Source organism: Castanea sativa, chromosome 9 (assembly GCF_040712315.1).
Source record: "Castanea sativa cultivar Marrone di Chiusa Pesio chromosome 9, ASM4071231v1".
NCBI lineage: Eukaryota > Viridiplantae > Streptophyta > Magnoliopsida > Fagales > Fagaceae > Castanea > Castanea sativa.
In genome coordinates, this window is record NC_134021.1 from 2214404 (window position 1) to 2285596 (window position 71193).

At 34.2% G+C, this 71193-nt stretch overlaps 7 protein-coding genes across 9 annotated transcripts; 5 read left to right on the forward strand and 2 right to left on the reverse strand.

The window, feature by feature from the left end:
- Nucleotides 1-4078: 4078 nt before the first annotated feature.
- Nucleotides 4079-6365, forward strand: LOC142610122 (pentatricopeptide repeat-containing protein At5g42450, mitochondrial). The gene has a single exon (XM_075781846.1). It carries the CDS (start codon nt 4172-4174, stop codon nt 5768-5770), a length of 1599 nt encoding a protein of 532 aa, XP_075637961.1. The 5' UTR covers nt 4079-4171; the 3' UTR covers nt 5771-6365.
- Nucleotides 6366-9052: 2687 nt separating this feature from the next.
- On the forward strand, nt 9053-15139 carry LOC142610370 (serine/threonine-protein kinase AFC1). 3 transcript variants are annotated; one of them, XR_012839818.1, is made up of 14 exons: nt 9053-9556; nt 9855-10032; nt 10515-10541; nt 11040-11193; nt 11275-11323; nt 11442-11556; nt 11788-11879; nt 12203-12359; nt 12446-12510; nt 12974-13071; nt 13166-13271; nt 14259-14456; nt 14646-14726; nt 14801-14927. XR_012839818.1 is itself a non-coding variant. In XM_075782174.1 (13 exons), exons 1-12 carry the CDS (start codon nt 9449-9451, stop codon nt 14415-14417), a joined length of 1308 nt encoding a protein of 435 aa, XP_075638289.1. In that variant the 5' UTR covers nt 9053-9448; the 3' UTR covers nt 14418-14456; nt 14801-15139. The 3 variants fall into 3 exon arrangements, 2 of the variants coding, with proteins under 2 accessions (XP_075638289.1, XP_075638290.1); XM_075782174.1 differs by lacking the exon at nt 14646-14726 and having other exon boundaries at nt 14801-15139; XM_075782175.1 differs by lacking the exons at nt 9053-9556; nt 9855-10032; nt 10515-10541; ... (1 more) ...; nt 11442-11556; nt 14646-14726 and having other exon boundaries at nt 14801-15139.
- Nucleotides 15140-30753: 15614 nt separating this feature from the next.
- Nucleotides 30754-32168, forward strand: LOC142610838 (uncharacterized). Its single transcript, XM_075782784.1, has 3 exons — nt 30754-31003; nt 31126-31231; nt 31371-32168. The coding sequence occupies exons 1-3, from the start codon at nt 30974-30976 to the stop codon at nt 31514-31516; spliced, it is 282 nt and encodes a 93-aa protein (XP_075638899.1). The 5' UTR covers nt 30754-30973; the 3' UTR covers nt 31517-32168.
- Nucleotides 32169-42102: 9934 nt separating this feature from the next.
- Nucleotides 42103-44603, forward strand: LOC142611061 (protein SLOW GREEN 1, chloroplastic-like). Its single transcript, XM_075783085.1, has 2 exons — nt 42103-43330; nt 44284-44603. Exon 1 carries the CDS (start codon nt 42246-42248, stop codon nt 43269-43271), a length of 1026 nt encoding a protein of 341 aa, XP_075639200.1. The 5' UTR covers nt 42103-42245; the 3' UTR covers nt 43272-43330; nt 44284-44603.
- Nucleotides 44604-48279: 3676 nt separating this feature from the next.
- LOC142610469 (uncharacterized) lies at nt 48280-48651 on the reverse strand. Its single transcript, XM_075782280.1, has one exon. The coding sequence runs from the start codon at nt 48649-48651 to the stop codon at nt 48280-48282; it is 372 nt and encodes a 123-aa protein (XP_075638395.1).
- A 591-nt stretch (nt 48652-49242) lies between these two features.
- On the reverse strand, nt 49243-51041 carry LOC142610471 (uncharacterized). Its single transcript, XM_075782283.1, has 3 exons — nt 51011-51041; nt 50274-50798; nt 49243-49922 (listed from the first exon to the last, which is right to left on the reverse strand). The coding sequence occupies exons 1-3, from the start codon at nt 51039-51041 to the stop codon at nt 49243-49245; spliced, it is 1236 nt and encodes a 411-aa protein (XP_075638398.1).
- An 11526-nt stretch (nt 51042-62567) lies between these two features.
- On the forward strand, nt 62568-69903 carry LOC142610692 (uncharacterized). The gene is made up of 5 exons (XM_075782592.1): nt 62568-63122; nt 63952-64040; nt 64711-66693; nt 67675-67861; nt 69046-69903. The coding sequence occupies exons 1-5, from the start codon at nt 63026-63028 to the stop codon at nt 69645-69647; spliced, it is 2958 nt and encodes a 985-aa protein (XP_075638707.1). The 5' UTR covers nt 62568-63025; the 3' UTR covers nt 69648-69903.
- The last annotated feature ends 1290 nt before the right edge of the window (nt 69904-71193 follow it).

Sequence of the window (71193 nt, forward strand, 5' to 3'; positions counted from 1 at the left end):
TCGAAGTTATTAGATTATGTTTATATTCTTCTCCAAATATAAAAAATAAAAAATTAAAGATTGTGTTTATATATAGAATCTTGCTATATATAAGTCAGCACTCAGCACCACCACAACTTATATTGTAAAGAAAAAAACCCAACCCCAACTCTGATATATACTCCTTTTCACTAGTACCAGTTACCGGCAGATTTTTAGAGAGAGAGAGAGAGAGAGAGAGAGTTGGCTATGTATGCCTTTTGGAGTGATCAGGAGGTAAGTATCTCTCTCTTCATTGTATTTCTTTGGGGCTTTATCTGTTTGTATTGTTGTTATATATGCCTAATGGTTCTGTTTTGGATTTTGATTTGTATTTGGGATTTGTTCATTCGTATTGATATTTGATACTGCCATGAAAAAGGTTTGCTTTATCATGTTAGTGTAAGTATGCATCACGCATATTTGTTAGTGTAAGTTTGCATTTTCATGTTCTTTGAAAGAATGATTGGGGCACAAATTTTTCTATCCTGATTAAGATTTATTCTTGACCCCCCTCAAAAAAAAATAAAAGATTTATTCTTGACGATCACTTTCACATAGATTTTTAACCTCACTTTTATTTTTTACCACTCGCACCTTTTACTTCAAAAAGTTAAAAAAAAAAAAGTTATTGAACAAGTTGTATCCCTAAACTTATTCTTTAATTCATGGAGAAATCTATACCCTCGAAAACAAGTCAACCCTTAGCACATTAAATAATAGAATAATTATTTATCTGCCATTTGATCATTTCTTTAAGAAGAATTTGATCGTTAATTTGGTAGCCTTTTCATTATTTATTTGTTATGAATAAGATGTTGGGACTTGGGAGTTTGAGAGTGGAACTTCGTCTTCAAAAATAATTGGGGTGCCCACCAATCGGTTATTCCACACTTTGCAAAAAATGTGAGCTTTGTATTCGGGTACTATCATAATAGTTATTTTCTTAATGTGCATAATAAATTTAAAAATTAATGTATCTCCAAAAAAAAAAAAAAACACATTATAAAAATAAAAATAATCTCTCTCAAAAAACGAATTTCTCTCTCTTTGGTACCTAAATAGTAATCATAATTACTCTCGCCAACACTGTTAATCATCTCCATTCTCATATGGTCATTTCGCCCTCTAACATTGAAATTGTCACGTTGTTCTTATCTTTTAGAATTTTGATATGCTTATGAAAAATTAGCAATGATGTTAAATTTAAAACTATTCAACTTTTAAAAGCATTTGAGTTTGATAAGTAAGATTTTTCCTTCAGCAGCAAAAAAAAAAAAAAAAAAGAAGAAGAAGAAGATAAGTAAGATATTTCAAATATACAATTTGTGAGAGACACATATAAGGTTTTATTCCAATTCTACAATACCACACGAATAGGATTGTATGCAATTGATCCTGAGAGCATAATTTGTTTTGAAAATGCATTTTTCTAACCTTTGAAAGGATGTGGTAGGGTTTGGATTTGCAGTTGAAAGATGATAAATGACATCAATTAAGCTTAAAGACTATTATCTCTCTCAACCTAAAGGATAAAACTTGTTACACGCACCTTGTTACACATGTTTTGAACTGAAATAGTGAGTTGAAAACACAATTTCAGTTTTGAAAGTGTCTTCAACTCACAATTTTAGTTAAAAAAATGGGCATGTGTAACAAACACTATCCCAACTTAAAACCTTTGGTGCTTTTGGGTGGGTAGCTTAGCCTACTACTATTCATTTTCTAGGCCCAATTGGGATTGCCATTGTTGGTTGCCTTCCATCCTTTTTATTCAAAAAATGCTATGTGCTAATGAGAGTGTTTTGGAGAAAAAAGAATGCTTCCAACATGCTAATCAAACCATGGCTTAAAGTGCTAATGTGCTGTGCATAAAAAGAAAGGATATAGTTTACCTTAAAACTGGTTTGAAGGAAAGTTCCTCTAATCTACTGTCACATGTATTTTTAATAAATAATGTGACTTGTTTAAATAATATACTTGTTTATTCCCCTCTAAAATAATTAGGAGGAAAACTTTCTCCAATAAGAAATTTGGAAATAATTTGTAGCTGACACAAAAATTCCGTTAGTATTTGTTGGAATAAAGAGTCAGCTACACCTATGTGCATTTTTCCAACTGTTTTGAATGTTGAATATGGCTTAGATTCCAATCATGTAGGAGATTAATGACGTTTCACAATACCAAGTAAAAATACTCTCTCCAACTTTTCATTTTTTTTGTCTCCAATGGCTCACAGAATTACTTTCAACTTTGACAGAGCATAATTGAACTGAAGCACAAGCTTCTATGCAAAAACCATGAACTAGAAACAGCGCGAATGGAAGCAGAAGAAGAGATAGGCAAAGACAAGCAGAAGATACAGCAGTTATACCAGCTCTTGGACATTGCTTTCAGAGAAAGAAATGAAGCAAGAGACCAGCTGCAGAGACTACAGAACAAGTTATTGCCAACCATTCAAGATGAAACCAGCCCTTCTCTTTTACAAGTCCTTTCTGATCAGAGCTCTATTCCCACAAAGATCACCGAAACAAACCCAATGGCAATAGAATCAGATAGCAACTTCAAGGCACGCAGCTACAATTCACATGATTCAATTTCAACCCCAGTAAATCACTTGTATGGTTCAGTTTTCTATCCGGACTTTACATATCCAAGCACAGCTGATTCAAGAAACCATAAACAGCCATTTGTTCAGGATTGTTCCGGGTCTTTTCAGCCGAGTCTAGTTTCTTCAGAAAATGCAATATTTGATCGTGCTTCAGTTATGATTGATTCTCTTGTTAGAGGGAAACCTCTTCCTCAAAAAGGAAAGCTCCTGCAGACTGTATTAGAAGCAGGACCTTTGCTTCAGACAATTCTTCTTCCGCCTCTTCCTCAGTGGCGAAATCCTCCACCTTTGCCTGACTTGCAAGTTCCATCCAATCCCATTCAAAAAAATGATTGCATAATTCAAAGTTCTCCACACCTTGTGAATTCTCATGGATATACTCGCATAACTTCTGCATCAATTTCGCATATTCCACGCAGTTCTCTCTCAGGCATGAACAGCAGCCTAAATGATAATAATAGACATCTCTGTCTTGATTCAGATAAATTGCACTATCGACCCCCAATAGGAAAACGAAGAAGGCTGCTCTGTGATGCTCTGTGATTAATGACTTACTTTCTTCTGCAAAAATATTTGATTTAGACCAATTTTATTTTTAGTCTTGGTCTTCAATGGCTACTTTGCTTAACTGATGGACTTGGTTCCTGCACATTATTATTTCATGATGTTGGATCCAATGATATTGTCTATTAGTAAAAGCAGCTTGACATTTCTCCCTTTTGAGTTGTGACTACAATGACTTATCACTTATGTAATGTTACTGAATCAATTGTGCCATTTTTTTTTATGCAAAAAAATGTTACATGGACGGTGGCTTGTTTGTCAAGCATCACTACAGATGCCTCTACTCCCAGCTCCATACCTCATTCCAGCATTGGACTCTAAAAACTCATTATTTGTTAGGGTACAATATGTGCAGCATATTGGGTTCTCAAATTAAATTCAAATACGTGTATTTGTCCTTGTAAAAGACGACACCATTTGTATCGAATTGATCAATACATCTATGTGTTTGAATTTAATTGAAGAACTTAATGTGTTGCACCTAAGATATTGTAACTAAATATTGACAACAAATAAAACAACTCACAACTAGATATTTTAATTTTTGAGAGCTCAAAATGAACATATATTGGTCAACAATTTCATGGGGCTATTTCAAATCAATAGTCAATAACTTATTTTTCTTCTTGAAAAATGTCAAGGCCACAACTTTTACCACGACTTTTGTCACAATTTGCTTAGGTGGCAAGTTACAAGTGATGGAGTAAAAGTAATGAGACTACAACTTCATCACTCACGACTTGCCATATGTGCAAGTTATGACAAAAATTGTGATCCTAACATTACTCTTTGTTTACGAAGATCAAATAGGCAACATTATTTGCGCCGTCTCTTCTAAACATTAGTACTCTAGCCATTGGTCTTACCATCACCACTAAGTTTAAAAATGTTTTCCCGAGTCCACTGATCATGCAAAGCAGCCCGGTATGTGGGTTTACTGAGCCCACGGAATTCAAATAGCCGGCCAAAAGTCAGCAAATGAAACCCATAATTTATAGATTCTCCATCTCTCAACCCATATGGAAAAAAACCCAGAGTTTAGCTTTTTGCCATCTCATTGAAACCAATAAAACTCATCATGCCCAAGCCTTTAAATTAGGTTCCTCAGCTGTTCAATCGAGCAAAGCCATACTATATCACTCTGAATCAACCGCATTCTTGGATGCTCGTAAGCTGTTTGACGAAGTGTCTGACTTGAGCGTAGTATCTGCCACGGCCATAATTGGCCGCTTTGTTCGCCAGCACCGGTATGAAGAGGCCATCTATCTCTTCTCTAGGATGCTTGTGTCAAATGTTAGACCCAATGAATTCACATTTGGCACGGTAATTCACTCATCAACTGCACTAGGAAGCTTTAATATAGGCAAGCAACTTCATGCTTGCGCAACAAAGATTGGCCTTCACTCAAATGTCTATGTTGGTAGTGCACTTTTAGATTTTTATGTCAAGCTGAGTACCATCGAGGAGGCTCAAAGTACTTTTGAAGATACCCGTGAGCCGAATGTGGTATCTTACACAACTTTGATGGGTGGCTACCTGAAAAAGAAGAGGACTGAAGATGCTTTTCGGGTTTTCAGAGAGATGCCAGTGAGAAATGTTGTTTCGTGGAATGCTATGATTGGTGGGTGTAGCCAAATAGGCCACAATGAAGAGGCTGTCAATCTTTTAATAGAGATGCTTAGAGAAGGGTTGATGCCTAATCAATCTACTTTTCCTTGTGCTATCAGTGCAGCTGCCAATATAGCAGCACTAGGAATGGGCAGAAGTTTTCATGCTTGTGCTGTTAAGTTCTTGGATAAAATTGATGTGTTTGTTGGCAACTCTCTTATTAGCTTTTATGCAAAATGTGGATCCATGGAAGATAGTCTCTTGGTATTCAATAAACTTTCTGAAAGAAATATTGTTTCTTGGAATGCTGTGATATGTGGTTATGCACAGAATGGTAGAGGAGAGGAAGCCGTGAACTTCTTTAAAAGGATGCGGGATGTAGGCTGTAAACCTAATAGTGTTACACTTCTTGGCCTATTATGGGCTTGTAATCATGCTGGCCTTGTTGATGAGGGTTACTCATATTTCAATCAAGCAAGACTTGAAGACCCTAGTATGCTAAAGCCTGAGCACTATGCTTGTATGGTTGACTTACTCTCCCGCTCTGGAAGCTTCAGACAAGCTGAGGAGTTTCTTTGTGAATTGCCATTTGATCCTGGAATTGGGTTTTGGAAAGCATTGCTTGGGGGCTGCCAGATTCACTCAAATATGGAATTGGGGGAGTTCACAGCACGAAAAATCCTCACTTTGGATCCTGAAGATGTGGCATCTTATGTAATGCTATCAAATGCACATTCTGCAGCTGGTAGATGGCAGAGTGTGTCAACAATAAGAAGAGAAATGAAAGAGAAGGGCATGAAGAGGATTCCGGGTAGCAGTTGGATTGAAATCAAAAGCAAAGTTCATGTCTTTGTAACTATGGACAGAAGACATCAACAAAAGGATGAAATTTATATGGTCTTGAGGTTTTGTATTGAGCATTTAAGAGAGGTTAAAGCTTCCAATTTTATCCAAGATGTGTTGAATTAGCTTTGAAATAATTTAGAGTGGCTATGCTTTATAAGTTGGAGTTGTAAATCTGAGAGGACCTTCCAAAGCAGTTTGAAGGAGATTTCTCCAACCTATTACATGACAATTCAGTTGATCATCCACCTGTATTTTTTAGATTACATTAAGTCATTTAACAAGTCTAATGACTAAAAGTGAATGTGAATATATGCTCATTTTGTTATGGTCAAGAAAGCTCCTACTGCCAACTTATTCAAATATATAATTAACTTCTCTAAAGTTCCTAAAGTGGTTAGCGAGAAATAAGTAGAGCTTTCCTTGCAGGCTGTATCTAGCATTCCAAGAACCACTACTGGTAGCAGCACTGGCAACATAGTATTGAACAACCAAAACCAGAAACTCAATCAGGGCTACCATGGTTTTGGGGGGATCTGCAAAACTGACGATCTCTCAAGAAAGTAATCTATCCTAGTGACTGTGTTTATTTAATATGTTATAAAAATTGTACTACGGAGTTTTTAGTATGTGGCATTTTTTTCCTGTAATAGGAAACAGAATCTCATTCGCTGAACCAGAAATTGGTTATAACAAGATCCATTTGGATATGTAACTATTTTTTTTTATAGGAGTAATGCAACTCTTGAAAGTTGAAATTTGCCTTTGTTACTGTTGTGCGACTTCATTGAAAGCATTCTTGTATTTGATCTTATATGCAGCAATCATGACATTGATACCATTTACCAAGTAATAATATTTGCTGTCAGTCAGTATGGTATTTTAAAGGGGGCAAAGGTGGAACGGTAAGTTTTTTATGCACATAAGCAAAGAATCATCAAAATAAATAAATAGCAACAATTAAATATAAATGCAAGAACTTGGTTCATTAGTATGATCTCACAGGAAGTTCCAACTTTATCAGCATCTCATTTATTTCTTAAGCAGGCTTGTGGAAAACTACATTACCAATTTTGTTAGGAACCTCCTAATGGGAAATTGTAGGGGAATGTATGAAAATTATAGGAGAATTGATATAATTCAAAGAAGTCACCTTCCATAGAGAAATATTAAGAATAATAGCAGAGCCATGTTGAGACTGAAGGGGCCCTAGCCCCCCAAAATTATTATGAATTTATAGGACCGTTCTTATGAGCTTGACTGATTCTTGTCTAGTTTTGTGTCTGGGTCTCGTTTGGTCTGACTTGTTTTTTGAATCCTTTTCTACTTTACAAACTTTTAAGTCCAAAAATATTTTAATATTTCCTCTAATTCCAAGAGATCACCACGTGTATATGGTTTAAAAACATTACACTCCAAAAGAAAAAAAAAACAAACACTGATCCCATTTCTTTCCCAAGTCCACAAGTATAGAGTCCAAATCCTCTGTCACATGCTTCCTGTTCCATTGTATACTCCACAAATAAAAACATGCCAAATGTCCATCTATTTCATTAAATGCTAAATTTATGCATTCTATTAGAAAATTGTGCCTTTTATTTTAGGAAATTAAAATAATAGAAGACATAAATTTAGTATTTAATAAAAATAGATGGACATGTGACATATTTCTATTTATGGAGTATACACTGTAGCAGGAAAAGTGGGATAAAAGATTTAGACTCTCAGGTATGTGGCTTTCCTTCTCTAGTTCTCGTGTTCTTTATTTTTTAATAAATTAAAACTATACTATTTTGATGAATGATAAATATAATATATTATATAGCATATAAATATAATACATTATTATTAATTTGACAAAAATATATGATTGGTTATTCACTTATTGGGTTATATTCTTTCAATGACTGTAGTATCTTATTTATAATTCTATTTTAGACTATTGTACATAGAAAAATGCTATGTTCACAATATTTCACTATACTTTTACAATATTGTCAATTAATATTTATTTTGAAAATGTTATAGACGTAATGCTTCTCATTATACATAATATATATATATATATATATATGAAAATTTGTGATCTCATTTTATACTTGGCCCTCCCAAAGATAAATTCTTGGCTCTGCCACTAATTAAGAGAGAGGAAATACACTAAGCAAATAATTGGTTTATTCTTCAATATTTAATGTTGAAATTACAATCATGTACTCATAAGAGACTAACTCTAATCTTATTGGCTCACGTGGCTTAAGATAATTGGCTAATTAATTCAACATGTACTCTAAGAATTAAGCCATGTGTTAAATGAGTTACATGTACTCAAATTTCCAACTAACATATCCTTATCTCAACTAACTAACTAAAGGGAATACAACAATTATTAGGAGATTACAAGGCATATGATATAATTTGGGGTTCCTAACAAATTTACTATCTATGGCATGCTGACAACATTTGCAATTTCAAACTCACAAGAAAAATATAAATCTAGTGCTCGGTGCTCCCTTAACAGAGAACGCATTCTAAAAAAAAAAAAAAGTGCAGATAGTTTATCTGAAGTCAATGTAATTGCAGTTCCATCTCTCAACTCGAGGTTCTTAGACATTTTTGAGTTTGAATTCCTTATCTTCAAGGACCGTTCTAACCATCTTATATCATCGCAATTGTGCTTATCACATCCTTCATGATAATTGCTCTTTATCATGATGCAAGATACCAATTGATTTTGGAGTACATTAAAGGTAGACCAAGAGGAGTAAAAGCTAGATTCAAGATAGAAGTTTGCTGTCTACATGCTGAAGCTGCTATACTACTTGCAGTTCCATATTCCACCTGTAAAGCTACAAGTAGTTTTGTGTAATTGCTTAGTATTTGTGTACACAATCTGTCAATTACTAAAATGTATTAGTAGGACTTGTAGTTAATTCTATTATGTTAGCTGTTAGGAAGTTATTAGGCAGTTCTTCATCTGTTTTTGTATTATTATTCATTAATATGTTAGCCTCTGAAATCCTAAATCAATTACTCACTCAAATTCTAACAAAACAGACGGGATTTGTTCTCAATTGTTTTATTCAACAATAAAAATTTTTATCAGTTGAGCGAAATAATCGTCAAACCTATTTTTTTTTATAGAATTGAGACCAACTTAACATTTGCCTGTCTGGAATTTATTTTTATTAATTTTTTTTTTAGATACATTTGAATTTCAATTATGATGTTTTTTTCTCAATACAACTTTACAACTAAGAACCAAGTCAACCAACCAACCAATCAAAAAAAATTACAAAAATAATCAATTGTTTGTCCAGAAAATGATAATGGGCCTTGACAGCGGCCCAAAACTGTGGGCCCATGAAAGGTTCAGAGAGAAAACACTGTGGTCCTCAAAGGGACAATCGAGAGATAGAGAAACAGTGGTCCCCGAAATAATCAAGCTCTCGGGGCCCAGCTCTCTTTCTCCCAAACCATGGTTAGAAACGCACCATTGATTCGAGTTTAGCTTCTTCGCTTCTGGTTAATCTCCAGATCTGCTCAGTCTACTTCTTCGAATTTTGACGAACCAAGAAAACTAGAAGAAAATTCTTCCAAACCCGCGTCGAAAACTAGGGTTTCTTTCTAGATTTCGAATCTTTCAAAAAAAAAAAAATTCGTGTTGTGGATTGGATTTGTTTAGTTTGATTTGATTCTGGATCAGCTCGAAGAATCTGTGAAAATTCTGAGGATCCAAATCTCAGAGAAATAATCGTGTCGTCATCGTCGCAAAAAAGAACGAAATTGGAGAAGAAGAAAGAGAAAATGGAGACTCAGAGGATCATAGAGTTTCCGCACAAGAACATGGATAAGCGCCCAAGGAAGAGACCGCGTTTGACTTGGGATATGCCTCCTCCTCTTCCTCCTCCCAAGGTAATATTTGTATTTCTGTATGCATTTTTGCGATCCTTGAATAATTCTATGGAAAAAATTGGTTTTATTCATTGAAGTTTCAATTTTTTTTTTTTTTGATATTATCTTCTATTAGCTTATGAAAAATTTGCCTAATTTTTCAAACGATATGTCTGCTGTGAAAATTTTGGTTTATTTATTTATTTTATACTATATATATATCTGTCTGCAAATTGCAGAATTGCGATTTTGGTTACTTATTTACACGAATTATCGATGTTAATTTATTTAAGCTATTGTTGTTATTTTGGTAATGCAGGTAATTCCAGGGATGTACTGTGGGCAGGAGTTTGGGGGAGCGGTGGCAACGCCTAATTATGGGTACACTTCATCTATGTTTTACAGGGGAGTGCCTCCAAATGGCTCCCCTCCTTGGAGACCGGACGATAAAGATGGTCATTATGTTTTTGTTGTTGGAGAAACTTTAACCCCTCGATGTGAGTTGTTCACTGTAATTGTAAAAATCGCGGCTTTTTTCAATATATAGGATTGGAATATATTGCAATGTGTGTTTTTTTTTTGCTTGTGGTTGAATGTGTTAAGTTAAGTTGCTGAGTTGTGATGATAGCACTATAGTATGCTGCTTAAGGAGCTTTCGTGTTTTTCATTTGGGGAAATGGTTTTTTGATAAGTCGTGTGGAAAATTTGTGGAAACTCTTGTAATGTGGGCTTCCTGCTTCTAACTTGGATCTGTGTTAAAAGAGTTTGGATCTCCATTTGTTGTGTAATGACTAAAACCTTGACAATCTGTTTTTCAAGTTTGTAAAATATGTATAATCCTTCTGAAGTGATTTCCACTGTGTATTTATGCCATTGTGTATTTCATGGATTGACTTGTGTGTCTTTTTCTCATTCTGATTCTTGAGTGCTGCCCATAACTTGCACACCAGTGACTGACCTTTTCTCATTTTAATTGCAGACAGGATTATTGGCAAAATGGGTGAAGGTTAGTAGTTTGATAAAATTTTCATTTGTCATTAAATCTTTTGTATGTTTTGCATTTCGTTAGTCTTTTATGAAGTGATTTCCACTTTTTATGGAAATTTGTAAATGTTACCTATTTCTTTTGTCCTTTTGTTTAAAAAAATTTATTTTTAAGTAACAAAATGAGTAGATATTTCATGTACACGGGGTGTGTACACAAATTCTCCTAAAAACTAACAAATATGAAAGAAATTCATTTGAAAAGAGAGGGTGTGTAGGAATTCTACCATTGAACACATATCAATTGCTCCAAGAATCCTAGACCATTCAAACAACAATCTCTCGAACAAAGTTTTCACTTTTCATCTACATCACTGAGACCTCCACATCAGTGAAAGTATGATTGTTCCTTTCTATCCATATTACCCCCATGAAACATATGGGAGCTATTAAATATTAATCTTAATGTTCAGTGATGTTTATAATCATCTCTGTGATCTTTTACCCGGAACTTATGTAGGGACATTTGGGCAAGTCTTGGAATGCGTTGATAATGAAAAGAAAGAAGTTGTGGCTATCAAAGTTGTCCGTTCCATACACAAGTATCGAGAAGCAGCTATGATTGAAATTGATGTCTTACAGAGGCTCGCTAGACACGATGTTGGTGGCACCCGGTAAGGATGTTGTTCTCTTTTTCCCATATTGGCTGTAGTACTTCAAAGTGATTTTGGTATAAGTGGTTTCATTCTTTGCAGTTGTGTGCAAATACGGAATTGGTTTGACTATCGTAATCATATTTGTATTGTAAGTATTTATTGGTACTTCTGATTTGATTAATTTGAAGGGGCAATGTATGTTCCTTCATGCCTGAATATTCTGTGAGTTAAAAGAACTTGCGGATGAATTTAAATGGTTTCAACAGGTATTTGAGAAGCTTGGACCAAGCTTATACGATTTTCTTCGCAAAAACAGCTACCGTTCATTTCCCATTGATCTTGTTCGGGAGCTGGGCAGACAACTTTTGGAGTCTGTAGCATGTGTGTGGGCAATTCTTGCACCATTTTATCTGATTCATTCTACTTGATGCTCAAATATATTTAAAATGATACTGAGATTTGGGCATCTATTTACTTCATTTCCATTTTAAAAAGATTTCTCCATTTTCAAACCCAATTTTTTTTTGTTTTTTTTTGGGACAAGTGAGGAATTGATGATTTAGAAGATAACTATTTTCATTTGTTGACTCATTTTACTTGTTTATGTTGTAGTTATGCATGAATTACGCCTGATTCACACTGATTTGAAGCCAGAAAACATTCTTCTTGTGTCCTCTGAGTATGTCAAAGTGCCAGATTATAAGGTATTGTTTGATTAAACTTGTTCTTTGTCTAGGCTTATCATTTTCAATTTTGAATTTGAATGTCTGATCAGAGGAAGGCTGTTAACTAAATAAATACCTTATTTGACCTGATGATACAATTATTATACAATATTAGATAACAAGACAACTATACAATTATTATATGAAATCTGTTTTTAAAACACAGATTTTGTTAAGAGGTACTATGTCATCTCATGTCTTATTTTGATTGGAAGACATGGGTGAATTTTGTGCTTTTGAGCCTGATTATTGGTTGAATTCAAAGCCTGATATTTCTTTTGTTTCCAATGACTGCAATTAAGTTTCTATCACGGTCAACAAAAGATGGTTCGTATTTCAAGAATCTTCCCAAGTCAAGCACCATTAAACTCATTGACTTTGGAAGTACTACATTTGAACATCAGGATCACAGTTATGTAGTGTCAACTCGTCATTATCGTGCACCAGAGGTTATATTGGGTAAATATTATTCCCTATAACACTACTGCAGTCAGTGTTTTGCTTCATTGCTTCTAGATAATTTTCGCTGTGGGCAATATCTGCAGGTCTTGGATGGAACTATCCTTGTGATTTATGGAGTGTGGGTTGCATACTTGTTGAACTTTGCTCTGTAAGTACCCTTCTCTGTATAGGTTCCCGTTCATTTACAGTATAGTCAAATTGACTATGTTGATAAATTTAACAGTCACACATTCTACTGAGTGTTGTTTTCGGTGATTCATTTGGAAAGTTTAATGTGGAAACTGACCTTTTATGATATGAGGCACACTTGAAACTCTTCTTCCCCTACTGAAATTTTCCATTGTCGTCTTTCATGTAATGTGAATGCCAGGGGCATCTAATTATTGTCTAGAACATTCATTGCAAAGATATGCTCATTGAATTTTATGAAATAATGTTAATGGTGAAGATTGACTTTGGAGCTATTGCTTTTATTAATATACCTGAAGCTAATTTAATATTTATATTTGGTTTTAGGGTGTTTTAATTATAGGAATTTTGACTGCATCTTGATTGGGCTATAGTGTTTGGATGCATGTAACCTTTTAAATCCCTCTATCATTTATGAGCAGGGAGAGGCACTTTTTCAAACACATGAAAACTTGGAACATCTTGCCATGATGGAGAGGGTTTTGGGGCCAATACCCCAACATATGGTGCTGAGAGCTGAGTAAGAGTGACTATATTGTTCTTTCTGCAATGTTTCTCGGTTTACTATGTGGGTGGAGCTCTTATGTTTTGTACTTGTCCCTGTCTTCATGTAGCCGTCGTTCTGAGAAATATTTCAGGAGTGGTGCACGATTAGATTGGCCTGATGGTGCAACATCAAGGGAAAGCATGAGGGCAGTTTGGAAATTGCCCCGCCTGCCGGTAATCATTCAGAATTTGCAGCTTCAGAATTGTTTATATAAATTTGGACCAGATGTGTCCATTATATTTATCTTTTACTTTGATGTTTTTCTTCAGAGGGGTTTATAAGATGTAAGAGTACAGTAATGCTTACTAGGAGTCTTGCATAACCAAGTGATCCTCAATAACCCTTCTTAGGTTGATGTACCTGCACAGACCTTGCTAAATTCTGACTAGTTGGTTACTCTACCCAGCTTTTCTCTGTAAAAAGGCTGAGATTTTCAGTTGCTATATAATATAAGCATGCATTCACCAATTGTTGTCTTTATCTGAACCATACTAACTAGTTTGTAACTTATCAAAAAAATACAAACTAGTTTGTAATTTGTAGGATCTCAAAACATAAGTCTCATACCATCTTGAAATGGACTTACTGAATTATCTATTAGAGAATTTTCTGTATTTTCACCCCAGTTATGCCAATTTGTATCCAATATTTATTTAATTTTTCTTTTTTTTTTCTTTTCTTTTTTTCCTGCAAAGGCTAATAAATAAAAAATGATAAAAAAAAAAAAAAAAGTCAATTGATTAGGTTCTGACATGTCAAAACACTTGCAACTGTGCTAAACTAGTTTGTAATCTGTAGGATCGCAAAACATCAATTCTCATTACATCTTGAAATTGAGCTGCTGATACAGAAAATTTTCTGGAACTTCATTTTCACACTGTTTCCGCCAATTTGATCCAATATTGTATTTTATCTTCTATTAATTTCTGTCCTCATAGATAACTAAATAAATAATTATTAAAAAAATTAATGGATTTGGTTCTGTTATAAAAACAATTGCTACAATGCTTTCCTGAAATACCTAGAGAAATAATACTAGCTTAGTTTGCTGCCATGTTATAACTTGAAAAAACTTGGATATGGAAGATTTCTTTGAACCTTTTTTAATTATATACTGTCTTCCATGTGTAATCAAATGAACATTGAATTCTCTGTTGCAGAACCTAATAATGCAGCATGTTGATCACTCTGCTGGCGATTTGATTGATCTCTTGCAAGGGCTCCTACGATATGACCCAGCAGATCGTCTGAAGGCAAGAGAAGCACTTGGACATCCCTTCTTTACTAGAGATCCAAGAAGATGTGCATACCCCTTGTAATTGGAAGTCCTCATCCATGTCAAGTTGAGCATGAGCCATGTATGTCTTGACTGACAATACTTGTGTTGTTTTGATTGTATGGTCATTATACAATCATTACAGTATAATTTTAAGTGTCTTCTCTTTCCCTTGTATGCCCATTAGTTTGTTTTACTGGTTTCTTTTTTGTATGGTGATCCCAATTGACCTTTCCATCAAAAGCTCAGGTTTCTTTGTTGTGCTAATTAGGAGAATAGAAAGTTCATCAGTTTGCTGTTGGATTACTTTTGTGTGGTGTTTAGTGTATCATCAGTACTAAATCTGAAATAGGTGAACAACTTGCAATGATTTAATTCGATTTAGAGAGGAAGCCTGGTTGGTTAATAATGTTTCTTGTTTAGCAGAATTGAATGTGGATCGACGACCAGGAATGGCTCTGCAGAGGAGAGGCTTCATTTCATATTATCAATGTTGAATGAATCAGCTAAGTAAACGCTATTCTCCTTTACCTTTGAGAGTATCCCCTAGTTCCTTTTGAAAAAGGGTGGGAGGCCGCATATGCATCTCTCTTGTTTGGTTGATGAGAGAAAATGAAAGGGCAAAGAAAATGGAGGGATTTTCCACCTCTTATGTGATAGGGACATAATAGAATATTCAAATAAACTACCTTTTCTATGCTTTCATTATTTTTCTCAACCAAATAAAGGAAATATATATTTATTTATCATCATTTCACTTTTTTATGTTTTGTGCCAAACACACATTGTGGAAAGCTAAAATAATTTCCATCTTCTCACTTTTCATTCTTCCAACTAGACAAAGTCAGGTGGGTTGAACTATAACTTAATAAGGGTTTGATTGTATCACACTCTCCCTTTTTACATTGTTAGTACACATCATGTATTAAATGTGGATGGTCATGCAAAATGTGGATATCTAATATGAAAGTGTGGATATTTTGTATGGAATACATATTGAGTGTGAAATAATAATTTCTCAACTTAATTGGTACCATGCAAAAGCCTCATTAGTTGTAGGTGGTTGAAAGCAAAAAAAAAAAAAAAAATTGGCTCGAATATCTTCTTCCTCCAATCCAATGTGTGATAATCAAAGAGATTGCATGTGTAGTTTTTGTCTCATGATTTTTATAATGAGTATTGTGACTTGTTTAAATAATATGCATAGATAGTCTTATAAATCACCACATAATGGGTTGGAGGAGATTTCTCCAAATTGGTTTGGAGCTAATCATTGTCCATTAAAAACAATAATTTTTAGGACGAATTTTGGCTCCAAACATGTTTGAAACTATCTTTTTCAACTCATTACTCGGCAAATTATAAGACTATCTATATATATTATTTAATCAAGTCCCATGACTCATTAAAAAAGTTATGTGACTAAAGCTACACATGGATGGTCTTCAATTGCCACATAATAGGTTGGAGCAAGAAAATTCCAGACATGTTCCTAATTTTTAAATCAAACATCATGTCTACATCCTTGAAAGTTATTGCTTGACTGACTTGATATGGTTGAGTATTGCTTGTTGTAAGACAAAAAAAAAAAAGAATAATTTTTTTTCTTGAATAATACTTTATAATTAACAAGAGAAAAGAAACTGCATAAGAGGAGAGCCAGTTCCAAGTTCCAACAGACTCCTTGGGCCCCAGGAAAAAATAGGGACGAAGGATATAGGAATGTTTCCCTTAGAGCATCCACAATGGTTTATACCATTCTATTCTATTTTACCATCTTAAAAGTTATTTTATCAATTATATAATATCATTATACAATTCACTCGGCATTCCAACTTTTATTTTACCATACTACAAATTAAAATAATATAAAAATAATTCTCACTTCTCTCTCTAATCTCTGTTTCTCTCTCTCAACCACCTACCACCATGCCACCACCACACCATCACCACCCACATTGATCTCCACCAAACCCATCAGTAATCTGAGCAAACCCACAATCCCAACCACCAAACCCACCCCTAACTACAACCACAACCACAACCACAAGAAGAAGCCACCACAGAGAAAAAAAAAAAAAAAAAACACAGAAGCCTCTAATAACAACCACATCCACAAGAAACAACCACCACATAATCACCAAGAGACAACACAATATTGAAACCCAAAAACCCACCACTGCCGATCTTGCCGATCTAGAAACCCACCATCGCTAATCTCACCAATATTGAAACCCATCACGTTGATCTCCACCTTGCCATTCCACCGTGCCGATCAGCAAACCCATTACCCATGGCAGCAAACCCAATACTAAAATCCACCAACCCACAACCAAAATCGACCCATGACTAAAACACACTCACGACAACAACTACAGAGAGAAACCCACTTATGACGGAAACCCACCCATAACTGAAATCCACCATCCCCCAACACCACCGACCCAAACCCACGCCGTCACCACCGCCACATCAACGGAACTTTTATGCCACGCCTACCTCTGCCGCTACCACCACCACACGGGGTTTTGGGTTTAAGAAAATGGTGTTTCTGGTTTGAGGAGTAGAGAAGGCAGAACAATAACAAGGGAAAGAGAAGAGATGGAAAATGGAGAGAGAAAGAGAGAGAAGAATAAATTTATATAGAGGGAATAAAATATATTAAAATTTATACAATCTGAGCTACAGTGCGGTTCTACATTTAAAACCGCACTGTAGCACAATTGTATTTTTTTTTTTTTGTGTGCAATATTTACATTATTCAACAGCTAATGGAGTGGGTCTTTTGGACTCGAATGGTAAAATGGGCTTACATTTGCCATTTGCCATTTGCCCATTCCGCTGTTGATGCTCTCACCCTTACAAAGGAACGTTTATAGACCTATCAATAAAGGAGTTCAAAATCACTATTGCAGTGATGTATCTATGAAACAGTGAGGAGTTGTTGAGTTATGAATTGATTGGATTACATCATTACATTAAGAGCATCTTCTTCCAATATTACAAATTTATGTCCCAGCTCCAATGCTTTTTCCACTGCTGGGTAAGTTACGTTGACTTTTGCTATAAGCAAGGTTGTCAAAATCAGATTCTTACATAGGATCATGAGAGGTAGGTGGAATCGTGGATCGTAGATCGTAAGATCCTACATGTTTTCATATTTAAAGCAAAAAACATATTAATAATGATTTTGTATGTTGAATAATTAGGTAAATTGTGAATTTATCCATAAAAAAACAAAGATTTGTATTATATAATGTAATTTACATGTTTTACATCGCTACTTCTATACTAACAATATATATATATATATTTACGTTTTGACTCAATGTATCTAAAAATTTCAATAAATGTTTAATTAACAACCAAATACCAAAATATTTATCAACAATATAGAAATATTTTCCAAGTTCTAAGTTAAAAATCCAAAATAAGTTATCAAATGGAAACTAGCTAACTAAAATACGAAAATCCAAAAGCAAGATTAACATTAAGGTGAAGTGAACATTTAATTATTCTCATTATAGGGTTCTTATGACCACCGTCCTAATCATCATCAACCATTTTATCATCTATGTCGACATTGTTTATTTGTATATTAGAGCTGCAAAAGAAATCAAGATACAACTTCACACTCAACTATTCAAGTTATATTGCTCAGCAACAATTACAAAACGTACTCAAAAAAATCAATCAATATACAAATACAAGCATACTAATAAAATTATATATAAGAAAAACATTTTAGTAATATTATAACACAAATTAGTATATTGATCAAACAAATTTAACAACATTATAGCTTAAAATGTAGCAAAACTAATATAAATTCTTTATCTAAAAATGATGAAGTATTCCTTCATTTTTATTACAAGTGAACTAAAAACTAGAAAACATTTACTTAGATTAACATAATTTTATAAAAAATTAAAAATAAAGATAAAAAGCCATACCACCACAACATAAAAAAAATTAAAACCCTTAAAGCTTCATCAAAATCAAAAATTTATCCTTAAAAATAAAAAATAAAAAAAAATAAAAACCTTAAAAACTGATGTTTTGGTAGGATCGGTAGAATTTCATACGATCTTATACGATTCTACACAATCCTACATACGATCCTACCATTTTTATGATTCTAGTGCGATTATAAACATTTTGATAAGGTAAGATTATAAAATCGTGCGATCCTACCATCTATATCGTAATTTTGACAATCATGGCTAGAACGGATCTTGGTCTTTTGCAATTTCTATCCATACAAAGATAACATCTTACATCTTCCTTGTTATGATTCTTGCCCATTTTTGCAATATTATTCACAAGACATGGTTGTGAATAATATGAATTTATCTGTTTTATCTTTAGGGAGCCTTAGGGGTTGTTTGGGTGAAAAAAATACTCACTCATCACTCAAATATCATCACTCATCACTCTATAACTCATTTTCTATAACTCAATAATCTCCAAATATTTCCAAAACCCGGTTTGGCACCTAAAACTCAGTTCTGTTTTCAACTTTAAAAACTTAAAAACGTGGAACCCACCCTTTGACCATGCTACCATTGTTCCACAAGTATGTCTTCTTCTCTATTGATTTTTTTTAATAAATAAAAAATTGACTCTCTCTCTTTGTCAATGTCTTCTTCTTTTAGAGTGGCCACAATGCAGGTGAGAGATTTTTTTTTTTTTTTTTTTGGTTTGTGTTGGGGTTTTGTGAATCTTTGGAAGGACGTTATGGTGACCGAGGACATGGTGAATTTAAAGGAAGATGGTGTTTCAACTGAATAAGCAATAGATGTGAAGAAAGGAAGAAAAAAGAGAAGAAAAAAAAAAGATACATTGAAGCAATAGATTTTAGAGAGCAATATCACCTTTCGGAAAAAAAACAATGGAGGCTGAGAATGAATAATGTTGTAGCCGTTGGCTGGGCATTATTGCTCTACCACGAATGGGACTTAACATGTGGGTAAGACCATTAAGTTTAGCAGAATTAAAAAAAAATGCCATTATAACTCAGTTTCCATAACTCAAAAACACCTAAAACTTGTTTTTAGTTTTTGTATCTCATTACTCAAAAATGTGAGAATTGAATAGTGAAACAAAATTTGAAAACAAATCCAAACAGGCTACATTTCCATGGGTCCCACCATTTTTGAGTGATGAGTGATGAAAATTAGGTGATGAAAGATGAAAGCATCAAAATCCAAATAGCCCCTTAGTTTTTCTTCAGCATGTATGATCAAACTCATCCATTTATATAATTGAAGTACTTGCCAAGATCCATTTATGTAACTGACGTGCAACACCAGTCTGGAAAGTTTGAAGACTCTATAAGGAAACATTACGGACTTGGACTTGTTGCTGTCGATTCCAACCAATTAGTACCATTGTATTAATTAAGGCTGAAGAGTATTGTAAGGACATGTTCAACTTTGCAAATAACAAAAGTACGAAAGAAAGCAAATTAATTGGCTTCGACAGCAACAAGTCTGGAAACTTTGGATCGTCTTTTCTGGACTCTTTAACGGTCGTCTCACATGGTGTTGGGGTCACTGACTCACTCATGCAGATTTTGTGGGCGGGGGACATCCACATAGCCTAGACTCTCTCACATGAAAATGAAATCAGTACAGCACCTCTCAATTATGGCTTTTGTCATTCACTCTCTCTCCAGTAGTTCATACTTCATCCCCTTCTTCCAGATCTTTTGGCTTTGGATTCCTGGAACCACAAAACCAAAAGAAAAATAAAAACAAACAAAAGTACCTTTTTTTATGAGAAAAAAACAAAACTACTTTGATGAAAAGTGTACGTGTCTTTGCCTCTCTTGGGCCAGAGTATGTCTGTCCTATATTTTAGGTACAAAAATGAAGTGATATATGGTGCTTGAGGGTTTCATAAAAAATATACGGTGCTTGAGGGGCTTAATGAAGGAATGATCAGAGTCCTTTGATACTATGCGAAATTAGATTCATCCAATTAAGTACTAGTAACAGGGTTGAGGGTTGTGAAAGTTCAACAAGCTGTCATCACAGCTACCGGTTTCATACCTGTTACTATTTGTAATAAATGTCTTATCCGATTAAGTAACGTTACAGACACAACAATTTTCATAATTTTTTTTTTATTACTGTTGAGTATACAAGTTGTTTCCAATTCTCACTTGGGTTCATTATTTACATTACCTTTTTAATCTACTAATAAGTGAAATTTTTTGTGCCTAACTTATTGGGTTTGATTCGATTAAACAACTTACAAGTTATTCATGTATGTGGCAGCCTCAATAATATAACCTTGAATGAAAAGCAAACCATGTCATTATCATTTCTGGCACCTATTGCAGGAAAAACTATTATTTTATCTGAATGGAGTAATATTTTAAGCTGCACAGAAGATATATGTCAAGAAAGTGATCGGGTAATAATGCTTTGGCTGATACTACATTGATTAGATTTTGAAAGTCATGTACGATATAATGTCACTTCTTCTCTCCTCCCGACTTTTCCCCAGTTGAAAGTGTGCAACTGTAATGATATAATATTGCATCCTGCGTCAAAGTTTTATCAATCGCACCTCGTAATATTAGTGTGCGTTTGGGAAGCGCGTTTTGTGCTTCCCAAACGCACGTTTTGAGTTTCAGATTTTTTTTTTTTTTTTAGCCGAAAAGTTTGACTTTTCTTGTGAACAGTGCACATTGTGAACTGTTTACGGACTCACAAATTTCACTTTTTAACAATTTTTTCTTTAAAAATTGGTCCCACAGTATTATTCACACATTAAAAAATTATTTTACTACAGTGTTTTTTAGTTTTCAATTTTCAATTTCAGTTACATCCAAACGAACTCTTAATCCGGGGCAAGAGGGTACATCTTCTTAGACACACTACATTTATTTATTTTGTATATATTATTCGGTAGTTGGTGTGAACGAATTTGAATTCTAGACATTTTTGTTGAAAACATTGTTTCAAAAATAAGAGTTAAATTACAAGAGTCTTGATCACACTATATAATATATACTAAATAAGTATGGTAAATTACTTTGTTTTATAACTCCAATCTCCTTCTTCGTTGGAATGCAACAATTTTATGTCTTTAAATCTTGTTAAGAAAGATTAAAGACAATTGCACTTAGGGTGAGGCTCTCAATTTCGTATTGAATTTGATTTTATCAATAGGTAATTGCTGGAGCATTCCTTTATGTGAGGAAGTAATGTCTTATATTAATAATAGTATTTAGGAGGTAAACGGATAACGGTTCGACTCTAGGATGTTAGAAAAGATGAGAAACAAAACAGGCTTGATGGCCTACATCCCTAAAAAAAACCCTTTAATGACTACTTATGTGTTATATGAACTATGTTACAGTGAACCTATAGTAGCGTAATCTAAACCCTAGAGTAATAGGATTGCAAGACTTGCTAGGATTTTTCCTGCAATTGTTCCAAATATATAACATATTCGGAAAGAATGAATCGGAAGGGTTGGTCTAGTAGTTCCCAAAGCCTCATAAGATCAATGAAGTTTGGGTTCAAAATACCTAGGCATTATCTAGGACTACACTCAAGGGATTCATTCCTATAATTACTTTATACGTATTGAGTAGGAGAATTACGTACACCTGAGAGATTAATTAGATGTTCAAAAAATTCTAAACACCCACATTTAGTCAAAAAGAAGTACTAAAAGATAGAGAATTGTATAATTTATAATGGAACAAGACTAAAAGGTTAAATCAAGTCTTTGAAAATCGAGTGAAGGTGGGACTTACTCTCAACCACTCAGGCAGCACATATCTCTGAGGGCGTGAGGAGAAAATAAAAATTCTAGTACCACAAAAACAACTACAATTTTTGCCATAACTATCCATATGGCAAATTATGAATAGTGGAGAAAAATTTATGAATCTATGTGAATTTTACAAACAATCAGTTACAGCCCGCCACGTAAAATAGTTGTGACAAAAATTGTAACTTTTTATGTGGTGCTAGAATTACACGGAGAAAAAGGAAAATAGAACTAAAGCAAACATTGCTTCTAATTTAGTATTCAAGGCCTCTAGTGAAGTAATTAGCAGCCACAATGATGACGTCTCATTATAGAGGAATTTTGACTCTTTCACTCATGATTCATGATTCATGAATTCAAAATTCCCAAATATTTTTGAGTCCTTAACCAATTTCAACATCACCATGTGCATGCTGTCGGTCTCAAATCAAAACACACTATCTAATCCATTTAGCAGCACATAATTTATTCCACCACCTTTTTTCAAAGTATTTGAATTTTACCTTTATATGTGTATTGCATATATATATATATATATACACACGCGCCCGCGCGTACTAAGTTACTAATGCTATGTTTGGAATTTTGGAGGGAGAGGAGAGTAAATGAGAGAAAAGTAGTGAGAAAGAGAGTAGAGAGGAATAGTTATCCTTCACTTTATTTGGATGTTTTTAAAATTAAGTAAGAATGGGAATAATTAGCATTTTTATAATTTGTAATTTTATTAATATGGTAAGGGTAAATTTCAAAATTCATTTGATCAAGCATTTCTATGCTCTACTCTCCCTCCTAATCTCTCTAATTTTGGGGAATTATAAATGAGGGGTTAGAAATAGTTAGAACCCCTCCAAATCTTTCCCCCTCCTCTTTTTAAAAATATCCAAATAAAGTAATTTAACTTACTCTTCTCCCCTTTACTTTACTGCTCTCTGCTCCTCATCCATCCAAACAAGTTATAAGTCTATAGAAATTTTTAGGTGAAAAGACACGTTTATATATATATATATATATATATATATATATATATATATATATATATATATATATATTTGTATAAAAACCATATTTTAAGAAAATAAAAGTAATAATAAGACTTTCTAATAATTTAATTTATAAATCAGGTCAAGTTGAAATACTTTTTTTTTTTTTTCAGTAAGTCATGGTTACATGCAATAGAAGAGAGGATTTGAAACCCATATGCCTTGAAAACACTGACGGCTCTACTTATTTGTGAGGGTGGTCCTAGGACCACCCTCGTCAAAAAAAAAAATTTATACATGCAAAAATTCTTTATATAAATAATCATTTTAAACTAATATGTTTTTAGATGATCCTAACTTGAAAAAAAAAAAGTATAAATATACTAAATTAACCTATTTTGACCGTCATAATAAAAATGTTGAACACCTTTACTTGAAAATCATAAGAATTTGAGTTTAATAAATATAAGAGTAATGCTATATCCATAACATTTTCACAATAATTTCACAATAAATCTTATGTGGTAAGCTGTTACTAATCATAATTCGGGTTCAATATTTACATGTTTTACCTACCAATTACAGGCTAACAACTTATTGCATAAAATTTGTCATGAAATTATTGTGGTCACTTTATTATTCTCATATTTTGAATTTGCACTTTATCTTTTATTAGCCTTTTTTTTTTCTTATTCTTTTTGTTAGTACAAACAAATTGTAATATTTCATATACTTGCGTGTTTTTTTTTTGTGACGTTGATATATTCAAATTGTTTCTTTATTAAATTTTGTATAATTTAAGCTACTTAGTGACTACCCTAAAAAAAATTCCTAGAGCCGCCACTGCTTGAAAACACCAAAAAGTACAAATCAATTGAACTAGAACACTCCTAACCAAGTTCAAATACTTTAATATGTAAAGCACAATGTTTCCAAAACATAGCACATTTAAAAAATTTGTCTTCAAACTCACCTCTTAGAGCATTCCCATCAAAACTTTTAAAATTTTTAGCATTTAATATCTCAAAAAGCCACTTTATCAATTTTAACAATTCATTTTACAATATACTCAACATCAAATGTTCTATTTTTTTACCATTTCATTTAAAATAATATATACTACTCATTAAAATAAAATAAAATAAGAACTACACAAACCACCTTTTTCACCGCAAGCATTAAAATAATAATATTTTTTTAAGATTGGAGCTACAGTGAGCTATCAAAGATGATAGTTCATTGTAGCTCAGATTGTATTTTTGTAAGTTTAGCATGTTTGTTGTAACTTGCTTTTTAGTGCTTTTTACAAATTTGATATTAAAATTTAGCATTTAGCATTCTTAATGAGAATGCTCTGGCTATACCCATTTATTTTTCTTTAAAACATTCCAAGATCTTTAAAGTTAAAAAATAATAAAAATAAAAAAATTAATTAAAAAAAAAATCTCATACCCCTTACTATTAGGGTCAGGTCGAGTTGAAAATCCCATTAAATCTAACCCACTGCAATCCGGTTTGTGATTGGATTTGGAAATTAGCTAGCTTATTTTTTTAAGCCACTTTTTTTGTCTCAAAAATTAGCAAACAAGTGTTTTTTTTTTAGAGCAAATAAGTTCGTAACCCGCCTTGAAATATAAGAGTAAAATATTTTATGTATGCTTTTTCCCCCTTTCCTTCTTTAGCTTCTAAGTACACGTTAGAACCTTTAACAGTACTATCTGTTCCCATTAAAAAAAAAAAGTATATTTATTAATTTTTTAACACATAGAGATCGTGGATTTGTTTCTTAAAAAAAGAAAAAAAGATCATGGATCCACCTCTTACCATATAAATCATATTAATTATTAAATAATGTCAAAGTAGTAAGCAAATCCATCTATAATTATCTATAATTTATAGTAAGTGTATAAAAATCGTTTGACTTTTAGCTGATATTCTAATATTTTACAATTCTTTAGTTAATGTTATATATAGCTTACGAAAGTCACGAACGCTATTAATGTCTCACTCACATCAGTCATAACCTGCTTAGGGTCCGTTTGAATAAAACTTATTACTAAAAATTGAAAACTAAAAACTGAAAACATTGTAGTAAAATAATTTTTAAATATGTGAATAGTACTGCGAGACTCATTTTTAATAAAAAGTTGCTGAAAAAGTGCACCGCACACAGTACGCGCACTGCATGTTTTGTCTCTCGCAGCAGAAACGAAAAAAAAAAAAAAAAAAACGCAAATAAGCAAAACGTAGCCACAATAATCCGGATTCAATTGGATACTTAAAATAATAATAGAATTATAATTGATAAATCACACCGTGAGGATAGAGTAATAATTCCCTCACTTCTTCACCCGTTGGAAAGGCTTAATTATGGATTTCCATTTCTCCCTTCGTCAAAGTTTTATCAAGATGATCTAAAAAAAAAAAATTATCAAGATGCTTAGATGCACCTTGAAATATTTATTTGATTCTGTATAGTTTATATGAGTTTTTTTTTTTACTATTGGATTTCTTAAATGCCATATATCTTACATCTAAATTAAATTATAGAGAATTGAAGGATTTAAATAGGAGTGAATCATTGCCCATCTTATTAAAGTCACTTAAGATAATCAAAGAAGAGAAGTAGAATTTAGATGAAGATTTTGATAAGATGAGGAATGAAATGACTTATTGTACTAAAATGGTGGGTAAAAATGTACTTGGAGAATTAAAAGAATATAGGTAACCAACTTATAAGGAGACTTAACGGTAGAATAAGTAGGTACAAGCAACAATTAGTTGAAGAGAAAGTCAGAGAAGTTTACCTAAATGTAGAGACAATGTTGTTTATGAAAATTATAAAGTATCAAAGAGGGATGCAAAAATAAAAATAAAATATAATTAACCAGTAGGCTAAATGTAAGGCTTTTGATAAATTATATAGCAAGTTGGAGACGAACAAGAGAGGAGAATATTTATAAAGTTGCTAAGACAAGAAATGAAAAATAAGAGACTGAAATGGTGTCCAATGCATTAAAGATGAAGATTAAAGAGTGTTAGTAAAAGAGACATGGAAAATTTATTTCGATAAACTTTTTAATGGAAGTGATACAAAAGATTGGAGCGAATTGAGTAATCTAGTGGAGGATAAAAAGTGTAGGTTTATTTGAAGAATTAAGATGACTGAGGTAAAAGATGCATTGAAGAGGACCAAAATGATGAGGAAAGTTGTGGAACCGGAAGAAATCTCCTTTGAAGTCTAGAAGTGCTTCGATGATGTGAGTGTCTGTTGTTTGACTAACCTTATCAATAAGATCTTAAGTGGAAGAGAACTACTGTAATATCTATTCACAAGAATAAGGAGGATATTCAAAATTATACAAATCACTATCGAATTCAATTTATGAGTCTCACTATGAAATTTTGGGAGAAAGTGATTGAATATAAGTTAAGACTTAAGGCACAAAACAAAAATATTGGAGAATCATTTTCGTTTTATGCTAGGATGATCTATCATGAAAGTTATTTTCTTATTTTGAGTATATTATATTATATTTCTCTATCAATCATTTTCTTAATTAATGAAGCATTTGTTTACTTATATTAATTGATATTTTTGAAATTAAGAACCTTTTATTTAAACTTCCTCCTTAGACTAAAATCTTGACTTCCCCGATTCTCAAAAAAAAAATTCTTGACTTCACCACAAAATTTAGAAGCTCTTGCTTGACAAGGTGTCCAACCGATAGTCCTCTCAAGTGCTATTCGCCACCGTCAACACCCCAAACTCAACATCATGGTCATCTCATATGTCATCATCTCCTTCACACCACCGCCTCTTGAGGACCATATATATATGGCATCGCACTTGCTATATATCATTGACTATAAACGTCTCTTTTTGCCCAAGATTCTCTCACCATCACTATTCTCTTCAGAGCTTGACGATAATATGTTTGATCAAGTATTTTCAGACCATAGCCTAATGCACCTTCAACTTTGTTCGTTCGGTCCTCCTCGCCAACATAATTGCTATCACCTTATGGTTGTGCTCAATTCTAAGAAAGGAGAGAGATCAATGAGGGGTAGAGAGGAGAAATCAGTGAAAGAGAAAAGAAAAGAGATCAAAATAAAAAAATTAAAAAAAAGGTTTGTATCATGTGTTCTTATAATCTTAACAACAAAAACTTTATCAGTTGAGTTAATAATAACCCACTTAAAATTGTGTAAGTTTGAGTTTACATGAAATTTGATGGAAATGAGGTTAGCGAAATTGCATTGGGGACTAAATTGACAATGATATAAAATCGTGAAGCTCTTTGTTTTATAATATAAAAGTAAGGTTTGGATCGTGAATTGAAAGATGACATGTGCCGATTGAAACAAACAAGTGAAACTAAGGCCTTCAAATCATTCATTTGAAAAAAAAAAATTGAATTAACATCGAAAATAACATAATTTTGAAGGTTAAATTGACATGTGACAACAAAATATTAGTTTTTTTAAAAAAACCCAAACATAGAGAGACTAAAATGTTTAATCACAATTAAATGTTCATCTTTAAAAATTATGAAAATAATTATGAATATTCATACCAACATTCAGTTAAAGAATTATAATTTTAAAGAGGAGGAATATTACACACAGTAATATTATATACAAAAGAATAAAAATATAGCGAAATGTTTCCTATATAAAATACACACATTAGAAATAGAAATTTAAGAATAATGATTTGTAAGAAAAATATTACTGTCTTTTACATAAAATTCTCATTTGTATCTATTTCTCAAAAAAAAAAAAATCTCATTTGTAACTATGCTGATTGGTTAGAAATGATTGGGTAATGAAAGATGGGGCAGTGAAAGGGCCTAAACTGTGAGGTTCTTATAATCTCATAAAATTCCAAACACAGTGTAAGTGCACAATTTGTACCCGATCCAATCACTAAGTGGACCCAGGCCCAAAGAGCCTTATACAATAAAAATTTGTAGAGTGTGGGCTTGAAACCTAGAGTATGGATGTTGGACAAGGGAAAAACAGGCTAAATTGCCGTTATCCACGTATTCAATAGATGTAAACAGCAAAAAATCTCTTCTCGAACGTAAGCCGAAGACAACCTGTATTGCCTTTCTTTCTTCCAAGAACAATATTGCAATTATAGTTCAAGTATTCGATCTCCCCTTTCTTCCGCCCTCTCCTACCTTTTATGTCTCTCTTCTTCCCTTGTATCCATCTTCTTCTTCCTTCTTTCTTCCATGTGTATTACCAATCTCCTCTCCAGATACTTGTCCCATCTAGCACAGTCTTTAAACCTCCAAATACCAGCTGGAAAACTGAACCTCACTGCTCAGAGGTCATTTCCCCATTAATGCGGCCAGGGAGGTTGGTGCAAGATCTTTAATGCGGTGGTAGCAGTTTTTCCTCCTCTGATATTTCTCACACGTTCTTCATTCTAACCACTGAGTAGATCATGTTTTTACCCAATAGATCTTCCGAAATTCTGTCTCTAAATCCCTTGGTATATCTCATGACCTTTACTGGGCCCGTCCGAGGAGGTACCCTTTCTCGGACAACTTCTTCACCTCTCATAGTGTGAACTGGCCTGTGGGCCTTAAAGATTCTGCTTGGACAAATTTACACCACCAACTTAGGCCCAAGGCCCAAATAAATATATTATTTAATTTACCCCCACATATAGAATCCTGAATTAGATTTGAGATTTCCGTACTCCGCATTTGATTCGAAAGTTACATTCATTCGTAAAAATCCCAAAAATGTAAACATTATTGCATTTCACTAGTCCATAGATCAAAGTTTGCTAGGCCGTGGGCCCGTGACTATAACCAGAGCATTCTCATGAATTATCGTCGAGATAAGCCAAAAAAAGAAAAGATTTCCGCCGATTATGAAGCTCTCGAAGCTAAATGCAACATAATAAGTTAATAATAACAATTTTATATTCATAAATATAACAAAATTTTTATTATAGAGTTTCAAAATATGATATTTTTTATTCATCTATTAGACATTTTACTAATCAAGTTAAGTTATTAAGCTAACAGGAACCAACCAAAAAAAAAAAATCAACTATATAAGAAACTTTACCAATTAAGTGTCCATTTGGCTCAAAATTAAAAAATCAACTTATTTAACTATTTAGCTTATTTTTACTACTATTTATGGATCTCACTGCACTTTTTGGTACTATTCATGGGTTCTATTATACTATTTCATCTAACTTTTACCTTTATTTATAGTACTTTAAGCAAAAAAATTCAGTTTCAACAAAATAATTTAATCCTAAACAGACCTTAAACTAACTATAATCCATCAAATAAAAACTAAGGGTATGTTTGGTAACTCTTTTTTCCCCTTATTTTCTATTTCCAAAAATAATTTTATATTTATAAGACTAAAAAAATTATTTGGCAACTTAAAATAGACAAAAAACAAAATTTTTTTTCAAAATTCAATTTGTGAAAGAAACTGAAAACATATAAAATGTCGTTTTCAATTTCTAATTTTCAATAGTTAATGAAAACACACATTTAATTTAATGAATCTGTATTATTTAATGAGTTAGCATTAGAGTTCAAATTTTAGTAACAACATATTTTAGTATTTTCTTTTTTTTTTCTTCAAAAATCCGTCTTTCTAATTTCAACTAACCGAACATGTTTTTAATTTAAAAAATACAAGAAAGTTGTTTTTTCTTTATATTCCCAAAAACTGGTGTTTGAAAATAGAGAACAAAAATTGTCACCAAACAAAACCTAACTTTGTACGAAATTGAAACCCATAAGAATGTTACTATTATTCAAATGGAATTTAGAATTCAATCTGAGAAATCAATATTTTAGTAATATTATTTGTATTTTTTAAGAATACGTGTAGGTGAAAAATATATAAAAATATGTATAATGTTGTTTTTTTTTTATACAAGATAGAATTTCTACTTTAACTTAATGTAAGTGTAAATATATGTGAAACTCCCTTCTGGAAACTTGAACCCAGCCTTTACCTTTCACCAAGAGTGCGCAATAATACGTATAATATTGTTTAAAACTGAAAAATATTGCTTGAATTACTGTACCAAACGACTCCAAACATCCGAATCCTAAACAGATTTGATAATAAAATCTCCTGTCGGGGATTAAATGAAGTCCCAGAAAGGCAAAATATTGAAAGCATGGAGAGTTAAGTTAATGAAGACGCTCCGCTACGCTACGGCAATTTCACGGGCCGTTGGTTTGAAAATGTGGGCCATATCCATATAGCTGCCTTTGGAGTCTGGCGTAGCACCGCCTTTTTAGCTTTTAGTGCTCGTGTAAAAAAACATAAATATTACAATTGAAGAGGTGACAGGGACCCACATGTCACGTGGACATTGGCCTAGTGGCCACGTAAGAGACAAATAAGAGCTGCTTATAAAATCTCCTCTAATCCCCTCTCCACCAATAATCTTCATTCTCCCACGTGGGACTTTGGACCCTACCAACTGCCCATTACATCATATCATCACCCTGTGCCCTTTTTTTTATTATCATTAAAATTTATTTTAACCTACCCTATTTTGAAACCATGCTCTCTTTTTATAAATTCAACCATTTTCTCTTCTTGATCATTAAAAATTTGCTCTCTCTCTCTCTCTCTCTCTCTCTCTCTCTCTAATAGCTAGTAGCTTCCTCTACTTTCTTTGATGTCTTATCAACCTAACTTTCTAAACCGTTCTTTTTCTTCTTCCTTCTAATTCTTTTGCAAGAAATCATCTAGAATTTTCTTCCATTTCTGTTGGTCTTATAAATATATATATAGAAGTATATCAGAGATATACCATAAGATCATGGGAGACTCAGCTTCATATATACGCATGGTAAGTTTCTGCTAATCCTTTCGTTGTATCTCTAATTCAGATATACAAAGCAAAGAGTCTTGTAGTTCAACTGGAATCTGTTTAATTTTATTCGTGATTATAATACTTTTGAGTTGATGCAGGTGCACCACCTGATCGAGGAGTGTATCATATTTAACATGAGCAAGGAAGAGTGCATGGAAGCCCTCTCTAAGCATGCAAATATCAAACCAGTCATTACCTCCACAGGTCAATCACCTTTTTATACATACAAGTCAAATTTATATCATACATGTACGCATATATAGTACCCTTGTACATATATATTATATATGTATGTGTTTTTTGAAATCTAAAAGGGTTTTATCTTTGTGATTGTGTTAAAAAGTGTGGAAAGAATTGGAGAAGGAGAACAAGGAGTTCTTCGAGGCCTACACAAAGAGGAGGGAAGATAGATCAGCTTGTGAAATGGAGACAAAGCAAAGGATTCAAAATATGGTTTCTGAATCTTCCAAAAGAGAAACCCAAGACTAGTCGTATTATAGTGAGTATAGTGACAAACCAAGGTTGGGCCAGTGAATGTGCCAGGTCGTTACTATTGCCGTAATAGCATTGGCAGCGTTTTGGTATATAGACTGTGGACCGAAAGGTAAATAGAATAAAGGAGAAGAAAAAAAAAATAGTAGCAATCGATGTCGAAGAAGCAGACATCATAAACGTCGTCGTTCTATGTCTTATTTGTTGTCGTATTAGGTGTGTGAAACAGGTCAAACAGTCGGTTGGGAAGCGTGAGCACAGTTCGTGACTGGGGTTTGCTTGGAATCACAACACGTGGTTACACGTGTCGAGGCCCTGCTGTACTGTTGTATCGTATGTGTTTGCGTGCCTCGAGCACCAAATTGTAAATTTGTCATCTTTATTAGACTTTTTTTTTTTTTTTTAATTTTATTAATTTTATTTGTTTTAGCTTAATAATAAAAACTAGTCTCATTGCACACGCTACACGTATATTAGACTATGTTTGCGAGTTTTGAGCACTAAATTGTGAATTTGTCATCTTTGTTAGACTTTTTTTTATTATAATTTGTTTTTAGTTGAATAATGAAGACTAGCGTGTGCAATGAGGATCTTTTTGGGTGTAGTTTTTTAATTTTCTATTTATGAGATTTAAGTGTATGTTTAATCATATTATGCATTTGAGGTGAAAAAAAAAAACATAGTGAGAATAGGGAAGTAAGAGATACCGACAATTAAAAAGATAAAGATAAGTTAAGGTAAGTCTTGATAAAGTGCTAAAAAAAAAAAGGGAATATAGGAGAGTTGGACTAATTGTTTGAAAACCAAAGGAGCAGTTGTCTTATTTTGTAGGCTATATTTTAGGTGAGAGCTAAAATTCAAGAGTTTTTAAATTAGCAATTATATATATATATATATATATATATATATAACTCTGTTATTTAAATTTTACGAACTAGTAAATTTAAGGATACTTTGAACATCAAAATTAAGGATTCTAAATAAAAGAAGCCCTTAAATAGTAGTATAGATTTTTTTTTTTTTTTACCATATTAGTGAATTTTGTTTTTGTTCTGGTCAAATAAATTTGTGTACAATGAGGAGTATTTGAAGGGTCCGATGCCCCCATTATGCTCTTTTTGTTAGGTGACTTCAGATCCATTTGAGAAGGTGACACTGACGCTAACGGTGTTTGTTAATTATACCATGAGGAATGCGTGGTCTACCAACTACGTGGCCTTAGGGCATGCTTATTAATGTTCCCCTTTTGTTTGATTGTTTCCTCAAAATGAAAAGGAAAAAAAAAGAGAGTAAAAAGTAAAAACAGAGGGCATGCTTATTGTTTAGCTTAATATCATCTCAATTATGTGCATTCATCATGGGCATTCAAATCAAATACAGGAGAATATATGCTTCTTGTTTAGCCCAAAATCATCTCAATTATGTGCATTCTTTATGTGCATTCAAATCAAATACAGGAGAATGCACGTATCTGATGCATAAAGATAATTATGGAATGAGACAAGAGATAACCCTTGTCAAAATAGACTCTCTTCAATGTATCGGATGTATCTGATTTATGAGATATAATTATGAAAGGAGAAAAAAGATAACCCTACCAAAACAAACTCTCATCTTTAGAAAAATTGCTTTTTAAAGTGATACTCCTCTTCCTGCTAACAAATAAGCCCTCTCTATTAATTGGTCCACTCCACTATTAAAAATCTACTTTTTTTCCCTATAGGTAGTCAAGAGGAGGTAAAAAAACTATATATAGCAATAAAATATTTTAAAAAAAAAGGGTATACTATACTCTCTAATAAACTGAATCTTTAAGATTTTTGAGTTAGGGAGGTGAAATGTAATTTTTCCAAACTAGACTACCCTTTTAAAAGGTATACTACAAGTCTACAACATCCTTTTTAAGATTTTCTTTCTTTGGCTGTAAACTCAAATTTAACAACTAGAAATGAAAGTTAAGGGGGGAAATGATGAAATTTATATGCTATTAATTTCTTATAAAAGAAGGTAGGACATATATACTTGTTAAAAGCTTTGGAAATATTTTTATATTATAAGGATTTTAAATTAGTTTTTTTTTTTACCGTTAAATGATCAAATTTTTGTTTAAATTTATTATATTTAGATTTGAAAAAGATCATATGTTTTGAATCCTTAATTTATTAGGGGGCAACTAAAGTAAGTTAAGCCAATTGGGAATTAACCAATTATGAAACAAACAATATTCTTACTACAACTTTTTTTTTTTGGATGAAATTCTTACTACAACTTAATCACCACAGGCCAGCATATCACCAGATGTAAAGTAATAAATAATAAAGTAAAAAAAAGAAAAAAAGGTATAGTGATGAAGTGGAAATTAACTGATGGAGAAGCTCTAAAAGGAAAAAACCATTACAAGATTACCACAATTCCAAATGGAATTCAATAAATAAATAAAATTAAAGTTCACGATTTGAGATTGACCAGCATATCACCAGATGTAAAATAATAAATTTTAAAGTAAAAAAAGAAAAGAAAAAAAGATATAGTGATGAAGTGGAAATTAACTGATGGAGATGCTCTAAAAGGAAAAACCATTACAAGATTACCACAATTCCAAAAGGAATTCAATAAATAAATAAAATTAAAGTTCACGATTTGAGATAGACCCTTATCCCTAATCCCTACACCTAGTAGATGACTTCTTGATACGACCACAATTAACTCCCAGCTGCTTGGACTCTTTTATTTTGAATACCTTTTAAGAACTGCATCCATGACTTCAATGATCACCTTTAAAATTTTATTTCTGCAGCAAGACACTAGGAGTTTGGGATGACTCTGCGGCTTCAACTCTTGATTTGCACTGTAACATCAACAACACCTTAGATGATAATTTTAGTTACTCTATTGACTCACAAGTTGATTTCTAGGTTTAGATTTTTTCTTTTGTGTTACACAAAACAAGCTCTCTAGACCTCTAATATAGTAGTGCATTAAAGCGCCTCATATGTACGTGTTTGGATTGTGTCCAGCGTTTCATGTTTTTTGTTTTTGTTTTGAGAAGCGCATTTTTATCTTTTTCAGTGGGTCCCGTGCATTGTTCATGGGACCCACAAACCTCTTTTTTCACTAAAACTTTCATTAAAAATGGGTCTCACGGTACTATTCACACATTTAATAATTATTTTGTTACAGTGTTCTCAGTTTTTAACAAAATAAGCGGTATTCAAACGGACTCTAAATTTCAAGTTTCCCAATTCTTGATAAATTGAGTTGTTGACAATGGATTATTGAGAGGCCGGCGATGACACTTGTTTGATCAATTGAAGAGCTATCAAAATCATCAATTGTTGTCTTCTTTGAGTTGCCTCTTGGAATTGATAACACATTACATACTTAAACAATATTATATTGTTATGGAATTTGTCAATTTAAAACTTAACAAGATTAATCTTTTAAGTTAATCTATTCATGACTATATCTTAACTATTTATATATATTTATATATATATATATATATATATATATATTATTTTAGCTCTTTTTTTTTTTAGCTCCAGGTAAAAGCCCAATAGCAGCTTATTTGATTTTCATGTTTCACGTTTGAGCCTTTGAGGTATTGTCTTGTCCCAAAATTTCATTGGTTGCGGGTCCCAACTCCCATGTGAACTGTGCATGAATAGTAGCTACTTTTAGGATTGTCCACAAGTTGGGCCGGGTCGGGTTTGTGCCCAACCCGAACTCCACCCAACATTATTGGGTGGGAAAGATTTCAACCCATAACTAACCCGAATGAAGTTTCAGATCAACCGGGTTGGGTCGTATCGGTTTTCAAGTGTGAATCGGTTGGTTTCAGCTTTTTCGATATCACCAGATTTTGGCTAAAATCTAGCCGGATTTGTCAAATCTGGCCGGACCTAATGAGATTTGACCGATATTCCATTGGATCTATGGAAATCTGGCCAAGATTTGGCCGAGATCTAACGAGTTTTGGCCAAGTTAGAGTCGGGCTTACTAGAGTTTTGACTGAGTTTGAGTAGATCTAAACTAGATTCGCCAGTTTTAAGCATATTTCAGTGAGGAAAAGAGTAGATCTTGGCCGGATTTGAGCGGATCTGAGTAAAGGAAGGCCATATATGGCCGAATCAAAGTTGAGGAGCGCCAAATTGTCGCCGGATCAAGGTAATTTTTGGCCTTGTTTGAGTTTTGGTTAGGCGGGTCGGGTGGCTCTGGATTTTGAGAACGAAACCTACCACTTGACCGGTCAGAGTCGGATTCTGAGGGTTGAGACCCATCACCGACCGTCGAAGGTGTCAGAGCTGACCGTGTTGGGTCGGGTTGGTCGGTTTTGTTGGGTCTTCGGTTTGCATGGACATCCCTAGCTACTTTTTGCTTCTTCTTTTTTTCTTTAATTTTTTATAAAGAAATTTTATTGCTTTAACCACTGTATGAATTTTTCTTTAAAAAAAGAAAAGAAAAGAAAACAACTATATGTGTAGTTTTCAATAATATCATGCTGCTGAGTTGGTGAACACTCATACAACCAAAATACAAGAAGGAAAATACAATAGAGACACGTATACAACATGAACATTTTCTAATAATCATCGTTCATGACAAAAAAATATTGACCAAAATTCACTTCACACCATATAAGTTTGATTGATTGTCATTTTCACCTACTAAATTTATAAATTGTCACTTTGATAATGTATCACTTTAGTTTCCATCCATTACCATAAAAATAAAAAAAATAAAAAATTTCCGTCAACTCTCTTAAAATGCCCTCATTTCTATTTTCAACGTTAAAAATCATTTTAAAGATTATTTTTATGCTATTATTATTATTAAGCAAGCTCGCCTTCCTTTTTTTTTTTTTTTATATATATTGTTCTTAAATTTTTATGCTTCAATATTTGATTTTTTTTCTTATTTGTAAGCCATTTACCAAGTATTAAAATATAACTAAATTATGTCTACTCGTCACTTCATTTTGTCATTGAGAGGACTTTTGGTGTTTGGAAAAATGAATGTTGAATATTGAGACATATGCCAAGTTATATTGGAAGTGATTTAATTTGTAGATACGACACAAATTAAATGACATGTATGAAAATAGAAAGAGAGGTTATTACTGACACATGATTTTTTCTTCAGATAAACCCGAGATAAAAGTAATTCATAACAAAGTCATAGAATCGATATTTAGAACTAGCACATTATACATTTATACTACTTGGTTTGTTAATATTATTGTAATTACTTTCAATATCATTTTTTTTTTTTGGTGGTGAATCTAGTTGATGAACCTGTTGAAATATTTATCTACTTGATGTATGGTATAAAACAATGAGATAGCAAATTAAGTTCAATTTTTTTTTTTTTGGTGTTATTATTATTATAATATTATTCAATATTGTTAGTTTCTCATTTGTAAGCCTATTTGCATATCAAAGTTTTTTTTTGGGAGGGGGGGGGGGGGGGGGGTGGGGAATTTGCTTTTTGTGGGGGGTAAAAAAAATGCTTAAATGCACATTTGGGCCTTGAGCCTAGTTTGTTGTAATAGGTCTGTTCAATCAGAGTCTTCGAGACCCACAGGCCAGTTCGCGCTACAATGGGTAGAGGAATTGTCCGAGGAGGAGTATCTCCTCGGACGGGCCCAGTAAAGGCCATGGGACGTGCTAAAGATTTAAAGACAGAATTCTGGAAGATCTGTTGGATAAAATGGTGATCCAAGCACTCGTTAGAAGGAGGAGCGTGTGAGAAATACTAGAAGAGAAAAAAGCTGCGATTATCACATTAAAGGCCCTGCACCTACCTCCCTGACCGCATTAATGGAGGAATAACCTCTGAACAGCAATATTTAGCCTTCCAGCTATTATTTGAAGACTTCAAGAAGGTGGTTGATGGGACAAGTATCTATGGGGAAGATCTGTGTTACACATGGAAGAAACAAGGAAGAAGAAGAGGGCTATAAGAAGACGAGAGAGGAAAGAAAAGAGAGACATTTTTTTTTTGAAACTAAAAATTGTAATCTTTTGCTTAAAGAAAGAAAGGCAATATGAGTGGTCCTCGGCTTACGTCCGAGGAGAGTTTTTTGTCATATTTATCTATTATTCGCATAGATCGCAGCATTCTAGCCTGTTTATTAACTCTCCAATATCCCTAACCTAGGTTTCAAACCTATACTTTACAAATTTCATTGTATAAGACTTTTTGGGCTTGAGTCCATCTAGGGATTGGACCGGGTACAAATTGTGTACTTACACTTTTCATCTATCTTTTTTTACAGTAAATTCAACAAAATATAAAACTCAAAAAGTTAAATAAGTGATTCCCAAATATATACCATAAAAAAAAAAAAATTTAGTTCATAGAATGGAATTGTCCGTGGAGGAAATGTCCATGCGATTCTACTTATGGGGCAATATATAAAAGAAGCTGTAATGCTTCTGTTTCATCATTACGCAATGGGCATGCAATGCTTTCAACAGGGCTAATCTCATTGTTAGTTAGTGGACCTGTATCACAGAAACGATTTTGCTAATTAATCAGTTCAGCAGTGAAAATTTGAAGAGAAGTTGCCTGAGGTTCTTATAATGTTGTTTTTTTTTTGTTTTTTTATTTATTTATTTATTTTTTTTTATGGTTTTAGGGCTTTATGGTAGGTGAGTTCTGAGTATATTCTTCGTTGTTTCTTTGTTAAATCATTTGATCACTTTTTTCTCTATTACATTGAAAAAAATTCATGGTACATATACCTAACATCTAAGCCAACCTTATATCCCCCACTCTCCAACAAGTCCCTTTGATTAAAAAGTCTAGTATATTATTTAATTTATTTCTCTCAAAAAAGAATTATATTATCTTTTTTGTTATTATCTATTCTCTATATAAAAAAGGAGAGTTGAGGTGCTTGTTTGACCAAACGACTTTTCAAGGGTTAAAACGGCAAGCTCAGCAAAAAGAAGTTTGAAGCCCAGCAGATTCTTTGAAACTCTAAGAGTCTGTTTGGAATTTGGATAGAACTTATTGCTGAAAATTGAAAACTGAAAACTGAAAATACTGTAGCAAAATAATTTTTAAATGTGTAAAAAATACTGTTCATGCCAAAATTACTGTTCATTGGCCTAAAATTACTGTTCATGGCCAATAAACAATGATAGACACGCTGAAAAAAAAAAATTCAAAACATGGACGCTGGACGTTGAATCCAAACGCCCTCTAAATATGTCCACATTTGATTGAAATTACTTAATTGCCCCTAACTTCATTTGTGAGCTAAATAAAAATGGGGCCTTTTTGGTCTTTGTGTTGTCAACTTTATGGGGATGTGCAGGTTTAGAGGACTTGAATTATTTTGTTGCTCTAAGTACTTGTTTGGATCACGTCTAGCACGCCCACGTCTGGCGCTGTTATTTTTTTTATTTTTTTTACCAGTGCACAGTATAAATAGGCAAATGAACAATGTTTTGTGAGTGTGAATAGTAATCGAAAATTACTTTTTTATTGTTTTTAGTTTTCAGCAAAATAAGCAGTATCTAAACCATCCTAAAAATATGTATGAGCTGAAAGAAAAAAAAAAAATTGGAGCCCTTTTTGGTCTTTTCCTCCTCAAATTTGGAGTCTTCTTGCCTTTATTTTCATCTATCTCCTAGCCACTATTGACTTTATCTTCATTCTTTTGATAAACACAATCACAACAGACAGTGAGAGGGATAGAGATAAGAAAAAGAAAGAAAAAATTAGGCAGTCCCTATTTCGGCAACCTCTCTTAGTCACTCATTGTTCTCAATTGTTTGTTATGTTGTAGTCTCTTCAGTATTTGGATGCAATCAAATTGGAGTAATTTCAAGTTCTCAGGCAGCGAGTAACCTTTGAATTTTACAAAATATTTAATGATTGTGTATTTTATGTATTGGCTGTTAACATTCCTTGCTCAATTTGTTCGCTGACTATTATTTAAATTTGTATAAAAATTTGCAATTTGAATGATTATTGGTATGGAAGATTTCTTTTCAGTGGTCGATTTTGGTTTGGAGATTATAAAATCAAAATTAACATTTTTTATGATTGTGTTGTGAGATGAATTTTATATTTGATAGTATAATGAGATGTTAATAATGTTGGGACACTCATTGTTTACATGATCATCATTGGTAATATTTTATTTCTAATTCTTTCAAACCATAAGATAAATTTATTCTGCTTTTACTCTTTTTTAACTCTTAACATATAGTATGGACTTTATTCAAGAAGATCAAGAATCGGTTAACTTAAAAAGTTTCCATTTTGAAAATTTTGATAGTAGGATTATTGGCTTAAAAGATTGGCATGAATTGATGAATGCTATCTTGCATTCTCTATTAGCAAATGAGGTAGACTTGTTTATGCTGCCTAATATGATTTCTAACTTGGTTTTTCTTTTTCTTTTTCTTTTTCTTTTTGTGGGCATCATTTATTCTTTCAAAATATAATAGTTTAAGCCAATGACCGCTATAGCTCAAGGGCTACTTCTCCCTTTAAGAAAGGGCACCTCTAACTTATCAATTAAAAAAAAAAAAAAAAAACTTAATTACTATTCCAATAAATATCATAAAATATTTATTTGAAGTTCCACTGTATTTTGCACGTGCAACAAAACTAGTTATTTTTAAAATCCTTTGTGATGCGGCAAACGACAAACAAATTGGCCACGCCGAATTGGCCTAAAACGTTGTCAACAACAGTTTTTTTTTTTTTTTTTACAAGATTGTCAACAATAGTTGGGTCAGGTGATGCTGGAGTATTAGACCTTTTTTATTTTATTTTATTATTATTTTTTTAAAAAGAATCTGGAGTATTATACTTTGTTAAAATTGGATTGGCTGATGCAACCTTGAATCCCATCCAAAACGTCTTCTGATCAAAGCCAAAGCCGCAATTTAGACGATATATGAAAATGTGTAATTATTTCTTACTCTCAAAACTTATGTTAATTAAATTAATAATCAAGACATATTGTATTATCTTGTTTGAATGTTTTAAGATAATGAAATAAAAAGGAATAGAAGGTAAGTAATCTTATTTGAGAGTAATATAAAAGAAAATTAATGAAATTGTTTTATGATAATATTTCTAGAGCAATAGTATTAGGTGTGTTAAATACTAAAATTTTAATATTTAGTACACTAAACACCAAAAACCATACCTCATCAGATGTGCCAAAACCCAAAATTTTCCCCTCTCCTCTCATATTCTCTCATTTCTGTCTCTTCACTCTCTCTCCCTTAACCGGCGGTAGCTTTGCTCCTCCCAACCCTATGTTGTCTTTCACTTTTCACAAATTTCACACACATGCGGGCGTACTCTCTCTCTCTCTCTCTAAGCTTCTGGCCCCCATGGCTGAAGCTCCAGTCTCCATGGCTATAGCTTTTATAGCCACCACCACTCGCCACCACTATCATGGTGGCTCCTTGAAATTGGCCTTTCTCTCCTCCTATACTCCTTTATGGCCAAAGCTCTATCTATCCCTTTTCGTTCTCTACAATCATTTTTTCTATTTCTTTTATAATTTTTTTGTGGTTTTAGCTGGTGGTGTGTTTGCGGATTCAGAGTGTTTTGTTCTAGTGATGGGTGGTGGGTTGCATTGCAGCTTGTGGTTTGTTGAGTTTTTGTTTGCATTTTGTGGTTGGGTTGATTTTGGTGGTGTTTTGCATTTTTTTTTTTTGTTGCATAAATTGCGGTGGCTGGTGGATTTGGGTGGTGGTCATGGTGGATTTGGGTTGTGGTCATGGAGGCGGTGGTGAATGGGTTTTGGGGTTAGAGAGAGAGAGAGAGAGAGAGAGAGAGAGAGAGGTTTTGAGTTTAGAGTAGAGAGAAGAGAGAGAGGTTATAGGTTTAGAGAAATTAAATGATTTTTTATTAGTTGTTTATATTATTTTAGTGTGTTGTAATGTTAAAATAGACATTTGATATATTTTGTATTGTCAAATGCTATATTAAAGTAGCAAAAGTACAACTGAAGGTAAAGTAGGAGAAATTATTATTTACACCGGGAGGACTGTTGATGTGATTCTCCCTGACCAATGAGATAATGCCATTTGTGTAAATGTAGGTGTGAGCTTTCTAATCAGCATAATGAATAAAAAATAAAAATTACCAGATAATGTTACATTTGCATAAATAACAGCATTTTATTGGTTAGGAGGTCAGGGAGGACCACGTCAACAGTCCTTCTGGTGGACCTAACAATTTCTCGTAAAATAGAACATTTTTTGTGTGTAAGAACTTATATTAGCATTTGGTATAAAATAGTTGATGTTAGTGCTCTTAGACTTTTTTAAAATAAAATGTTAAATATATAAGCGCATTTTGGAAATTTTAATAAAAAATTTATTTTATTTCTTTCCATTCCTCCTAATTTTGAGAAAATAGAGAATAATAAATGTTCTCATATCCATTTTATTCCATCTCATTTAAAATTTTAAGCTCCCAAATAAGAGAATATATTAATTACTAAACTCTTAAACAATGGAAGAAAATAAATATTTTAAAATTATTTATTTCATTTCATTTCTTTCCCTTCTTCCCAAACAAGTTAAAAAAAACGACCCGTCGTCGGTAGGTTGGGAATCGAAGAAACCCAAATATTGCAGCAAAGGTACAAACTCTGCACGGCATAGCAAATTCCCTCACAGTATCAGGGTTTTATACACACACTCTCAAGTCCCGCCTCTCTCTCTCTCTCACTCTCATAGAAATGGAGTCTCTCTCTAATCTGAACTACCGTCACCAACCCCTTCACCTCTCACTCAATCACCACCGTCCATCATTCCCAAGACCCATTTCTTCCCTCTCTTTCAGGACCCCACCACCGTTCAAATCATCCTCTATCAAAGCCTCATCCTCTTCCTCCTCCGCTTTTCCCCAAAACCCAAAACCCCAGCTCTCCAAAACCCTAGCCCCTCTCCTCAAAACCACATGCGTCACCGTCGCCGCCGCCGCCGCATTATTCTTCATTCGGTTCCAACACAACAAACCCGCCTTCGCCGCCACCGCCACAGCGCCGCCGCCTCCCGCGGCGGAGGAGTCGATTAACGCCGCCGAAGAAACGGAGAGCAGCATCGAATACCGGTTGAGCCAAGACCCAGATGACGTGGAAGCTCTAAAGTCGCTCATGGAGGTCAGAATCAAAGCTCGGAAGTTCAACGAAGCTATCCAAGTCATCGACCGTCTCATCGAGCTCGAGCCGGAGGAATTCGAGTGGCCATTGTTGAAAGCGAACGTTTTTAGCTTCATGGGGGAGCAAGAATTGGCCAAGAGTGAGTTCGAGGAGATCTTAGAGAAAGACCCATTACGCGTCGAGGCCTATCATGGCCTTGTCATGGTTTCTTCTGAACTGTCTGATGAGAACATGTTGAAGGAGCTCGCGAAGAGAGTCGAGGAGGCAACGGAGAAGTGCGATAAGCTTGGAAAGAAGTCAGACGCGAGGGATTTCAAGCTCTTGGTGGCGCAGATTAATGTGGTGAAAGGGCTTTATCACGAGGCTTTGAGGATTTATGAGCAGCTTGCGAAAGAGGAACCGAGAGATTTTAGGCCTTATTTGTGTCAGGGGATTTTGTATACTCTGCTGAGTAAGAAAGATGAGGCTGAGAAACAGTTTGACAAGTTTCGAAGGCTTGTGCCCAAGAATCACCCTTACAAGGAGTATTTTGATGATAATATGTTTGCAACAAAGCTTTTTGCTCAGAAAGTAGAGAGGGAGAGAAAGAGTTCGAGGCGTTGAGAGAAATGGCTGATTGGCAATGGGAATAATTTCATAGGCGATGACTGCCTTGTTTTACAGTGAGTTTTTTCTTTTCTTTTATTTATTTTTGGTCTGTTTTTTTAGAAGGTTGGGGGGAGGCTAAATGGCTGATGCTTTGGATAGTGAATTTTGTTTGGATAGTAGGAAAGTAGGGTGATATTATGAAAAGTAATGAAAGGTTCAGTGGGGTTTAAAGTTTTAGTTGAATTGTTATTTGTGTCTAAACTTTTGGTAGATAGTGAGGAGGTGAAATAGTAATGATTATGATGCGGAAATTGTTGTTGTTGTTGTTGTTTCATTTTGGTTTTCTTCTTATGGCATTATGTTATTGGTATGGTTTAATGTAGCAGCTAATTGGAGCATTTTGGATGTTCCATGGAATATGAATTTGGCACTATTGTCTTATTATATAGCTCTTTTGTGTGAGTGATGCATGAATCATTTTTTACTTTTGATGCTTTTGTTGTAGAACATGGCTGTGATAGTCACAATGATAGTGATTTTTTGTACTTAAAATCGGTCTTATATCATCATTTCTTTGATACTTTACATTTTTTTTCAAGCATTGGAGGCCTCCTTTATTGGTATTGACAAACGATAATTGAATAAGGGAGCCATGGTTAGTTAGCTTTGCACATAGATTGTGTATATTCACTTAACAGTTAACAAACTGGAAACCCCTGTTGGGTTGACCATTACTAAGAGCCTTTTGAAGATATATTGGATATGTTGAATGACCTGAGAAAAGTCTCTGCTTGGAACATTTTTTGCTTGGTAAATGGTAAGCTAAACTGCTCCCTGTGGGTCTTGAACCCATGGTGTTATCCTCCATCCTATTATTGAGGGAGGAGGAAGTACCATTTGAGCTAGAGTGTATTAGCTGGTTTTTGCATTGAACATGGTATTTTAGTAAATGGCAAAGATGGGAACTATATTACTGCAGCTAAAGAATGACAGTCAGAGGAACTTTTATAATTTGTGTATATTTCAGGATTTTGATGGGAATTTGTATGATCAAGAGCTTGCAGCCAAGGGTTTTCTGCTATAGGGATGGAAATGATCACAGTAGTAGAGTTGGATTAGTTCTTTGGTCACCCGTATTCTGAATAGTTTTATGGAAGCATGCTTTACACTATTAGCAAAAAAAAGAATGCTTTGACCTGAGGATTTCTACATAGGTCTGGCAGATACAATTCTACTTTCTTCTTCCTTTTATTTATTTTTAAAAATTAGATCAGCAGTGTAATATTCAGGCATGGTGAGGATAGTTCTAGTGTCTCTTGTTGGTGGATATTATTATTTTTCCTATAATATTGCTTTATTTTTTTTGGGTGTAGTGAAGGATACAAGTTGGAGTTAATATTGTAGCTGCTTGTACTGTTACTTAAATACCACATTATTCTATCAAATTTATGAACAGAAAGCAGCAAACAGAATTCATGATTTGGAACTTATCATCCGGTCGGTAGGAAAGGGTTTAAATTATTTCTTAAAAATCGAATCATGCAAACCATAAGAAAGTAGAGTTATAGTCTTATAGGTGTTTGCGGTTGTTCTACCAATGAGCTCTCCTCCCCTTAAGTCCTAGGTGAGGGGTTATGGCCATGAAATATGGGGAGGGGAAAGGGGGGTGGAGCACTAGAGTTTGTAGGAGGGTTCATGGGTGTGGGTTATGGTGAAGTATTAGTCAATTAGTGAAGGGTGGGAGATCTTTTCTTAGTATTTCACTTTTGTGGTTAGAGGTGGTTCTTGTATTCTTTTTTGGCATGATAAGTGGATTGGGGATAACTTTTTTAAAACTCTTTATCCTCAGTTATTTTTGTGTTCAACCAATAAGGAAGCTTTTATTTTTGATGTTTTGAGTCCTCTAGTGGGTGGAAATGACAATGTGGAACTTAAAGATTTTGTAGGGAATTCAATGACTAGGAGTTAGCAACTTCTTTCTCCATTCTTCCCTTGATCCAATCTTAGGTTCCTAGGGGTGGTGGAAGTGACAGTCTTTGTTGGAGCCTCAATGGAAGTGGGAAGTGGGAAGTTTGACATTATGTCTTTTTATCATAAGATTCGAGATGTTACTCCTAATTTCCCTTGGAAGGGCATTAGGAAAGTAAAGGTTCCTAAAAAGATGGCATTTTTTATGTGAATAGTAGCTCATGGCCAAATTCTCACTTTGGATAATCTTATGCTCTGTGGTCACCTCTTGGCCAATCGTTGTTGTATGTGCTGTTATCATGAGGAATCTGTGGATCACCTTCTTATTTTTTGTCCGATAGCTCATTCAATGTGGATGCATATGCTTTAGTTTTTTGGGATTGATTGGGTCATGCCAGGTTCGGTTGCAGACTTACTATGTTATTGACACCATTGGCTTGGGAAATATAATTCCGATATTTGGAATTTGGTACTAGGATGTTTGATGTGGACTATTTTGGCTGAACAGAATTCGGTGTTTTTGACGATTTCGAGAAATCACTAGCCCAGTTGTTAGATTTGTGCCAGCGGACTCTTGATTGGTCTTAGTGTTGGGGTCTTTCAGATTGTTTTACTATTGTTGATTTTCTTTTGTCTCTTAGAATCATTTTTTGATTCCTTTACTTATTTTTGTTTTCTATGTTGTTCATTTTTCACTGTTGTGAACTCTGTGGATCTTTTCTTCTTTTTTATTAATAATATTACTTTCTTACCTATCAAAAAAAGAAGTTTTAGGTGAGTGAGGTTGTGTAACTTAGCAATAAAAAGAAAAAAGTGTTTACAATAGGTTTGGTGCATGATGAGTTGATGTAACCAGTCTTGCTCTGGACATAGTAACTCCTGTTGCTGGAAATCCTTTTATTCTCCTCATCCTCAGTGGGATACCAAGAGGAACTATTACTTCAATATTTTGTGATTAAATTTGTAACTTTTGGGATCATGTCAAAATCATTGTTGTCCTTCAACTGATATTTAGTCTTTGTCATACTTTTCTCACTATCCACAATGCATCATTGTTTTATTAAGGACATCGAAGGCACATGAGGGTTTAGTATGTTCATGTTGCACTGAAAATCAAAGGTAGTAGCTTTATTCGTGATTCATCTACACCCATAAGTTTTCTGTTGCAAGATACCAAATCACCAGAACCTTAGTAAAAATCAATTAGATTAGATTGCTAAAGTTATTTTTAGTTTAAAGATTTACGGGATGAGAGTGAATTTTCCTCTGGTATGATATTTCAGTTAAAGCATAAGTTTTTATCGATTCCATATCTTAATTTGTTTGTGTGCTACAAAGGTCTGTGCATGTGCATGTGCATGTGCATGTTTGTAAGATGATGATGGCATTGATTAAAATATGTTGTTGTGGTTAATAAAGACTTGATTTTTGTTTGGTAAAGGGCATATGTATCATAACATGCAAAGACGCGTGCGTGTGTGTGATAGACACTTGCACAGATACATTTGGACTGAGGACAAACACATGCAAAAACTAGGGGTCGCCGATGTCCCTTATACAGTTGAAAAAGTTCTTTATTTCTACATACAAGCAAAGTCTAGAGGGCACCATCTGCCCCTTGTTGACTTTGCTAATGCGGCAATGCTCCTTAGGTCCATGACTAAAGTACCTTTAGTTAGAAGCATTTGTCTAGCATTTGGAATGTAGCTCTGCTGTGCTTAATGTGGTATTTTTGGAGGGAGCGAAATGGGAGGACGTTTGAGGATATAGAAAGTTTCAACGACCAGCTATTGGCTTTGTTCAGTGGCTCCTTTTTTGACTGGTTTAGGACTTGGAGACTACCTCTAGTGATTCTTTAGCTATGTTCCTTAGTTCTCTCCTTTGTAATTATGATTTTTTATTTTTTTATTTATTTTTTTATTTTAAACTCTACCTTATGGCTTTCTGCATGAGATAGTATTCTTGAATATACGTCTTTATTACTTATAAAAAAAAAAAAAATCTGATGGTAAGTAGTCTCTGCCGGTTGCAATGTCTGTTTTGGCAGCAATCATGGCATTGATGGAGAAATACGCTCAAAATCTTTTTCTTGGTTTAAATGGTTCCATTGGCAGTTATCACTTATCAGCTCTGTAAATTTTATATAACATATACGTTCGTAATTATCATTAAGTTTTTCAATCATTTATGCTGGGCTTTTGAGTAAACTAAGGTATAGTAGAAATGGCCCGTTGAGGGTTCTGACTTTGTTCTGGATTACCAATTAAGCTGTCTGACTGGCCGGCTCTTTCTGGTTCCTAAGTAGTCCTGCAAGAATTTAATATGTATATATGTGCATACACATTTAACATATGATTATGCAGATAGATGTGTAAAACTCTATTGATGTAGATTTGTGATGTCTATACCTACATATATGCATATAGACTGGACACGTTCTGGACATTTTCAAAATTTTCTTTTATGGTGCCTTTGTTCTTCCTGTTTTAGTGGTGTTTCTTAGGCAAAGAAAGCTGGTTTAGCTCGTGGGACGAGTTCAAACCAAGTCCTTGGTATTATATAATGTTTGAACCTTACCACCTGAATGGTGGCATGTTAAGATAGTTTCTCTCCTCATACTCAATTTCATTCGATCATCACCTTTTTCCATTATTGTATCATAAAATGGCTTGAAGCTCAGATTTCCTTACAAGAAAAGCAACGCAAGCACTCGTTAACAAGACCCATATATTATATAGGTTATTGTGTGTATATCACTCTTTTACCATGTTATCATTTTTTTTTAAAAGCACTTGATCTTGTTTCATGTTTCAAAATCTACACATTTTGTATACTGGATCTCTATAAAGTTGAAAAGAAAGCTAAAATCTTAATGTGGCCCAACCAGGGCTTGAGCATTTTGCAATGAGATAGCCCAGCACCAAAGTTGGAACTTTATTTGGGGTTTTTAATTGTTTCTAGACTCTGCTCTGTGTATCACTGCGGCTGTGTGATTTTTTTTTTTTGAGAAACCATACCTCAAGCCTGGGAATTTATTAAAAGAACAAAACATGGCTTAATGGACATCAAAGTCTACCAAAGCAGCAATGTCTGAAGGCAAGGCATTCATCCAAACTTGGCAGCCAACAACGGAAGAAGCCTTTTTAGCAAGGGCATCCGCTACTATGTTACCAGTGCAGTTAACATGGCTAAATGTAACTGAAGAAAAACTAGGAAGTAAGTGCCTAACATCATCTACAATATTTCCAAAAGAAGAGAGCAATGAGGTCCCCTGGGAAACTGCAGATATGATTGTGGCCGAATCACCTTCAAGAATTACACAGTGAAGATCAAGTTTAGCAGCAAATTGGACCGCTCTAAGGTAGGCGAGAGCTTCCATATCCGCAACTGAAGATGATAGCATAATAGGCGAGGATAGAGCACCCATGGTAGCGCCCCGCTAGTCACACACGATGACATCGATTCCAGCTGAATTCGAGTGTTTGAAGAGGGCAGTGTCGAAATTCACTTTAAAGAATCCTGGTTTTGGAGGGCGGCATTGTTGTCGAGCCGCAGGTCGAGGGATGGGAGCTTTTGTAATCTAGCTAGCAAAGAATTCCTTGAGTAATGCGGCTGCAACGGAGCTGATATTTGATATGGGGTGAGCTGGATGACCAAAATGGAGAGCGTTTCTCCTGTTCCATAAGCACCAAGCAATTGTTGCGAACATCTCCGTTCTGGGCTCGTCATGAACCTGCATAAACTTGTTAAGTAAATCACAGAAATTCAGGGGAGGGGGAGATATCATCGACTGAAACCATTAGAAAGGTTGCCACACAGGGGCTACTTGGTTGCAGAAGCACAACGCGTGGAGGGCATCTTCTAGAGAATCTTTACACAACTCGCACAGGTCTGAGTCTATAATATGTCTTCGCTTCAGATTACACTTTGTGGGTAGAGCATTATTACAAATTCTCCACACAAAGTGTTTAATCTTGTTGGGCACTTGCATCTTCCAGATTCCTTTCTAGAGGCTTCTCTAATTGGCCTGGTTGGATGAGCTCGCTTGATCTGTTGAAGCCGAAGCAGCCAACAGCTTGTAGGCACTGCTAGTGCTAAATTCCTTGGATGGAGTACACGACCAAGACACACAGTCAGGGGGTTTTCTGTGGCTAAGTGGAATACCCAAAACCAAGGAAGCTTCATGAGGTAGAAAAAGCTGTTTTACCTCCTCAGATTTCCACAATCCCAAATCTGGATTGATAAGAGAGCTCACCTTTGCTTCCGCCATAGTTAAAGGGAGGGGGAAAAGGATTACTCTACTTGGTTTCATCGGCAACCACTTGCCTTCCTTGATCCTAATTGATTGACCATTCCCAATACACCAAACCATACCCTTTCTAATAACATCTCGAGCACCAAGGATGCTCTTCCATGCATAGGACCCAGAGTTGGATTCCTTGGCATCAAGAATAAAGCAATTTGGGAAGAATCGGGCTTTAAAAACTCTAAAGCAAAGGGACTCCAGATTATGCAGCATCCGCCATACTTGTTTAGCAAGGATGGCGTCATTAATCTTTTCAATTTCTTTGAAGCCCATTCCACCCACTTCTTTTGCTTCACAAAACCTCTCCCAACTAACCCAATGCACCTTCCTTGAGTCATCATTGTAACCCCACCAAAATTTCCTAATGAGGACTTCTAGTTCTTTAATCAACCCTTTATGGAGCTTGAAACAGCTTATAGTGTATGTTGAGATGGCTTGAATAACGACTTTAATAAGGACTTTCCTATTCGCTATGTATAATATTTTTTCCTTCCTCCCCTATAATTTTTTCCACACCCTTTCCTTAAGGTAGATAAAGCTTCTTTTTTTCTCCCTCCCCACTAGTGCTGGTAAACCTAAGTATTTTTCATATTGTCTGATCACCGAAACCCCCTATAAGTGTTGGATGCGGGCTTAGGTTTGGTGAGGAGTATTGAAACTGAAGAAAATATTCGTCTTCTCTTTATTGATTTTTTGACTTGTTCCCATTTCATAGATGGACAAAATGTCTAGAACCCTCTGACATTCAACTTCAGTAGCACGACAAAAGAGGACACTATCATCAGCAAAGAATAAATGAGATACTCGAGGACCATATCTACTAATAGCCACTCCCTTGATACTACCCTCCGCCTCTGCTTTCTGCAATAATCCTTGTAAACCCATGGCACACAAGAGAAACAGGTATGGTGAGAGAGGGTCACCTTGACAGAGCCCCCTAGAGGGTTTAATGCTTCCAATAGGCTGCCCATTGAGAAGGATAGAGTAAGACACTGATTTCAAGCAAGACATGATAATTCTTCTAATCCTCTCCCCAAGCCCCAAGTGTTGTATAATTGCCTCCAAGAAACCCCACTCCACTCGATCATACGCTTTACTCATATCCAATTTAAGAGCCATAAATCTCATTTTGCCTTGAGTTTTTTGCTTCAAATAATGAAGAGTCTCAAAAGCAACAAGAATGTTATCAGATATCAACCGGCCCGAAAGAAAGGCACTTTGAGAATATGGTATAGAATTAGCTAAAAACTTTTTCAGCCGATTAGCCACTACTTTAGCAATAAGTTTATAAATGACATTACACAAGCTTATGGGCCTAAAATCTTAAACTTTCTTGGGATTTTTAATTTTTGGTATAAGAGTGATGAAAGTAGTATTGATGGAGCCTGGGACAATACTTGAGTTTAATGCTTGAAGTACCACTGCAGTCACATCTTCCCCCACAATGTGCTAGAAAGACTTATAGAAAATAGGGACATACCATTAGGGCCTGGAGCCGTAAGGGGCGCCATTTGATTGAGAGCTTCGAAATCTCCATCCAATTGTTCAAACAACTCACTCCCATCAAAACTTTGAATACCACTCAAGATAGTGTCAAAGCCATGATTTTTGGGTGCTTAAATTTGCTATGATTTTTATTCTTGTGAACGTATAATTCAAAGGTTTGGTTCTCATGAGATAGTGATTCATATCCATGTGTGTGCCTTTTAAGGAATGATATTACTAATGCAAATTTCTTCTGATTGATGTTTTCTTGGAAATTTTTTAGTTAGCACCAGTTACCATATAGTAGGCCAAATGGCACATAGCCCCCATCAAAGATTCCGGTGTAGTGTGTTCGACCTACCTTTCCTCTCCCCTCAATATGGGTATTTGTATTGGAAGATTGGTTGAACTCGTGACATAGGAACTGGGGAGAAGTAGGGTGCCAATTGAACTTGAAACCTGTTGGCCTGGGTGAACAGTCAAAGTAACTGCTTTTTGTGGTATGCTTGGATGGAGGGTCCCTCTACTCTCCCTCCATCCAAATGTAGGGTTCTTGAATTTTGATAGAGGTTGTCTCTTAAAAGATTGTTTGCATGGGATCCATGGAAGAGACGGAGAGGATAGGAAACAAGAGAGAAGTGAAGGGTCTCTTTCTCTAACATTAGCCCTTTATTACAAAGATAAGATGACAAGACACTAGGGGTGTTTGGTTTGAGCATCACTCATAGCTCAGTTCCTATATCTTATATCTCATAACTCAAACTTAGTTCTCATAACTCATATCTTTATCTCTACTTTTTCCTTCACTCTAACAGATTTTTGTTTGGTTCCATATCGTGGGTGGATATCTCAATTCTTAAACTCAAATTCGGGCATAAAGTGGTGGAGCTCACACACTTGCTAGGACAGAACGGTAACACCTTACTCACGTGTGACATTCATTCTCACAGAGAGAGAGAGAGAGAGAGAGAGAGAGAGAGAGAGAGAGAGAGAGAGAGAGAGAGAGAGAGAGAGAGAGAGAGAGAGAGAGAGAGAGAGAGAGAGAGAGGTCAACTAGGCTAAGATCTCCAAAAATGAAGCAGGTGATTGACAGACCAAAAGATCAACTGAGTTTCGGAACTGATTCTTAGTGAAACCTGGGTTTTAGTTGGGCTTTTGATCTTCAATTAGGTTGGAGGTGTTCTTTGGATGCACAAAATATTTCAAAGGAAAAAGGAAAGGAGGAAGGAGAGAAGGTTTAGGAAAAGAGAAGACATTTATGAAATGATAAGATGGGTGGGTGTGCTATATTAAGGTTGGAGTGAATTTGTTAATGAGAAAGAGTAAAGAGCAACAATCATACATTGAAATGAGGCGACAACTCTTTGACGTGGGACCCATTAGGATGTATTTATTTACAATACTACCACTGAAACTCAAAACTTGTAAACATTTAAAACTTGTTCTTATATTCCATAACTCAAATTCAAAATTTTGAGTTTTGAGTTATGGAAACTCAACTTAAAAACTAAACCAAACAACCATGTTTTAGGTGCAGCTCATGACTTTTGAGTTTTAGGTGATGGAAATTGAGTTTACAAAATTTAGCAAACCAAACACCAATTTGGTTTTTTTTTTTTTTTAACAAAATAGAATTTTACTCTAGCCTAATTTATGTGTATATGTGTGTGAAGCTCTCTCATAAAGACTTGAACCCCGGTCCTTTCTCGCCACACTTTACCAGCACTTATACTTGCGGAGTAACTATCGCACTAAGGGTATGCGGTAGTATTGAGAAGGTTATTAAATTTGCATTAATTGATTTTAGGCTTAAATATGCTTGTTTTTCTCTTTATTTTTGGGTTTTACTTTTGTTCTCGACAAAAAAATTTTGTACCCATTTAGTCGTTACTACTTTTAAACACGTCAATGCCACACTATATACTCTAATTGTATAAAAAGAAAAACAGAAAAGGCATTAATAAACCAATTTGAAAAACGAATCAACGTTTTTCATTAGCATTCATGTCATCTAAAACATTCACACAAAATGTACCTCTTCTCTTTTCCTTCACTTTCTTAATAATATCTTATCCTCTATATTTACTAAGTTTATGGGCCTTTACACATCAGTATAATTTTCCCCTCATTTCTATCACCTATCATATTTTTTCTCCAAACTTTCAAACAAATGCCTAAGAATTTTGTAGTAGTTACGTTGCCAGGGCTTTTGTTAGCTGTGCCATTGGTCCATGAGTCAAACCCAACTCATGGACGACCCAAGTCTTCAATTCTGTTCATAAGGCTAAGGCCATGCATGTTCAGGAGGCAACTTGTCCACTTTAAAAACTCCATTCTAGGTGCAAGTGCAACCTATGATTCAAGCTCAAAGAATTATATAATTTTGTAGCAGGGGAGAAGCGACTTGGCAAGTAGAGAGTAAGGTTTGGAGTGGTTGGCATGAATTAAGTCTTTGGATACTTGTCTTTGGATACCCTACTAGGGATGGAAAAATTATTCACTTCATAGACCTCTCATGGTAGTGGTATTAATTATGGCAGTTCACAGCAATCCCTCATCCTTTGTTTGTTATTTATTTATTTATTAAAATCTGAGAAGGAATTTTATTCTAGTATATTCTAAGCATATATGTATGTGAAACTTTCTTCTAGAGATTTGTTTCGGTTCTTACTCCTCTCATCTCGTAAGAACTTGTATTTGTGAAGAACTTGTATTTGTGGAGTGACCATCGCATCAATGATACATTGTAATACTTAACCTTTTTTAGTAGTTAAAAATATTCACTATTTTTATTCTTAATTTAAAAGTATTTATTTTACCTATATTGATAGGTCTCGTTCAAATGGAACATCTCATTTATTAATAAATATGCCTTGAAGAGGAGGGTTTTTCATTGGGTTGTCCTTTTCTTATTTCATTTGTTTGAACAATTGTATATTGGTTTTTGACTTTTGTTAACAAGCATCAGAGTGTACCTATTAAAAAGGAATCAAACGAGTCTCATTACATTGAAAAGTAACAAAAGTTAATAAATAAAGAGTCTTGTTAATTAGTGCTTTTATGGTATATGTTAATTGATCATTTTAGGAAAGTTTTAATACCACTTTAATGAGAAATTTAAAAAATCGTTAAAAAAGTTAATTGCTTTTTTTTTTCCATAAAAAATTTTATAAAAATATTTTCTAAAATAATGCTCTTAGGACATTTATTAATTTTCCCATTAAATAAATACCCCTTTAATCGGACTCCTAGTTTACCAATTATAATTATATAAAAAAAAAACTCAAATCTTTAATCGATATACATTACACATTAATTAACTGTTTGTTTTTTTTTTATAGATAGTTTTAACTTATGCCATAGGTTCTTGATAATAGTTCTTTTCTATTAAACCAAGACATAAATCGGTTTTTGGTATAAGCAGAGATTGAACTCCATATATCTTATTCAACTATTAAAAACATTATCAGATGAGTTAACTGAAACACACAACTCTTTGTTCTTTAGCTAACAAAATATATCCCTTCGTAATAATTGGAATAAAAAAAGCGCTCTCCTCATGCCACAGATATAAAACAAGATCATCAAATGGAGTCACCGATAAGGAATCATGAATTCAAATATTATAGAACCATGTGTCTCCTACTTTGATATCACAGTCCGTAATACCAGTTGTTTTTACCTTCGCTTTTTTCTGTGCATAGATTCTTTTTCTTGGGCTCTGGTGCTAAAATAGTCACACCACCCCCGCTCTTGACGGAGATTCTCAGACCATTAGATCTTTTTTTTTTTTTTTTTAATACCCAGAATTTAGAACCAGGAAACTTCGGTCGGATAAAACAGTTGAACATTTGGATTGTCCTGGTTAACTTATTAGGTTCACTAGGTTTCTAGGGACAACGTAGGTCGTATAATTTGTGTGTGTGTGTGTGTGTTTTTTTCCCGGGAAAATATTCCATTGAAACTTGAAACTTCCAAGATATACAAAAGGGTTCCCTTTACCTTGGGATGAACTTGCAGATATATAAACAAGTAAATTTTATTAAAGAAATTATAAACTGTACAATGCAAAGACAAGCTGCTAAAAATAAAAATGCTGCAAATACTTTAACTTTTAGTGCATCTAAACAAGCAGCCTATGCACTTTATTAATAATTAAACTACTAGCATCATCGTTATATGGGTGGCAATAGATGATACAAACCCATTAACATGTCCTAATTTCTGTTTGAATACCGCTTATTGCTGAAAATTGAAAACACTGTAGCAAAATAATTTTTAAATGTGTAAATAATACCGTGAGACCTAGTTTTAAAGAAAAATATGCTGAAATCCGTATTTGCGTGTCCTGTGAACAATGCACGGGACCTATACAAAAAATAGCAAACGCAAATTTTTCTCCTTTTCAGTGCAATCCAAACGAAAGCCTAATCCAAAAATATGAACCTAGAAATGATATACTTACAACCCCTTTAGTATTTTGAATTGATTTTGTTCTTTATATATATATATATATATATATATATATATATATATTTTATACCAAATTCAATCCGAGAACATGTAGATTTTCGCTAAAACGGTGGAAATTACAGAGGAAAAAGAAACTTGGTGTCCATGATGAGACAAGCTAATTCACCTTCAAATCGGTACTTGTCAATCTGTGTTCAATGAACCTGCCAGATTCCAGCCATGTTAAAAATTGACTTCTCATGGTCAGTTGTACTTGCATCTGATGTTTAGGGAGGTTATTGTAATTGCTCTTTTATTAAGCATGTAGAGTGTAGACTCTATATTTTCCTTAGTCCTACATGCAGTACTCATCATCTTTTAAAAATTAAAAATTGATAAACTTGTGTCTGTAGTGAAAAGATGAAGTGAACAACAATTGCTGCCTTTCAAATTCAAACGCTCAAGCCTACAAATAGGTTATTTATTGGTATAATATGCCACGGCTGCTGAATTTTTAACTCCAAAGTTTCAAAAAGCAATGCATGCTATAGGATAACAGAGAAAAGCAGGCCATGAAAGTCGTCTAAACCTATACCAAAGCATATGCTCTTTTATAACTCTAATTTGAGTAATGTCATATCTGACTGTACTGGGTTTGACTAGTTGATCCAAGTGTTCTTCTTGTGCCACCAGATTCAGGTTGACGGGTTTTTAAAGTACTGCCTTTCAATGGGTTTGGGGTTACTTTCCAATCTCAAAGGAGATGTATATCTTTACTTTTTCCTTATTATACTAAAAGCATGTAAATTTGTGTTGTAACTATTGCTCAGAAATTACACGTATTAATTAAGAATCTTATAAGAGTTAAAGCCTAGATTTCTCCTGAGTGGACTTTTAGCTAACCATTCTATAATTTACTTCTAGCATGGCCAATTTTTAAATGTTTGTGTTTTTTGGATGAGAGAAAATGATGGTTAACAGAACCTAAATCCTAATCAGTGGTTTCTTCTAGTTTTGTCTGTTCTAAATGTCTTTGAATCAGCCAGTCAAAATTATGGTTGAAATCTTGGTGTTTAACCAGAGCCAATATCTGTCAAAAGTTCACATATAAAAAATTACGGCCATTCATCAAAAGCCATGATTGTTGATTTCGACCTACACTACATAGAACACTTTACTTGAGGCAATTCGCTTTAGCTTTTTCTTTAATCATGGATCTTTTTTCTCGAATTCTCTCCAGCATCTCTATCCCCAGATGTAGTAGGAGCATCTTTTTTCATTATGTTTAAAAAATATTCTTGTAAGCAAAACATCTATGACACAATTGGTTCACATTCATGCACATACTCTAGTCCTATAACTATTCTGTCCTCTCCAAACCTATATGTTAAAAAATTTCACTGACATGGTCAAGTGAAATTTGTTCATGTCTCTGAGGATAATTAGGCTCTAGAGAGTCCTTGCTTGTACCTTTTTTGAAGGATGGATGATTTTGCAACCAAACACTAGCTCACTAGCTCAACTTTTAAGTTCTGAAGTTCTAAATAATTAGACAACATGCTTATATATTCACTCATGTTGTAGAAAGTGCTCAAAAACCAAAAAAAAGAAAGAAAGTTATAGAAATTGCCGAAAGATGCAAATATTGTGATGAACACAGAGACAAATTTATTTCAAATTATTGACAACGTACATAATAAGTAAGGTTTGGAAAGGAAAAAACGTCATATCTATCAGGTTTTATGTGATAAAATGGGTGACCAGACATGATTATTCATGAACATACTGCATTATATGGGTGGTGGGGCTCTCAGACCTCTTACTTTCACATGCTTCTATGAACAGTTAGTCCCTCTATGAAAAAGTGAAAAGAAACAAAACATGTATAGAAGCGCCTGCATCATTGTGATGAAATGGAAGAATGAACTAGCTAGCTTTATCTTAGGGATTGGAGACAACAATGATCTCATTGTTATGATGCTTTTTTGCTTTGATTCCATGGTCACGGAAACAAAGGTGCCAGGCTAAAATCATTCACAATATGTGAATAGAAAAATTTGGAGGTGGATGCAAGTCATATCATGTTTGTTTTTGTTTGTTTCAAAAGAAAGTATTATTAGCCAAAAAAAAAAAGAAAGAATAAAAAAAAAGGTGGCATTATAACATATTTCACTCATTCTGCACACTAACAAAACTAGCTAATTATATATGAGGCATATGGTAAAACCCCAAAGAAAATAAATGAACATGCAGATATAATACACAATGTTTTTGTTTGACCTCTTTTACCTTTGATTTGGGGCCGGCAAGTTTTTCTTTTTCTTTTTTTTAGTGGATGATTAAGGCAAGGTAATTGGCCTCTTTAATTGATTGTTGCTTGTAAAATGAAATAATCTAAGCTGAAAGTAAGGGTATAACTATGCAAACGAAAGGAAAGCTAGATGGCATGTTAGATGGAATGTCTATCAACATCATTTGCCCAATTATGAATATAGAGCTTGCTTCTATCACAAATTTCAACGTAATTAAGTGCAAAATCAATTTGTGGTTGCGCATGTTAGAAGGTTTTCCTTCAATACAGAAATCTTGGGATCAGCTATCTCATTTGTTTTGTACACTGTAACCATATGCAACTTGAACATAATACAAAATTAGCTTTACTTAGCCCAAAAAAAAAAAAAAAAACCCAAAAGAAACAAGGTTAGCTTTAACTTCAAGTTAAAAAAACCTTCCTGATAGACTGTCCTCACATTTACACACGAACCAATAAATGAACAATGGTCTTGGTTCGAGGCAGGTGACTTTTTGTAGCTAAGTGTTACCAAAATCATATATGGCTTTCTAAAATGAACAATGGTCTTGGTTCGAGGCAGGTGACTTTTTGTAGCCAATTGTTACCAAAATCATATATGGCTTTCTTTACACCAATTAATTTATCCATGTCTCAAGGAATCCCAGGTAAATTTGACCCATTTTCATGCCCTAACAATGATATAAATACTAGCGTACGTTATAGACACAAATCCCTATATAGTAGCAGTTGCAAATTTGTATCATTCAGGGAAAAAAATGGTTGTATATATATATTTGATTATTTGTATCTTCCTCCTCCCCAGAAGCCCAGAGCAAAACAAAAGAGCGAGTCAACCTCACAAACAAAACAAACTGCAAAACACAGAAGAATTTAACAACACGCACGTACCCTTGGCTCCTTTAGTTGATTCATTTCAAAATTAGATTCGTTACTTTGTTTGGTCTGTGTCATTGTCTGATCTTACTGATGGGGATGGTAGTTTTAGACACCATCAATCCAAAAGTCTTAAACTAAAATCTATACAATATATATTGTTCACTTTTGTTTTTTTAGAAAGATGTTGTCCACTATGTAAAATTTTTTAATCCCATGTATGGTAATTAATAATGCACCAATTATTGTTGCACATAGCACAACTAGTTACACACCGCCTCTAAAATTGTGTTTTGAAAACACAATTTCAATTATAATTGTGAAATGGTTTCATAATTATAGTTAAAAGAAAACTATTATGTGCACAACATTTTATAATACTTGCACAACAAATCTTAAATGACAAATTATAATTGGCTATTATTGATGGTAAAAAAAGTAATTTTAATAGTAAGTTTAAATTAGAATTAGTAATAACTTACCATTTACGATTTGTAATGAAAATATTTAGATGTAATATATCTTCAACTAAAATTGTGTTTTCAAAACACGATTCCAGGTGTATATCTTGTATACATAAGCTGAGTTTGGATACAGCTTATGCGTTTTGCGTCTATGCGTTTTGCGTTTTTTTTTTTTTTTTTTCTGCTGCTGTACGGGTCAGGGGACAAAGGCTACTGTTCATGCACTGTGCATGAACAGTAACCAGCTTTTGCTGACTTTTCAGCACATTTGTGGCTCCCGTGTACTGTTCACGGGATCCACAAACTTCACTTTACAGAATTTTTTTTATTAAAAATGGGTCCCACGATACTATTCACACATTTAAAAATTATTTTGGTACAGTGTTTTCAGTTTTCAGCAATAAGCTCTATCCAAACGGACCCATAGTGTGTAATTATTACTACTCTTAATTATATATAATAATGTTGATTATAACCCTAATAGTCCAAATTAATTCAGTAAATAAAAAATGAACTGCAGTGTCAGCACCTAAGAGGCAAACTTTCGCAGCAACCGCGAAAATTAATCCTATCCTTTGACGTACACATCAAGTAAATAAAGGGTGTGGATTAAGTCCTTAATCGTGTGGACAGATTAGGAATATATTTGTATAATATTGTGTGTTAGGGAATGAATTGATAATTAGAAATGCCAGTGTCAATCACCCCAATAATCAGTTGCATGTTTCGGGGCTCTATAATTGTGGACCATCTTAGATATTTACGCAGAGAAAAAAAAAAAAATCAAGAGTGATGTTCATGATTTTACAAACATGTATTTTAATATTTAAATGCAAAAAAATATTAATTAAGAAATTTATTAATACTAATTACGTTTTTTTTTTTGGTTGAGGAAAGAGGTATCCAGATTTCTTTGAGTATTTGACTATTTTCTCTAGTGTATGCAGTTTTTCCGTCTCATATATATTGGGATGTCACATGGAAGAATCACCCCAATAATCAGTTGCATGTTTCGGGGCTCTATAATTGTGGACCATCTTAGATATTTACGCAGAGAAAAAAAAAATCAAGAGTGATGTTCATGACTTTACAAACATGTATTTTAATATTTAAAGGCAAAAAATATTAATTAAGAAATTTATTAATACTAATTACGTTTTTTTTTTTTTTTGGTTGAAAAAAGAGGTATCTACGTCTCTTTGAGTATTTGACTATTTTTTTCGAGTGTATGCAGTTTTTCCATCCCATATACACTGGTTTGTTACATGGAAGAATTCCTTAAGAGTGGCTCCAAGATACTGGTAAGAGATTTTGAATCTAGAATCTCATGAATATCATAAAATCTTTAGAACCATTGGACCATACTCTTGGTTCATATTTATATCCATAATATTAGTTTGTCAAAATTTTGTACAAAAATAAATTTTAGCTTTTAGAAAAAAAAAACAATGAATCATGAACTAATTCATAGGACAATAATCATGAATGTGTGTCGCCCAACTAATGACCTAGTAGCCCCATTCGAATTTGCCTATGCACCTATTTGGTTACATTTTATCTAGACTTTCCTTACGTTCTGGCTTGAAAGAGACGTTGGAAGAGTCACTGCATTGGAACCAAACATTTGTACCAAATTTGGGATAATTAATGGAAAATTTTAAGGTGAACTTAATTAAATTCTAGAATAGGGAAGATGTTAATTAGCTAGATTCTCTAAATAATCTTTTAAATTTTATCACTTTATGGCTTGAAAGAGACGTTAAGGAAGGTGTAATAATCTAACACTTGTACCAAATTTGAGATAATTTAATTAGTAGGAAAAAATCTAATGTGGATTCAATGAACTTCTAGACTAGGGAAGATGCTAGCTAATTAACTTGTTTAGTGTAACCTTTTAATATTTTAATAAACAAAATCGATGCTACTTTATCCCCAACCCAAAAGTTGTAGTAGAATTATCAGCACCTTTCAACTTTCTTAGTTAGCTTCTCATTTTTCTCTTATTGGGCATGGGGTGAGAATTTCGTACTCACCACCAATCGAATCCATGCACCAAGCAGGCGGGAGAAGCAAAAAGCAACTCAATAATTTTCATAAGAACAAAACTTACTGGTGTTTGTGTTAAGTAGGTACGTTGCTCAATTTTAGAAAGAGAACTTAAGATATTGTGTTAAGTTTTGCTCTTTTCACAATATCACCAAAGTTAAATTGTAAGTTTTTACGGGTTAAAAAACATATTCTTATAAACTCGTTAACTTAAATACTATATATGCAATGTTCATAATTTAACACATAATGTCCACATTTTTTAAGCTTGTCCAAATTTAACAAACAAAATGGGTCATAAGTGCAAATAATATTCATTAACATCTTTGATGATTGAATAAGATATCTAGAGTTCAATATTTGCTTACACAAAAAACCAACTGGTTTCTTGTTTTGATGATGGAGATTGTAATTATTGGACACGAATGCTATAAGTTGAAACTCTATAAAAAAAAATAAAAAATAAGTGGAACAATGTTGATCTAGATTCAAAATCTCTTTGCTAGCATCAGCGGATATGAATCCCAAGAATTGATTTGATGATTCCTAAGACCTTAGAGCATTCTCATCAACAATTGTAAAAATTTTAGTATCTACAATTTCAAAACACTACTTTTACAATTTTAACACATTATTTTATAATATACTAAATATCAAACATTCTATTTTTTTTTACAACTTCATTTAAATATTCTTTCTTTAATATTTTTATTCATTTTTTTTACAACTTCATTCAATTTTTATTCTTTCTTTTAAAGAAAGCGGGCCCCACCTGAATAAAAAAAAGTAATATAAACTTTACAATTTGTGAACAGTGCAGTCTCAAATTTGAGATTGCACTGTTTATCAATGCAAAATATTATGACATTTAAAACACTTGATGAAAAGTGGTTTTTTAGAATTCGGTGTGTTAAATGCTAAATATTTGATATTTGATACACTTAATGAGAATACTCTTGTGATATTTGTCCGGATTCCAAATCTCTTATTAGCATCTTAGAGTCACTCCATGAAATACCTCTATGTATTAACCTGATATGTGTGATATGATGACTGCATATATATAAGAGAATACTTTGATACTCGAAGCTCTGTGGAATATGGACAACTTATTCATTAAAAAAAACAAAAAAATCAACAGGATATGAAAATTTTTTTTGTGTATATATAATTTTTCATGATGAGCTTGCGGTAATCAGTACCATCCAATAAAAAATGGACACGTTGGCCAAAAAGGCCAAGAAACCTACGTGGCATTATAGTAATCCGACACGTGGAGTGGGATAGCACGTTCACATGAGCGTAGTAAACAGTAAAGAGGCCACTTGCCCGCCCAGAGGATCCAGGACCCTCTGTCAGTCTATCGGTATTTGAAAGTTCAAAAACAAAACTAGACCCACTCACTCTCTCATTCACTCCCTCAACTCTCCTCACACCCACCCCGCTCTTTCATCCACGGTTTCTAACGGACCCCTCATTAATTCTCGCCGTCCTCTCTCTCTCTCTCTCTCTTTCTCTCTCTAGTTTCCCTTAGGACTACGCAAACCCTATTTGACTCTCTTTCTCTCTCTCTCTCTCTCTCTCTCTCTCTATAAGATCTGGATTTTGGTTTTTTTAAGTTGGTTTGTGAATGAATATGAGCTAAAACTAGTGAAAAGCTCTTTCTTTTAGGGTTTTGAATTCTTCTACTTTTTTCTCTCTCGGTTCCTTTTTTTTTTCTTTGTCTCCTCTTTGCTTTCTCGCGAGCTTTCTTTCCGTGATTTCGGATCTAGATTTTTCTTTCAAACTGTGTGTTTTGTTTTTGTTTTTGTTTTTTTTCTCCTTAGTCTGAAAGGGAATGTGCTTTCGATGAGTGTGGAGAATGGAGAAATTTCGGCAAAAGAGGTCCAAGATTACTAGCATTGCTGATCGGAGCTCCGCCGATAGGTTTTTCTCCACGGAACGAGCTCACCGTGAAGGTCAGATTGTTTCTTTTTGTTTTTTGTTTTTTTTTAACTTTCACTTCTTATGTTTTTCACTCTGTTTGGTTACCGAGAAATCCAAAAAACATATTTTGAAAATGAAAAATTGTATATTCATTTTCGTGTTTGAAAGCAGAGCCGTACATTTAAATTAGTCTCAAATGATTAAAAAATGTATGTTTTTTTTTTTTAAAATTTTTTGTAATCAATGTGTTATTATTTTGTATTTTTATTTTTTTTGCATTTTCTTAGCTACTACTTGGAGCCTGTCCCGCCGTTTGGTCGCTGAGAAAACTCTAGAAAATTAAGGAAAAAAGAAGGAAATCCAAAGTTCTTCGTGTTTTATATTCCTTTAGCTTTCCGAAAATGAGATAATTAAAATTAAATGAAACAGTTGAAAATGGTAAGGATGTGAAATTTTAATTTCTGAGTAAATTTATAAAAAATAAAAAAAAATCCTAGCTCATTTTCTTTTTGATTTAATAGTACCATTTGTGCAACGTAGAGATCATGAGTTAGGTGTTTTTTTAGTCTTGGCCATGCTCGTGCTTTTGATAAAGCGAATTTCCGAATAGCAAGTGTGACTTTTTTTTCTGTAGTGGAATCAACATGATTTTGTTTTTTGCTTCCATAATGAAAATTCTAGAGATATGATGAGATATCATTGCATCGCCAGCTTGACCTACTGAGTGCTCTTTAAAAGCATTCTCTTTCATTTAATTATTATTATTATTATTAATATTTTTTTTTAATTTGTGAATAAGATCCTTCCCCACTTTTACTACTTTTGGATGGTCTTGCTAATATCATATGGATTCATTTTCAGGAAGCAGGCAAGTTCTGAAGCAGAGAAACTTTCCACAATTGGCTTCCGATTCTAGCTCTTGCAGTAGTGGATTTACTGACGAAGATTCGGTGCGCACCTTTTCTTGTTTGTGTTCATTTTGCTTTAGGAGTTGAGTGTTTTTTTTTTTTTTTGGGGGTCATATTAGTAGAGAAACAAACTTATCAAAGATATAAATAAATTAATAAAAAAGTGGAGAAGCAAGCTTGCTGAGTTAATCATTAGGAGGAGCCTTCGAAATGAAAAAAGTACTTTAGTATCAAATGATATGACGTTAGCCGTATCAAAATCCAGCAATTGAAAAACATGTGTGCATAATAACCATATCAGCATTTCACTACTACTCTCAGGGGTGTAAGTGGGTAGTTATTTTTTGTGCACGTGTCTCTCATTTAATTGGATTTTGATACAGTTGATGCGTTATCATTTGATACCAAATAGGGGTATGGGGTAGTAACATACTGCATATGCTGGCTTTCTTTGTATTGACAGCAGCCTACTTACCTTAAATAACCTTATTTAAAAGGAATGTGATGGTTGTTAATAGATGTAGAATGTAGTAGTTCCATTGTTGATTTTTTGGATCATGAGTTTCCGTTTGTAAATATTTGAAGATGCTCCTTTTTTGAGTGATTCTCAATTTTCCTCTTTAATATCTTCTCTGTTTTTCTTATTTAATAATGTATTGAATAATAGAATACTGACCTGACAGCTATGTTCAAACACATTTGATCTTTGCAGTTTACGTTTGAATTGGGGTGGAGATCTTCAAAACAAGCTGTTGTAACTCCTATGAAAAAGTTATTGGCAGAAGAGATGTTGAGAGAAACCGAATCCAAAAGAAGGTCTCCAAGTGTTATTGCAAAATTGATGGGTCTAGATGGGTTGCCACCTCAGCAGCTTGCTCATAAACAACAAAAAATGTCCTCAGATATCTCTATAAAAAGAGCAACATCAGTAGAGAAAGCTCCAAAGAGTGGCACATTTTATGATTGCCAATCGTCTAGGAGTAACTCAAAGGAGCAGCAAGAATTTAAGGATGTATTTGAGGTTTTGGAAACATCAAATATGAAGAGTTGTGGTTGCTTATCGCAAGGGATGACGAACTCGAAGTTTAGTGATGCTGAGATGGCGTTTATTCAGCAGAAGTTCATGGATGCTAAACGACTTTCAACTGATCAGAAGTTACAGGATTCACAGGAGTTCCATGATGCACTTGAGGTGCTATACTCCAACAAGGATCTTCTGCTGAAATTTCTTCATCAACCGGATTCGTTGTTCACAAAGCATTTGCATGATATGCAGGGTGCTCCTCCCCAAACCCATTGTGGTCGCTTATCAGCTATGAAGTCAGATGCTCAGCATTATGAAAGCAGTGACCTTGGGAAATCAGATAGACAAACTCCATGGAAGAATTACAGTAGATCTCAGAAGCATCATGATGGTCAATTTAGCCACTCTAACAGCAGGCATGCTACTTGTACTTCTCCCAATTCATCAAAAATTCGATTTGAAGGCAAGGATGAGTTGGCCACTCTACCTACCAGGATAGTTGTTCTAAAACCAAACCTTGGGAAGGCCCAGAACTGTGCAAAATCTGCTTCATCACCTAGGTCTACGCATGCTTTTCTTTCAGATTGTAGAGTGCACTTGGAATTTCCGAATATTAAAAATAGGGAGGGAGACACACATGGAATGAAGAAATTTTCTGATAATGTTGGGCTTTCAAGGCATAACTCCAGAGAATCTAGAGAAATTGCTAGAGAAATAACTAGGCAAATGAGAAATAGCATTTGCAGTGGTTCTATGAATTTTTCATCTGCTGGGCTTAGAGGATATGCTGGGGATGAGAGTTCATGTGACATGTCTGGAAATGAATCAGAGGCGATTATGGTGACCTCCAGAAATTCTTTTGACTTGAGTAACCAATACAAGCCTTCATCTTCCCGTTCGACTGAATCCTCCGTCAGTAGAGAGGCCAAGAAGAGACTCTCAGAGAGGTGGAAAATGACTCACAGGTCTCAAGAGTTGGGAGAGCTTGGTAGGGGCAGCACACTGGCTGAAATGCTTTCTATCCCCGAAAAGGAATTGATACCAGCAAATTTGGATGGCATGATTGGTGAGGATGGAAACAGTGGAAAATTTTCTAGTGATGATGGGTCTACTAGGTGGGTTGAACCCTTGGGAATTAGCAGTAGGGATGGATGGAAGGATGGGTGCGTCAGAAAGTTATCAAGATCAAGGTCTCTTCCTGCTTCTTCTACTGCCTTTGGAAGTCCTAAGAGAAGCATGCGCCGTGAAACTCTTTGTGATGACAGGTATCTAGTGCCAAAAGAGGCTTTGAAGAAAGAAAGGAGCAGGAGAATAAAGGGTAATTCTGATTGGAGAGATGTGTCAGTTCCTAGAAACTCAAAATCCAGTACTAAATCTCATTCTTCTAGCTGCATGGTTAGGGAAAGCAATGCGTTTCCAGCAGAGATTCATACAAATCAGAATCAAATGAAGAGCACCCTTGAAAAGAAGGATCCATATGAAGATGTGTTGATCTTTGAGACATTGGTTAGTAATGTCAATGATATGAGTCCAGTTCCTGAAAATGTGGACAATGTGGGATGTGACAATATGACCATGGCTTCTAAATCTCCTGAGGAGTTGCTATCAAACGAATCAGCTTGTGTTGTTAAAGATATATCTACTGGTGGCCAAGATATCTTAATTCCACAGGTTTGGTTTATAACATTTTCCGGCTGGTGTTTAGATTCTTCACTGCATATCACTAATGCAATAATGACAGTAAAATTTTTTGCAATAAATTCCTTCCAATATACCATAGCTAATGATAACTGAATCAGCCCATTAAATATCTTCTTCTTTTTCCCTTTTGTAATTACCTCTTTGTTCAGAAAATTAAACAGTTGCATATGGGTCATTGCTAATCTGTGATAAGCCTTTAGCTGTGTGTTTGTCTCTTTTTGTTCAACTGGACTTTAGTATCACTTTAATAGATGTTAATTAGTTTTGTACGTTAAGTTTGACTCTTTTTTTCCCCTTTCAATCAATTTTTCAGTATCTGTGTTGGTTATGCTTTCCTTTTGCTTTGATTCTTTCAGAGCTGTTATGTATGATTTGATCTACCCAGAACTTCAACTAGTGAAACGCTGCTATGGAGCACATATATTTCAAGTTAGATTGATTTAACATTAAAGAATTCAAATATATGTATATCTCTGTGTGTGTGTGTGCGATATATCTTTAACATGGATTTAACATTGATTAATTACTAAGTAATACTAGAATCATACTGTTCCATGTAAAAGTTTTGTTTAAAGATTAGCTGTTTTCCAGATGCTCATCAAATCTGCTGGGAAGCGGTTTTTGTAATAGAAAAATATAATGAATTAGTGAATGATTTACAACTTAACTGGAGATCTCATTTGCATTAGCTATACAGAATTTGCATACATGTATGTAGATGCATGTTAGATATTCCCTCCAAATTTTATGTTGTGTTTTATTTCTGCCGATGAGGTCTAGTTCACATGCCGCATCCTTCCTTCATAATAACATGATTGAGAGTGAATCATGGGTTTACCCTTGTGGTGATGCATTACTTATTAATAAAAAAATAAAAAGTATGTGTTACTTATGCACCTCTAATTTTGCATCAAGGATATTAAGGTTTCTCAATATTTCATGATATTTCAGGAACCACCCATTGGGCCATCTGAGGAAGGTTCAGTCCCCTTGCTCCACCCTTCACCTGGACTAGAATCTCCAGTAAGCTCTAAGGAGGCTGATCAGCCCAGTCCAGTTTCTGTCTTGGAAGCTCCTTTTACAGATGATCTTTCATCATGTTCTGAATGCTTTGAGAGTCTCAATGCTGATCTCCATGGTAACTTCAAATACCATTTATTTTCAAATTCTTAGTTTGTGTTTAGATCCCTCTAGTAATCAACATAATGGCATTCCATTTTTCATAGAATATCTATGTGCTCATTTTTCATTTAGAATGCCGTGAAAGTAAGTATTATGCATAAAAATGAGTAAAATATTGTGATTTAAAATTCTAAAATTTTAAAGATGATGCAAAATTTGAAGTTACTTAGTCATTTTAGATAGTGTGATGCACAAATGGACAAAAATTGTTATTTTCTGCTGCTTGTTGTGGCCTCACTGTTGAGTGAATTATACAGTTCTGATCATTAGTGTGGGTCAGGTGCAATTCAAAGTTAGTGCAAATGCTGCTAAACCTACACTAAAAGACCTAGCTCATCTATTATGGATCACATATGCAAGTCCCTTTTCACTGTTTTGCTCTATGAGCCTATTTTCATTTAAACTCTCTCCACTTTTGAGCTTAGACTGGTTCTTGTAGCACCTGCAAATTACATTATCTCACTCCTGTTGCTCCTCACAACTGCAGTCAAGAGTACATTTGGGATCCTCTTTTTTTAGCCTGCTTATTTACTTAATTCACTTTTTGCCTCACCTTTTGTCAAATAAGCAAATAAATTAGCTTTAAAAAAAAAAAAAAAAAGCCAACTTATATGTCTCATCTATCAACAACTAAGCTAGGGGAAAATACAGGATGCCACAACCAGATGACCTTAGCTGATTTGCACTAAAGTTTATCTCAAGGGGTGCTGTCCTCATCTCCACCCCCCCCCCCCCCCACCACCCTACTGCCCTGGTGGTTTAAATGATAATCTCAAGAGGTGTTGTCTTCTACTCAAATTTACTATAATTACAGGATTTGTCCCCTAAATTCTATAATTCTAACTCTTAATAGAATAACAGGATTTTAGCGCAATTACAAGTCTCTAATGGGATTTGGATACAACTTAACAACTTGTTCCCAAGATTGAAACAATGGTTATGCACTTTTTTTTGCCACTTTCACTTTTGTTTTTTAAATGTCATCTTTCACAAATGTTCATTTTACTAGCTTAGTTGAATTCCTTTGTGGTTCAAATATGAATAACTCATTATTGTTTGGAGCATACTATCGGCATATGCTTGCAAGTTCTTTCTTGTAAGTCTCACCCACTCAAGTTCCATTGCCTCATCTGTTTCTAGGGCTTCGGATGCAACTTCATCTACTCAAGTTGGAGTCAGAAGCATATGCAGAGGGACCCATGCACGTCTCAAGTGATGAAGAAGTTGGGGAAGGATCCATTGGGCATCCAAATGATACGGGACTCAGTGAAACTGAAGAGAGCTGGGAGCGTTCCTACATTGTTGATGTCTTAATTGCTTCTGGTTTTAACGATGCTGAACCTGATGCTGTCATGGCAACATTGCACTCTCCAGAATGCCCTGTGGATCCCGTCATATTTGAAAAAATTGAGAAGTACAATAGTCAAGGTTCTTGTCCAAGGTCTGAACGAAGGTTACTGTTTGACCGAATAAATTCAGCACTACTGGAGATCTTCCAGCAATTCATGGATCCACACCCATGGGTGAGGCCCGCAACAACGGTCGGTTCTAAGGATAGGCTCCAAGATCGCCTCAACGTGATGTTGGGATGCCAAGAGAAGAAATCTAATAAAGACACTCTGGGGAAGGTGCTGACAAGGGAGTCACAGTGGTTGGATTTGGGAGACGAGATTGATGTAATAGGTAGGGAAATTGAGAAATTAATGATAGATGAGCTAGTAGCAGAGGTAGTAGCCATGTAGTGTAGAGATATGGAACCAAAGTCTCTATTTGGTCTAGGAAGTTACATGTACGTAAATGAAGTGATGAAATTATCATTTCATGAGAATCATTAGAAGGATCAAAATCTTTACACAAAAACTAAGAATCAGATTCTAGATCAAATGTAAATAAGCGGGAAGGGAAAGTCAAAGGAAGGTGAGAAAGACGCCTATGTTAGCTCTCCTTGTTCACCCAAAAGAAATATTATTCTTCCAAACAACATATTGTCCTGTAAAATTGATTTCTTTGAGCATGGCTCCCTCCCCGCTCTATATTAGTTGTCTTGTTCATCCGAAATAATAATATTGGTCAACCAAGCAAGATACAGTTATCATCTCAAATTGATTATTTTGGTTTGTATTTGATCAATTAATCCGGGCATGCTTTGCATAGGCAAAGCTACAAACTTCTCTGAAAACGAACAAACTAGTCCCTCTGCAAGAATCGGTGTTGGAGGCTGTTGGAAAAGCCAATTAGACATTTAGACCTCAATGCCTTTTTCATATCCATCTCTACCACTTGAACCTTTGTAAGAATCGGTGCCGGAATCTGGAGTGTAGTTCCAGAAGACTTTGAGCTTATACAAGCGATGTTGGATTCAAGGGTGGCCTTGAATGTTCTTGAGGTTTTGAATAAGAGTACAACTCATTCTTCCTTTAAACTTGAGATGTGGGTAACTTGATTTCTTAATTTGCATCGGGTCTTAGATTGGATGTAGGACGGGGAGATACCTCCTTCGATGGATCTATGGCCTTTCCTTGGATTGGATTTTAGATGGGCGGTTTCTCCTTAAATTGACTTGGTATGGCAGTACTTCTTTTCTTTGAAGTTTTTTCAATGTAGAAATTATCAAGTCTATCAGGAGGACTGTTGAAGTGATCTTCTAATACTTTGCTACCACTTATGCAAGTATGACATCACTTTTTTTTTTCCCTTTTTTTTTGCTGATTAAGAAGTTGATTCACCTACAACATTTCACTAAATAAGAGAACCATTTCAATTGTACTCCAGTGAATCTTAATTTCTCCAGTTTTCGTGTTCTTCAAACTTTTTTAAGATTTTGGTAGAATAACAGTACATATTCAAATTTTCTTAGAATTCGTCAAAGAGAGTAACAACCAAAGGGCTTCCTTTTAAGTGGGTTTTTATTGAGTAAGCTTTGAATTGACAAAAAATCAGCAATTACCTCAGTGTCTTTCTTCAATAGCTCCCAAAGGATTTTGGTTACATCCATATCAAATTTGGCATTAGAGACCAAAGTCTATTAAAGGGTCTTTAGAGGACTAACTTTACATTTTTCTGGTGGGAAACTTACATGCATCTCATACTTGAAATAGGCAACGAAATCAAAACTTAGATCTACTTCATATTTACGTATATCACATACAAGCATGAACCTACAAGTTCTAGTTAAAAAACCGTACCTTGATACATTTACCTTTGAAAACTAAATTTTTTATTCTCATGAACTATTCAATCTTTACCCAAAACTTTGATCAAACCTTGTACCACTTGATCTTCACCTCA

Bases quoted from the DNA above. Each gene is read 5' to 3' on its own strand.
- LOC142610692 (XM_075782592.1), top strand. From the start codon at position 63,026: ATGGAGAAATTTCGGCAAAAGAGGTCCAAGATTACTAGCATTGCTGAT. The intron at 63,123-63,951 runs GTCAGATTGTTT...ATTCATTTTCAG, and splicing joins GGAACGAGCTCACCGTGAAG to GAAGCAGGCAAGTTCTGAAG. The intron at 67,862-69,045 runs GTAACTTCAAAT...ATCTGTTTCTAG, and splicing joins TCTCAATGCTGATCTCCATG to GGCTTCGGATGCAACTTCAT.
- LOC142610838 (XM_075782784.1), top strand. From the start codon at position 30,974: ATGGGAGACTCAGCTTCATATATACGCATG. The intron at 31,004-31,125 runs GTAAGTTTCTGC...GAGTTGATGCAG, and splicing joins CAGCTTCATATATACGCATG to GTGCACCACCTGATCGAGGA. The intron at 31,232-31,370 runs GTCAATCACCTT...TGTGTTAAAAAG, and splicing joins ACCAGTCATTACCTCCACAG to TGTGGAAAGAATTGGAGAAG.
- LOC142610122 (XM_075781846.1), top strand. From the start codon at position 4,172: ATGAAACCCATAATTTATAGATTCTCCATCTCTCAACCCATATGGAAA.
- LOC142610471 (XM_075782283.1), bottom strand. From the start codon at position 51,041: ATGGCGCCCCTTACGGCTCCAGGCCCTAATG. The intron at 50,799-51,010 runs GTATGTCCCTAT...TTGCTAAAGTAG, and splicing joins TACGGCTCCAGGCCCTAATG to TGGCTAATCGGCTGAAAAAG. The intron at 49,923-50,273 runs GTCAGAGGGTTC...AGCTCCATAAAG, and splicing joins TCGTGCTACTGAAGTTGAAT to GGTTGATTAAAGAACTAGAA.
- LOC142610469 (XM_075782280.1), bottom strand. From the start codon at position 48,651: ATGGGTGCTCTATCCTCGCCTATTATGCTATCATCTTCAGTTGCGGAT.
- LOC142610370 (XM_075782174.1), top strand. From the start codon at position 9,449: ATGGAGACTCAGAGGATCATAGAGTTTCCGCACAAGAACATGGATAAG. The intron at 9,557-9,854 runs GTAATATTTGTA...TTGGTAATGCAG, and splicing joins CTCCTCTTCCTCCTCCCAAG to GTAATTCCAGGGATGTACTG. The intron at 11,557-11,787 runs GTGTGTGGGCAA...TTTATGTTGTAG, and splicing joins ACTTTTGGAGTCTGTAGCAT to TTATGCATGAATTACGCCTG.
- LOC142611061 (XM_075783085.1), top strand. From the start codon at position 42,246: ATGGAGTCTCTCTCTAATCTGAACTACCGTCACCAACCCCTTCACCTC.